Here is a 67,760-nt window from a genome sequence, read left to right on the forward strand (position 1 = left end):
TCTTGGAGAGTGTCTTGGGGAAGGCTGGAGAGCAAGACTTAGCCTGGGCAGAGAGAGCTCCTTTGCATGAGAAATCCCTGGGAAGCTTTCATCTTCTCCGCCAACAGATCCTTGCTGGGATTCGGGGAAGACAGTTACCTACAGAACCTGAAGTGGGGAAGAGGAAAGCCCAGCTAGGATGGGATCTTCCCCAGATAGGATCTGCTCAGAGCAAGAGGAGATCCTCCAAGAGTTTTGGCTATTGTGGCAGAAGTGGGCACCCACACCAGAGCTGCCCTTTGCCATTTCAGAAAATCTCTCTAGATAAGCCCAGCAGATGTCCCTGGGCCGCTGGCCCCATACATTCTTTATCAGAATTTGCAGAACTGATGTGGGAGGGGGCCAAAAAATCTTTAGCTGCAGGCTTGGTGATCTGGGGTTTCTGAGAAGGGTGGCTGGTGGCATCAGAGTGAGACCAAGGGCACCATAGGAATGGGGTTGCCCAGGAGTCCCCTCATCAGATTCTGTGCCCACTACACTCTTCCTTTACATCTTATTTAACTCATTTGCCTTGTCCAGAGTGGAAACTTGTGGAGGTCGTGCCTCCAAATTTTACTAGTATTTTAAATGGTGCTTGATGTCCTCTGAGAACTGAGCAGAATCTGCTTTCCATGGGATACAGATGCCCCAACATTCTGGGAGAGATGTGTCTTCACACCAAGGGGAGGACACCTTTGCACTCAAAGCCTCTGTCCTCTGTCCTCTTTGCACTCAAAGCCCATGAAGGGTGTCCAGTAAATTAGGCCTGGACAGGGATCTGAGAGCTCAGGGAATAGAGAGCAGCTGCAGGAGAAAGTGGAGATGGGGAGAGAGTGTAGATGTTCTTTAATGTGAAAAGGGGAGGATCTGTGACCCTCTCCTGGTCCCAAAGACCAGAAACCCCTTAAGTTGTCACAGACCCAATTCCAGGGACAGCAGGAGTTGGTGAGCTATATCTAGAGATGGCAAAAGCAGGCATGAGGGGATGGTTGATCTGAATGTGTCTTAAAAAATGGAGAGGTCGATTTGGTGAGGAAGAGACCTCTAGCTTTCAGAAAGAGGGTGACTTATCCTTAGAAAATAACGGGCCCCCTGGGGGTCAAATAATGCAATCCTTCTGGTTTGTGGTGCCACAAAACAAAGGGCCTCTAGGCTCTGGTAGGGAGAGAAGAAAGGAGAGGAAAGAGAACACCTTTCCAATTTTCTCTCCCAGCTCCTGAGACCCTTTTACTCTCCCGACAGTTGGGAGTCTGTGTTCTTCAGCAACTTTTATTTTTGGAGGGATCGCTAGGGATTTGCTTAAACACATAGATCCTCTAGAAAGGATCTGTGAAAAGAAGCTCTCCCATTCTCCCCACTCCTGGCCTGGAATTAGGTTTTGGATTTGAGGGAAATGCTCCCCTCTGTCTGCTCCCCACTGGGACCTCAGGACCCTACATAGAGTCAAGTCAGCAGATTGGCTTGGAACCAAAAGTCTGAAGTTGGGTGCAAAGGCAGGCGCACCGCTCCCCATTCCAGATAGCCCTGATGAAGGCATGGAGAACCCAGGTACCCCCTTTCATGGGTTTAAAGATCTAAAAGCCAGAGAGTGCGCCAGTGTAAGGCAGCCCACAGCAGCTGCTTAGCCTTCCCCAGGCTTTTTCTCAGCTCAGATGTATCCAGATAAAAGTGCCTAGAGTTGCGGCCCCCACACCCCTGACAAATGAATGTCATAAAGTTTCTTTCCTGGGGGTGGGGAGGCATCTGTCTGAAGATGCCCAGTAGTGGAGTGCCCCCCTCAACATGGGGCCCTCCTGTCAGCAGTACACACCCTTCCTTTTTGCCCCCTAAATTTCCAAGAGGACTGAAGGAACCCACACAAGCCTTTTGCCCACAAAGAGTCAAGCACTCCTGCAAATAAAACCAGGCACCCGACGACTGCGGAGGCCTTATCACACTGAACTAGGCGCCCCACTTCAGACACCCAGCTGGTCAGAACTTGGTGCAAAACCAGGCTAAATTTCCCCCCCTTATTACCCTATAGCCCTGCTGGAGGTACGGTTTCCTTCCCCTAGTTTCAAGCCCCACAATTTCAAGGGGAAAAGCGAAAGCTGGAAGCAACTTACTGCGGGAGAGCTGGGCCTGGGCTGCCGCCACACCACCGCCTTCTGGGCCCGGAGAGCGCTCACCTACCTCTGCCCCCTTCCCCACCACAGCGAGCAGTTAAAGTGTCACTTAACATTCTGGAGAATGTGAAATATACCGCGCGGTGTCAACTCCCCAAAACCATAAAACTAACTTTATGGACCTCACGTGACTTTCTCGAGCCAGTGAGGGGTATCTGTCTGACTTCTCCGCGATTTTTACGATCTAACTTCAAGATAAAACCCCTATCCATTTGACATCTAAATGTCATAGCGACTTTTGGGATAGTTTGCTATGGACAAAGGGGGACAAAGTCAAGGGGGATGGGGGAAAGAGGGCCCAATAGAGCCTCCAAGACCCTCGGCTGCCTCCTCACCAGCTCCCCCTCCCCCCCAGCCCTGTAAGAAGTTGGGCCAAGCTGGAAGGGACGGACTGGGTAAGTGTCCAGACTTGACTCTTGTACTCAGGGTGGAGGCTGACTTGGATGGAAGAGGCCTGGGCCCGGGCCCTGGGCCAGTTGGGCTGAAGGGGAAACCAAGGGCCTTCTAGGAGGGATCCCAGCTCCTAATCAAGAGGGCAGGTCAGTTGGGCCCCCGGAGAGAGGAAGCCCTTGATAAATGTAGAGAAGACTGAGGGTAAGAGGAAACCTTTGAAACTGAGCTGATTTTTTTTGGAGGGGGGTTTGCCTACTGGGTGACAGGGTTGAATTGGGATTTAGACTAGGGGACAAGGGGGCTGGGCAGGCCTGCTTAGGGCTTAGGCCCAAATTACTTTTCCTGAAGAGGTTTCCAGAGGCTTTTCCGGCCAGCTGGTGGAAGGCCAGGGTGGAGTCCAGCTCAGCCTTTCCCTCGCCCCTTGCTCCAGCTTCAGGTGGGATTTCTGGGCCTTTCAGTTCCCCAGGCATGAAAGCCTGTCCCCTGGCCCAAGTACCGCTGACTAAGCAGAGACTCAGAAGGCTGAGAGGGGCTGCTGGGGAGCATCCTACTCTCCCTTCCCCACACCCCAGATCTACCAAGAATGGTCTAGGGTGTGTCTGGTGATGGGAGAGGCAGGCCCCCGGAGAAAAGACAAGTGGAAGGGCAGTGGAGGAGGGGAGACATTTATTTGACTTCAAGGAAAGCTACAAACAAATACCAAAAGCGAATCACTGAGACAGGCCCGGCAAAGACAGATTTCACACGTAGCACAGCATCCACTCGCTCACTACAAATGGTCTTGGAATCGAAATGGGTAGGGAAGAGGGGATAGGTCTGACCCAGACCATCCCCATATTTACAAGCTTTGGGCCCTCTATGCCAGACCCATGGATTCACAGAGAAATACACAAGACGTGTTACACTGAGGATTATTTTTGTTTTCTGAGGCTCCCAGACCAGGCCTTGTGGGGCCTACCCAGGCGGCTGGAACTTAAATCTCACTATGTACCTTCCCTCTTTTCAACATCACCCCTTTGGTCCCCCTTAGCTCCCTCTCACCTCAGGACCAAGCCTTAGGAAACTTGGGCCTGGGAGTGGGGAGAGAGGAGGAAGAGGAAGGAGGAAAGAGACACAGTCATGGACTCCCGGTCTCCGAGGCCAGCTCAGCTGGGCCCGCGCTGCGGCACTATCCCACCTCAACTGCTGCCCCTTTTAGAGAAGTTTCCAGCTGAAACTCAAAATACAGCGATCATCCTTTTATAAATAAGTTATAACACAGATGGGGAGGGGAAAGTTCACATTAAACATGCGAGTTTCTTTTTTTCCTGGGGGAAGGAGTGCAACCACAGACACGAACATTCAGAAACACTGGCGGATTGGGGGTGAACGCAGGGGAGTGGGGAGTATGGAGGGAAAATAATAATTATCATTATTATTACAATAATAACAAGATTAACCAGTCCAGGAGAGAGGGAGCCACAGGAAGACCTAAGACCAAACGAAAAATCGTAACACAAGGCCCGGGCTGAGGCAGGCTCGTGGGAACCGGTTCCCAGCGGGCGGCGGCAGCGCGAGGAGGCTTGGAGGGGCCAGGGCTGGGGGCGGCATGAACTCTTGGGCCGCCCGGGCTCCTCCCGGCGGGCTCAGGGCTGGAAGGCGCTGCCGGCTGTAGCCAGGCTCATACTTTTCAGTTTGTTGTCTTTCTTCCACTTCATGCGCCGGTTCTGGAACCAGATCTTGATCTGGCGCTCGGACAGGCAGAGCGCGTGGGCGATCTCGATGCGCCGCCGCCGCGTCAGGTAGCGGTTGAAGTGGAACTCCTTTTCCAGCTCCAGGGTCTGGTAGCGGGTGTACGCGGTTCGGGCCCTTTTCCCGTCCGGCCCGGTCATGTCTGGAGTAGACAGAGCAGAGCGGCGAGGCCGCGTTATTCTGGTTAAGGGAGGGGGCACTGGGTGGGAGGGGGGCGTGGAGCAGGACCCAGGCGTCCCCGGCACCCAGCTCACCGCAGCTCCGATCCTCCCCACTCCAGATGCCCGCATCCGAGCTTGCTTTCTGATGCCCCCTTCTCCTGCAGCCCCCACTTCTGCCCGCAGCGAAGGCGCCCGGCTTTGTCTCTGGCTCCCTCCCTGTGCCTCACCCTTCGCTGGGCTCAGGCGGCCGCTCACCCCGGGAGGGAGGAGAACGGTTGCACTTTTGCCCTGGAAAGCTCGTTTTACTGCTCGCCCCTCCTCTGCTAAAAGCAGTCTCAAAATTTCGGGGACAAGCAGGACCCTTCCCCATGTTACATAAACCCCATCCTTCATCCTAAAGCTAGTACAGCTGGGCAAATAAAACCTAAGGCGAAATCTGGGAACAAATTATTAAAAACACTCCTCTTCAACCCCCCAGCTAAGCCCTCTTTTGGCTCTGTCCCCCCGAGCTGTGAGGACCCTCTTAAGAGTCTTCTCCCCCTCCGAAAAAAAGAAATCTATATTTGAGGAAAAGCCAAGCTCTCCTCGCCGACTCCCCCCACCCCCAAACGCCGAGAAGGAAAAGCCGAGAAGACAAAAAGAGGAGCGAGAGCGAGAATTACCATGGCTGATGTGAAGCTTCCTCATCCAGGGGAATATCTGCGGAGTCTGCCCTTCGGGCGCGGCTGTGGAGGTGGCCATGGGCTCTGGCTGTGCCCGAGCTAGGTTTGGGCTGCTTAGCTGGCTCGCCGCTTCCTCAGGCTCCGAGGACGCGCTGGCCTCGTCTATTTCGGTGAAATTGGCGCTGGAGCTGGCCGGGGTCGCCTGGTCGGAGGGGGACGAAGCAGAGGGCTTGGCGCCGTGGCTGTCGCCGTTGGTGCAGGGCAAGGACTCGGGCGAGGACAGGGAGCAGCTCGACGCCGGTTGCCTGAAGCGGGGCTCCTGGGCGGGCGCAGGGAAGGCGCGCGAGCTCTCGCCCACCGCCCCAAAGTGGCTGGAGGAGGCCGAGGAGCGGTTGACGCTGAGGTCCATCCCATTGTAATTGTAGCCGTAAGAGCCGGTGTGCATGGCAGCGGGATCCCTGTAAGAGCCGCTCAGAGAGCTGCCACTGCCATAATTTAGCAACTGATAGTCCGGGCCATTTGGATAACGCCCCGAGAAGGAGTTTACAAAGTACGAGCTCATTTGGGTGATTTTGGAGGGCTTGATTTGTGGATCGTGGTCGTTATAACCCTGTGCTTCACGATTTATGATGTATTAATGAATTATAGCGATGCACTGTACTTCGTTTTGCTATGTATGCGGCCAAATATGGGGGGGGGGGGTTGGAAGGGGGATGGGGGGGCGTTAGGGAATCACGTGCTTTTGTTGACCAGTCGTAAATTCTCGCTGATGACCTCAAGAGGTAATTCATGCTCTATGGTTACAAATAATGACGATCCGAGAATCGTTAGGGCCGATTCAATGCGAGCCTCCGAGAGAGGGGGAAAAAGGAGAAGGGGGAGAAACAGGGAGAAGGTTGGCGGCGGCCTCTGAGCAGAGCGCGCCACCTCCCGGCGAACGGCGGGAGCGCGGGCCGCCGACCGCCATGGCGGCAACGACTGCCTCCCTGCTGGCTCCGTACAACCGCCGGGCTAGAAAGAAACCCGGCCCAGGCTCACCCGAAGGGTTGAGTCTTTTAGAGGAGAAACCCGATTAAGCCTTTACCCACTTTCTCGTAAGTGGAGTTTATCGTTCGGTACTTCTCCCTGTCGTCGTCGTTATTATTATTATTTTAACTGAAGGTGACCAAAGCTTGATTTGCTCTTCCTTTACTCGGGCCTTGCAAGTCTCCGAGTTGGGGGCAAAAATGGGGGAGAGGTTGAAAGATGTGTGTGAGAAACAATTATTGCAAAGGGTTTCCCCTGTGAGCTCGGCCTGGTCTGCTTCCTGACCCGGCTGCAGCGGTCCATCCACAACATCCAGGCCAAGCCCGTGGGGCAAAGCCAAGGGTTCGAAGGAGAAACTTTCGCTTCTCCGGGCCCCCTGAGAAGTTTGAAATACTCTTCCTCATCCTTAGCCCAGGACGGAAGGATGGCAGAACAGGATAGGGACCCCAAAGAAGAGCCCAGCTGGGGCTAAGTGGCTTAGATGGGAGAAAAACAGTAGAGGCCACCGCATCAGGAACGCGGGTTTGGCTGTAAACGTGGTCCTGAGATTATGGGATCAAGGAAGAATCCTTCCGGTTTCTCACCAACTGCCTGCTATTATTGCCTTGGGAATCCCTACTTGAGACCCCTTGCTGGCATCTGGGTAGTTTTAGAATTTGCCGGGCGGCTCACGCCTTCCCGGGAAGGGAAAGGAGTTCGGAGGACCAGCAGCGCCTTGCTGAGTGCGCTTGGCGGCCAGAGACCGCCACAGCTGGGCCCCCTCTGCCGGACGGCTATTTTCTTTAAAAATAAAAAAGGGAAAGAGAGGGAGGAGGAAGAAAGGAAAACAGTCCCCTCATCTTGTCGCCTGGGTGAGGGTGAGGGTGGGGGTGGGGTGGGGTGGGGTGGGGATAGAATGGGTCCGTTAAAGTTGATGGGATGTGACCAAACTGCCCCCATCACCTGGCTTCCTGCCCTCAGGTCTCCGAAGAGCAGGGGGAAAGTCTTGCCCTTCGCCCAGGCGCCTGCCGGCGGCTTCACATCCCCCTACTTGTCGCTGAGCCGCTACTTGAGGCAGGAAGGGACGCCTGGAGACTGCAGCTGTGGGCAGGGAGACAGACACCCGGTGGCCCCAATTTAGGCCAGGAGCCGAGGGCCAAGGCCGGCGGAAATCAGGCCATGTGGGCAGGCCAAAGATCACCGGCCTCAGGGATCCTGCGGACATAACCCAGCGCTGAGGCACAGAGACCCGCCTGGCTCAGTCTCTGCAGGAGCTCCCGGCTAGGGGGCCTCGGTGGCGTTCCCTCCTGCCACGGACAAACGAAGAAAAGCTAGAGAATAATAGGGGAACGACTCTTCTCCGTCCCCCAGTTCTGCACCAGAAAAGGCCGTTGTCAGCCTCAGCACCGGCGAGGGGCGGCGTTGGAGCCTGGGCCGGACCGCTGCAGCCTTTATCTCAACTGTAACTTCCGAGTCGCGTCTGGCCCTCTGGGGCCGACCAGAGCTCCGGCCTTCGCTGCAGAGTTTCCGGCACCGGGACGCAGGGGTGGCGGTGGGGGTGGGGGAGTGGCAGGGGAGGAGCAGAGGTGACTGAGCAGTGAGGTTTTACGTCTTTATTATTATCATTATTAATAATATTAATATTATTACCGAAGTATTTCACGTCCAGAGCTAAGACACGACTACAAACACAACACATAGAAAATTAATAAAATAGAACTTTGTTTTCTTCTGAGGCTCCTCTTCTTACTTCTAGGTAGTATGTGCTCCTTCCAGTGGCTTTGGGGAGGGGCTGGGAGAGAGGTCTGGGGTCAGGGAGTCTTCGAGGCCCCCGCTGAGGGGACTGCGAATCTACCATTGAACCGTGCACGGGCGACATGGACGAAATGAGACGCGACACGGACAAGAGCATTTTGCTCTGCTTCCAGGAAACATCAAGTGAGTCCGGTCCTCAGTTCTCACGCGGGAGCCTGTTCGGGCTGAGGCGGTTGTGCGGGCATGGAGGCGGCGCCGGGGTGCCGGCTGGGCTCAGGCAGCACGGCCTCCCAGCGCCCAGCGAGCGCTCTGCGGGCGGGGGCGTCCAGGAGAGCGCGGGCCCCCGCCTGTCGCGCTCTGGAGACCAGGTCCCCAGGCTCCCCCGCCCGCAGAGCCTTCCCCGGAGCTCTTCGCTGCCCTCCGTTCCCCGCAGGCCTCTCCCTTCGCGTCCCCCCGCCCCCTGCCAGCGCCTTCATTCGGCCGGTTTTTCTTCTTCCTCCTCGGCACTGAGCTGAGACGCGCTGAGCAGTTTGCTCTCCTTTTTCCACTTCATGCGCCGGTTCTGGAACCAGATCTTGATCTGCCGTTCCGTCAGGCACAGGGCGTGCGCGATCTCAATGCGCCGCCGCCGCGTCAGGTAGCGATTGTAGTGAAACTCCTTCTCCAGCTCGAGCGTCTGGTAGCGCGTGTAGGTCTGGCGGCCGCGCCGGCCACTGGGCCCAAAGGAGGAACCTGTTACGCAGAGAGGAGATGTTGAGGCCTGGGGTCACCAAGGCCAGAACCCCCTCCCCCATTCGACCCTCAAACGGGGACCCTAGCCTGTCCCGGGATGCCCTCCATTCTCCCTGGTTCCCTGCTCCCCCCTTTCCTCACTCCTCCAGCGCCCCCTCCAGATTCTCTCCGGGTCTCCTAGGCTTTTGCCTTCTGTCTAGATTCTTGGTGGGGGGATGGGAGGAGCAGTTTTAAATCCCACCTGAGCCTAGGGGGAGGGGCTGGAGAAGCACTGGCCAGGTGTGTCTCTTCCTAGACGCATCTTTTCTTTCCATCTGGCCCCCCCACCACCCCGTGACAGATTCCGGCCCTTAATCTGTAATGACGTGGATCGATCCGTAGTCAGCATTAAGGGCTCCTCACTTTCGTGTCCCGTTAATGGACATCAATTTGGGATTTAAGACCGACAAATATCCAACCTGAGACCCCGGCGCCTGCTTCTCCCTCTCTCCGACTCCGCCCGCTCCCTCTCTTTCTTCCCCTTATTCTCCCCCTCCCCTCTGACTACCACCCCTTTCCGGGTGCCTCCTCTTTCCCCAGCCCCCGACCCCCAGGGAAAACCAGTCCGGGACAGACTCAACTCTCCCTCGCCAGCGTCACGCCGCCCCCCTTCCCATGACGTACTCCGTTTTTAATGAACAGTCTTGGGGTGGGGGACCGGGCCAGAGCTGGGGGCGCCAGGGAGAGCCCAGCCAGTGGCTGCGCGGGCTCTGTCTGCCTCCCTGACCCGGATCTCGGCTGCTGCCTGGCCCTCGCAGAGAACCCGCTCGCTCCCCCTGGCTCGGAGTACATCTGGGACTTTGCAAACTTTGCAACTCCTGAGGGCGTGAGGGCAGCGCGGGAGATCGAGGCAGGCGCCCAGTCTTCCCTAAGCTCCAACCCAAGAGGCTTTCTCCGTGGAAGAATTGGGTGGGGGGACTCTCTAATTCTGACTCTAGGGGGGAGGGAGCCCGCGGGGGTCGGCGGCGGCCTCAGCAAGTCTCACTCACTGTTGCATGAATTCATCCGCTGCATCCAGGGGTAGACCGGGGTGGAGCACTTCTGCTCCTCGGCCTCGCCGAAGACGCTCTTGTCCTGCGCGCAGTCGGACTTCCGCGGCTCCGGGTGGAACGGGGGCGGCTCGTCGGCGCCCGAGAGCGCGCAGGCCGACTCCTTCTCGCGGTAGAAGGCCGGCGCCGGCCCGTAGTCGCAGGGCGCTGCCCGGCCGTAGCCGCCGCCGGCCGGCGGGTAATAGGAGGAAGCGGCAAAGCCCTTGTCTTGGCCGGGCCCGGGCCCGTAGGGCGCAGGGTAGTGCCTCAGAGGGTCCGCATAGCCCGACGAGTAGAGAGGGAGCTGGCCCAGGAAGGACTCCTGCCCGCTGGCCAGAGTGACGGGGAAGGTGGAGTTCACGAAATAGGAACTCATTGGGAGGGGAGGCGCGCGCGGCCGCTGCTGCTCCGCCGGGTTTATGATTTGTTGTGTTTTATAGTCCGAGCGCCGCGCCTATTAGTAGTATATCTGAGATTGGGTTTTAGCTGAGGGGGGATGGCGAGGTGCCAGTGAGGGCCAGAAGGAAATACAACCATCTGATCCAACACTGACCAATGGCAGAGGCAGGAATTGTCAAATAGCACCCAGGAGGAGCGCAGCCCGCGCGAGGGACCCGCGCACAAACCTATCAACCTTTTTTTCCTCCTTCTCCTTCTGCTTTCTCTCTCTCTCTCCCCAACAGCACAACGCGTCCCGTTCCACCTACGTAGGATCTGCGAAAGAGGCGTCTATGCCTTTGAGGGAGGAGGGAGCACTTGGATTGAGACCACCCCATCCTCCAGTGATTAAATAAATATATCCCTCCCCTCCGCACGCAGAATAGGAAAAAGTTAATTGTGTTTTCAGAAAAGTTAACCCCTGACTTGCTTGAGCCCCATTCCCTCAAGGGAAGATGGATAAATATCTAGGAATCTGGAATTTCAGTCTCCCTAGAAGAGAACTAAAGGAGAAGGCTGGTTTCTTGGGTTTCGTGTTGGTAGGAGGAGAGAAGAGTTCTCCGCTGATTAGCATCGCTTTCAGAAATCGAGAAGCAAACGAAGAAGAAACCGTCTCCTTCCCAGGTTTTGAAAACTGTTTTTCCTGTTTCTCAGACCTACTCCATCTCCTCCAAGCCTGGGCTTATTATTCCTGCCTCTCTACAGCTCTTGTAGTCTGAGAGGCAGGCCAGAAGACCCAGAAGACTGGGAATTGGGAGGAGGGTCTGAGCCTAAAAGCTTCTCCCTTTTGCTGTGCGGCTAGATTAGGAGCTTCTCGGAAGGCTACCGCTGCCGCTTCCCAAGATATCTTGCCTGGTTCTAGTATGCACTGCTTGCTCTTGGCACAGGAAGGGGCACTGGGAAGAGGGGGATAGGGAGAGGAGGGGTGAGAGGTTTGTCTGATCCCTATCCTGCCTGCAATCTTCCTTCCACCCCACTTCCTACCCCAAAAGACATTAGAATATCCTGGGCTACAAATTCTTAGGTATCAAATGTGCCTCAGTAACTACAGGGAAGAAAATTGTTCCTCCTCCAGTTTCAGGTCCTCAAACCCTCCTGATTTTGGAGACAATCAGAAACCAGTTGGAAGAGAGGAGCCATCGCTCCTTTTCCAGGTCTCTCCAGAAGCTGACAGTTCTTTTTTAATTAATTCTTTCTCAAGACGTTTTTTGTTTCATTTTAAAAAGGGGGAGGGTTGGATTCTCCTGGGGCCGCAGCAGGCAGCTTACCACTATCATTCCGTATCCCCTCTCCAGATGCTCACTACCCTTCTGTCTCTCAGCATCTCTACAATCCCTCCCACCTCTCATATATGTATTACCAGCCTGCTGCCTACAAGCTTTGGTGTGAGAGAGTGTATATATCTCTGACTCTTATTTTAGGAAAATGAGCATTGGAACCAGCCTGGAAGACTGAAGCACAGTGTATGTTCAACATTCTAAAGCTCATAAAGAATGACAAGCTTTGGACCTGGGGCCAGGAATGGGCCAGAATGTGGGACAAAACCTGATGATGAAGGGACCAGGCTGACCCTTCTCTGACTTGTTCTTTGGACTCCTTTTTGTAGGCCAAATCTGCCCACTGAAGATGGCACAAGACACTAGGAAAAGTGGTAAAGGATTGAGGTTAGTGACCAGGGATGGAACTTGGTTGTTGCAAAGTGGCCCACAAGGCTCCCTAAATTTAGGACAACTTCTCCACTCTGCCTTCATTGCTAAGTGGCTATTCCTGGTTGTCCCATCAACCACTTCCTAGCCCCTCTTCGGCGGGGGGGTGGTGGTCAAGATTTTAAAAAATAAACTCTAGCCTCCTAATGATGCAGTCATAAGTGCTCAAATCCCGCTGTGATTAGGCCCACTCCTGGAAAGGAATGGAGAACTTTTGGGCTGGAGGAGCAAGGTGGGGAGAATGCCTTGTGTACCTCCCTCCTCCTTGCTACTGAGGCTGGGCCTTGGGCCTCAGCCCTCCCTTCCTCCTTTCTGGTCACAGTGTCCTCAAAGTAGGACTGTTTGGTATGGGCTTTCCCATGAAGACTGGATAACATAAGATTCAGTGAGAGATGAAGACTTCCCCTATGATAGAAGCACGAAAACAATCGCCTTATCCTTAGAGTCATAGCCCCAAATTAACCTCACCTCTGCAGGTTGCCTGTCGTGAGATGGAGCCGCAAAGGCAGGGCCTGGGCGCCTGGAGTCGGGCATGAAAGGAAATAGCGCCTCATCGCTCTTATCTAAGCCCAGAGGTATTTATGAGCGTTTATTCATCTGATCCGTTTGTTTGGGAGAAAGAGCAGGCAAGCAGGGCTGGGCCAGAGGCTGCCTGACTTCTGGAGTCAGATCTCTATGAATCTGTCTGTGGTTGCATCCACCGTCCTCGGTCTGTGTCCAAGAGGGAACATATAAATACACAGTGGGCACAGCCATCTGCTGGTCTGGGGTGTCTCTCCCTGCTCAAGGAGGTGTGTGTATGGAGAGGTGGATGTAAATGTGTCCTAAGTCTTGAGTACACAACAGAAGGATTGTATAGAAATCCCATTGGCAGGACTTGTAATTTCCTGAGCTGTGAATCTGTGGTCCTGTGGACGTACACACATTCCAGCTCCCCGGTAAATGTTGAAATTGTGTTCAGCTCCAGAGTAGAATTCTCCTGCACGGGTAATCTCAGGAAGGATATTTGCCAGTAGGTGTTTGGAGGGGAGGGGTATTGAGACATTGTCCAGGCTTCCCACTTCCTCTTAGCTGCAAAGCTCCCTCCCACTCCCGGCTCTTAAGAGTTGTGGGCAACTTCCCCCACCCCAATCTCAACTCTGATTGGGATGGGGTGAATTCAAACATCTCAACCCAATTCTTCCTCTAGATTCCATGATTCTCTGGGTTTGGGGAACATATATGTTCCCAGAGGAGCAGTGTGGCCTCTCCCAATCTTTGAGAACAGTTTACAAGGAACACTGCCTTAAAACTGGCTCCTCCAAAGCAAGGTACAAAGACATTTCCATTATGCAAATGAATGGCATCTTCTCTGTTGGAGGGGGGAGCAGTGGCCCTCAGCTCCCTCTCCCCGGGGGCCCATGAGCACCCTAAGAGCCCTTAAAGGTTTCAACCGTCTATACAGCCGCCTTCCCCTCTCCATCTGTCCTTCCGATTGTCGGCAAGAAAAACCTCCGAGGGGCCCAAGACTTTCAGGGAGCACTCCCTTGGGGGCCCCTGCACTGGGCCGGGCCTTCCAGCCGCCAGAAAGTCACTCTCTGCTGAAGAGCTGAAAGGGCTTCTCCTGCGAGGCAGACTCCCAAGGCGCCAGAGGCTCGGGCCGCAGAGACCCCGCGTTTGCCCCTAGTACCGCTGGGCCCCTCGACTTCGGCAGCTCCTCCAGCTCCAGACCCCGTAACACTTAGGCCTGCCTGGCACCAGAGGCAATTTCCTGGAGCCCCCCGCCCAGGAACTGGGGCCACAGCACCTTGAAAAGAGCGGCCAGAGCTTCCTCCTGCGGCTTGAAAGCTCGAGCTAATCAGTAACCCGTGAGACGGGCCAATATTCAAACTCGGCGGCAGCGGCGCGTACCCTCGCCCTCGCCACCCCCTCCTGGGAAAGCAGTCGGCTTCAGCGGGTGTGAGGAGTCGGGCAGGAACGGAAATTACAATGGTTTGCTTCCTTAATGATTGATCCCCACTCCCCGCTTTTTCCCAAAGCATGTTTGTGTCGATTTCGCTTGAAATGATTGGAAATGGGGAAGGGGACACACACTCACTTGCAGACACCAACAATTTCCAGAAAGCTCGGTTCAGTTCTTTCACCATACACTCAACCGGCCAAGGAACTGGCAAGACCCACCAGTCAACCCGGAGAACACAGACTCGGTTTGTCTTTTGACAACCGAGTGGAACTGCCCGGGCCGGCGCCTCCCCTGCAGGACCCCTCCCTTGGCCGAAAAGAAAACCAAATAAACCTTGAACAGCCTTGGCCTCGGATGGATCTTCCTAGCGGCCCTCGTGATCCCCTCTTGAGTTTGGCGGGGACGGCGGGGAGAGGGTCGACTCTGATCCCCCAACCCTTTGATTCAGGGCCCCGCGCCCGCCAGATGCAGTATTACTCCTTTTAAAATATGCCCTAGAAAAAAAGCCGCTTCCCCCAGCCAGCCGCCAGGTTTGGAGCTGGGATGGGCCTGACAAGAGAGAGGGATCTTCGTTCTCCAATCCACATGTGGGCAAGCTGGAACCAAGATCCAGGGGAATGTGATAATCTGGGCTGAAAGTTCCCAGAATCCCGCCGAACCTGAGCGGCTTGGGGGCTCCGGGCGTGGGGCCGGGTTCAGGCAGCGTCGCCGGGCTGGCAGCGCCGAAGCCGCATGTCTCCAAACGGACGGTAGATGGCAGCAAACCGCATAATTTGGGTCAGAGCGAACTGTCTAAGGGATGATTTATACCCCGCCAAGACTACAGGAGAAAAAGACCTTTATAGTCTGGGTAGGTTTGGGGAATTTTTCCTTTGAGAATAGGCTCCGAGTGCCGCGGGTGCTGGCCGAGAACTTCTCTGGCTTCGCAGCCGAGGGGGTCCCTTCAGGCACCCATACTGGGCCTGCTTCGAGGGCATCTACCTGTGCCACCCGCCCCCCGCCCCCTGCGCCACAAGTGGTTCTCTCCCTTCACAGCTCAGTATTGAGAAGGCCAGTATTCCCCTATGCGCATCCAGACCCTGCAATCTCTGGGCCACCAGAGACCCGAGATTGAAATCTCTGCATCTGGTCCCTAAAAAGAGGAAAGCAATCACCTATTTCTGCAAACCAAACTAAATCACAGTCTCTCCTGCTCTCCGAGCCCTAAGTCCCTTATCTCTCAGCTGGCAGCTTCCCCAGAACCCCTCTCTATTTTTAAGTCTTCACCTAGCGACTGGCGCCTTCTTCAACCCCACCAGCTACTTTAGGAATCTAGGCTTCCCGCCCCACGGTTCTCCCGGCTCCCCCTACCCCGCACCCCCACCCCCCCTCCCCCCACCCCCCGCCCCCCACCCCAGGCCTGGCTCGGGAATGGAATCAGGCGCCAGAGGGACAAGACTAGCTGTCTGAGCTCAGTGCCAGGCAGCTTTCTAGTCCAGACACCATCAAATCCCCTAATGGGAATTTCTTTTAATTTTCTTCTCTTTATTTTTCTTTTTTTGTTTCCATACCTAAAACAACAACGTGTTAAACAGCTTCTTCACAATCACCACATTTGGATCCAGGAAAGTTTGAAACGTTTCAGACACATCAGACACACATGGCAATTTTCTCCTCCACAGAAATCCACACATCCCATTACCAGTAAAACACAAGGTACAGAACCAGTATTACACAGAAACCAACACGCTGTAACCTACAGCGTTAAAAACCACAAAATTGTCTCCCTGCAGAACGAGCCTCCCTCCTACGGGAGTGGCCAAAGATCTGAGCATATTCAGGCAGGCTTCTTGGGAGGAGGGGGGAGTCTCCCTCAATTTGGGTGCCTCCACCCACAGCCTTTTAATTTCAGAAATGTTTCCGAAGGGAGATAATGAGTATTTCTCCGTGAATTGTTCTTTCTGTATCTCTCTAGCCGCCTGCTCGCCCTCGCTGGCCTCAACGGAGATTCCAGGCCCTCCAGAGACCAGGACGTCTCTCAGCGCCACCGCCCCTCGTGCCAACGGTGCCGGAAAGCCACGGATACCCGTACCCGCACCGGGCAAGAGAACTGCGCCGGGGCAATTGGGGGAGGCCGGAACAAGGGAGAGATGGTGGGAGGGGGAGGGGGTGCAAACCCACAGAGGCCGTAGCAACCGGCTTTATGCCGGCACCCCAAGTCCAGACACCCCCCTATCCTTTCTTCCGCAGCCCTCTAACTTAAACCTCTTCTCCCAGCTTAAATAGGCCACTTAGAGCTCGCCTCCGTGGCCCCTTTCAGTTCCTCCGACCGTCTTCCCTTGCCTTGCTTCTCCTCCAGGAAGCAACCACCCCTCTCAGCCACCGAATTTCCTAGGAAGCCTCTCCTTGCAGCGCCCGGAGGTGGGGTTCAGCCCTGTCTTGGAAGAGGGGGGAGAGAGACAAACCCAAGCCCCACCCCCTACAAAACCGATGCAAAAGAATAAGAAGAAAATTGTAGAATCTCCCTTACCTTTGCAGACCTTGGGGTTTCTTTCCTCCGATTGAATGGGGTGGGAGAAAGGGGGGCGGGGAAGAGCGTTCGGTTTCTTCATCTTCCAGATAATATTGTCCCAACCTGAGAGCCGTTGCTTCCCCTTCTCTGACTTGGGAGAGAGGGTGTTTCGCTTTTCTGATATTTGCATAGAAAATGGAGTAAGTTCTGGCTTTGAAAAATGGTATCAGGCTGCAGTCCTGGGCAGATTGTCCATTTCCTCTCCATGATGACTAAAATCCCAGATCAGCAAGCAAATTAACTTAGAAATTAAAAAATTATTTTTGGTTCTCTCTTTTGTGTAATTCCCACCCCTCCTCTCTCTCTCTCTCCCGCTCTCTCTTCTTTTCTCTCCCCCTTGGTTTTCCTCTCTCTCTTTTGCTTTATCGAGCTGATACTGAAGTATAAAAATATCAAGAGGCTGGAGCCCTGAAGGACGACAGTGCTCCGACCTAGGTGTGGTGTCCAAAAGAATGCTGCATTATAACCACCAGGGAAATGATAAAAAGTTCATGTTCACGATCGCCCGGCCACATGACCGGCGCTGGCCAATCGCTGGATTCAACCACTCATAAACTTCTATCACAAAGTTGTAAATTTTCATAAAACAACAAGGAATTTATTGCATTTCTTCATGGCTGCTCCACCAGCAACCCTTTTCTCAGTCGCCATCTTCTTTTCTTCTCCTTCTCGATTTTTGGGGAAACCCCAATCTGAGAAGGTGTGAGATTTGGGGTGTGGGGAATCAGATAGAGGAGGCACAAGCATCCATCTGGGAAGGGGGTTCTTTTTGGAACCTCCCTATTCTCACTGGAGCTCTGTCCTTTTCTGGTAAAAATTCACCCCAAAACCTCCACACAGGGTCTTTTCTAAGGCAATTTGGGGTTGAGTTGGGAGCAACAGCCAATGTCCAGAGCTGCTACTAGCCTCAGGGCAAAATGAAAGCGTCAAAGCCCCCTTTCCCCCTCTGAATGCCCCCCTCACTCCCAGCCCTATAGACGGCAGGACCCCACCTGTGAGGGCTTGTAGCACTGCGGGTGTGGGGGCCGCAGATTCCCCTAGGGCCTAGCTTTTGTCCCAAGTAAGGTGGCCCCAGTGGAGGCTAAGGCAGACACTCTAACCACCGAATGATTGCCTCTGCACCCCAGGAACTGAAGGAGAGCAAAGCCGGACCCAGACACTTGGCCCTCTCGCCTAAATGTGCACTTGCCCAGGTTCCCAAAGACAACTCCCCATGTTCTCTGCAGGGGGAGAGGGTGGTCTGCTGTCCTTAATGTGGGTACCGCAGGTTTAGGAGCCTTTTACTTACAAATTTAAACAGATTCTCCTCATCCTTGCTTCCTTCCAGTCCTCTTCCCCTTTCAGTGCCCGATGCCTGTTTTTTAAATTTAAATAAGCCAGGATTTATAATCGAATAAATACAAAAAATCAGCTCCGAAGGTCTAGACGGCATCCTCCGGTATTTCTCAATCAAGGGGATGTTTTGGAGCCAAACAACCCAAATTCACCCCGGGTTTCCCAGGTCGCCTGATATACGCCGGTATTTTGATTTGAGCTACCAGCGCCCAAATTCAGGAAAGGAAGTAAACTCCCTCGCAAAATGTTCTTCTTTTTCTCTTTCTCTGTACCCCGGAGAAGATTTCCAGATTGCCAGCAGCGCGGACAGTGGGCAGAAAAGCGCGGAGGCAGCCGGCGGAGCTTGGGAGGCCCGGCGGCCCGGCGGCCGGGCTCAGAGCGGCAGGGATGCGGCCACAGCAGCCGGCTAACTCGCACTGCTCAGCCTCTCGCTCCCGGTGGTCATTTTTTTCTCCCCCAATTTTAAGTTTTACTTGGGTCCGTGGATCAATTTAGAATGAGGTAAATTAAATGAAAGTAAAATAAATTGAAATAAAATAACCGAATAGCTCTTGCAGAAAATATTTGCGGGCTGAGCGGAAAGCCGGGAACATCTCGAGGTTGGAGGCCTGTCTGGGCGGCCGGGAGGTTTCTGCTCGCCCGCCCGGCCTGTGCCCAACGCTGCCTGCGCACCCACCCGCCGGCCGGAGAAGGAGCGGATTTGGGTGGTCACCTTCCCTTTTCTTCTGCTCTTCCTTAGCTTGGGGCCTAGCACTTTGGATTTCAGCTCTGTATGTTTGTGCCCCGTGGCGGTGCCGAGCCACAGCCTGGTGTGAAGGCTTGAATGAGGAAGGGTCTGTGGAACTCTGGGGTTTGGTTTGGCTTGGTTTTGTGAATGTGTGTGAACATGTGGACTCAAGGTCGTGTTTACTAGGGGGCAAATGTGAGTCTGTGTGTTTATAAGCCAATGTGTGAGTGTTACCCTCGTATATATAAATGTGTCTGTGAGTGAGTGTGAATGTAGGTTTACTTGTGAGTGAATGTGAATACATGTGTTCTGGAAAGGGTTTGGGATGTGTGAATGCTTGTATATTTATTTGTGAACATAATGAATATGGGTGTTTGTGACTCTGTATGACAAGGTATATATTTATGTGCAATGTCAGCCTGTAACTGATTGTGTGCATGTGTGTCAATGTGTGTAAAAAAAAGGGGGGGGGACTACATATGTGTGGTATCTGGCCAGAGCAAGGAACACAAGGAAAAAGAGAGCAGATACCAGCACATTAAGAAATGAGCCGCAGCAGAAGCTGGGCACCGGTATGCATGAGTATCTCTCACCCACTCCCAGCCTTAGAGACACAGAAAACAGGACATATGTTTATTTTTAATTTCTTTTATTTCTCCATCTTTCAGATATACATAGACTGGAAAGAGGATCACAGGGCTGGCAGGAGCAAGGAGCAGCGGCAGACCAGGTGCACAGAGGGGACACTTGAGCTAGTTGGTGGGTCCTGGGGGCTCCCTAAGGCCCCTTCAGTGCCACTACTGGGAAGGCAGGGGGCTCAGGAAGGCAGGGAACCACACACAGTCCAGACCCACAGACCACAAAGACAGCATCAAAGAGGGAGCTTACAAAACAACAAGATTTTACCAAAGACCTTACAATTAGCGACATAAAAAAGGGGGAGGCAAATTCCAGAAAGCTACGGAACAGGTAGATGATGTCCTTTCCAAACAGTACAAAACAGACCTGACAGACTTTCCTATAGGTAGTATTTTTTTCAGTGTTAAGAAACCAAAGTTTCACCTTCTCTCCTTAAAAGAATTTTAACTGCTTTCCATTTAAATAGTTTTGTTTTTTGCTTTTTTTCCTATTTGACTTGAGTTTCCTGGTTCAGTTCCCAGAGCTGAGCTTCTCTCTCTCTTTCTCTCCCTTTCTCTTCTCTCTTCTTCTGCCCTTTCTCTGTCCCTCACTCTTCCTCATCCTCCTCCACCTCGGCCTTGTCCTGGCTGGCGGCCCCGGGCCCTGAGGTCTTGTTCTCTTTTTTCCACTTCATGCGGCGGTTCTGGAACCAGATCTTGATCTGTCTTTCTGTGAGGCAGAGCGCGTGCGCGATCTCGATGCGCCGCCGCCTCGTCAGGTAGCGATTGTAGTGAAACTCCTTCTCCAGCTCCAGGGTCTGATAGCGGGTGTAGGTCTGGCGTCCTCGCTTGCGGTCGGTCCCTGCGCAGAGTATTTACGGGAGAAAAGTCAGTGCGTGGAGAATAAGCCATGACAAGGAAAACCATGCAAGTGACCCTGGAGTGCGACTCTAGGCCTGGCCTGAGGGCTTTTCGCAAAAAGAAAAGGAGACAAACCGCCTTACAGGTCCAGTCTGTCCCTCCCCCATCCTGTTACGGAATGAGGAGGTGAGAATTTGCAGGTTTCCTTGGCGCAGTGGAGTTGGTCTGACAGCAGTTGCCCTCTGCTATTTTCCAATGAGTGGCTGAGGTTCAGGCTGTCCTGCCTGCCCACCTGCCCAGACAACTCAGCCCTCCAAAGCAATCTTTGGGCCTCTGGGAAGGCACAGGAGGAGAGGAGAGACAGCAGCCTGGTCTGGGGTGGAACACTCAGTACCTGGCTGGTGGGGGCAGACGGGCAGGGGAGAGCTTCCCAGGTTAGGCCCCAAACCCTGAGGAGGCTGGAGGGAGGTTGTGCTGGGGGAGGTGCTGGTGCCAGCCCTCCTAGGAAGGAGACAGTGGGAGGAGGGGTTGAGGGCCTAATTTCAAGTCAGATAAAAGCCAAGCTGAAATGTTTATGAGCAGAAAAATTTGGGCTTTAATAAATCAGCTGGAAAGGCAGTTGAATTATGGAGCAGGTAATGGGAACTGTGACCACTAATACTGATGGAATAAGAGCTGGGCTTCTCTTGGCCCTCAACCCTGGCTGGACTGGGAGCCTCTGACCACATATCTTGGGTCTCCTGGATCTTGAGAGAGGCCTAGGAGTCCAGGGCAACACAAAGAAAGCTGTCTAGGACAGGCTTGTCAGGAGACCCCCACAGAGCCTCTGGTCTCTTGGGGTTTCTGCAGTAGCTGCCTCAGTGGCCTGCACTCTCTAACTCTTGATTTGACTTCTTGGAGTCCTTGTTTCTCTCCCAAGAGGACATCCATCCTTCTGGAAAGACCCTTGAAAACTTGTTGGCCAGTTCTCCAGGGGTGCTAGGAAGGGCACCTGAGGAAGTCAGCTGGCCTCCCCATGAGGCCTCTGCTCCATTCTCTACTTCTCCTGCCTCCCCCTTCCCAACTTCACTGGGGAGTCGAAGCCTCTCTCTTTTGGCCTCAGCCCCCCTCTCCACCTGCCTGTGTCCCTGACTGAATCCTCATCTCCTCTCACACCCCCTCCTCCCGCCAGGCCTCTAGAGCCCACCTCTAATTGTCCAGAAGGGAATAATGGGGGAGCGGGTTGGCTGGGAGGAAAGGGGGAGGGGAGAATTGCTCAGAGCTACAGCCCCCTCCCCCAGACCTCATCCAAGCTGGGGCTGAGGGGACACACCCAGAGATGAGATCCCCGGCGGGGGAAAGGAGAAGGGGGGGCGGGGAGACCCTAATGGCTATTCTCTGCAAACCCCAGCCTTCCTCCGCAAGACAAACGGCCTCGTCTCCAGCCCGTGCCGGCGCGGCTGATAAATATTTAAAGCTAAAAGGCCGGGAGGAAGGGTGGGGGGTGGGCCGGGGGCTCAGAGCGCCGCGGCGTCGGCGAAGAGGGATCCGCCAGGGATGCAGAGCGAGTCTGAGAGCACCAAGCAAAAATGGGAGGGGGGCGGCGCGCCGTGTCGCGGCTCAGAGGGGGCCGCGTCCCCAGGGCCGATCTCCTACCAGGAGCACTCTGGACGCGAAGAAGGGCGGTTGGCCGGGAAGGGGGCGCCTTCCGGGATATGTGCCCGGGCCACTGCGGCTCGGGACAGCTCGGTGCGCGGCGTTACCTGAGCTTCGCATCCAGGGGTAGATCCGGAAGTTACTCTCGGCCGCCAAGTCCGAGTCCCTCTGCTCCTTGGCGCCCGCCGCCTTGGCAGAGTCGCCGGGACACACCCCGGAGAGGTTCTGCTCAAAGGGCGCGCAGTGCATGTTGAAGGAACTCGGCTCGAGCCCGTAGCCGGCCGCGTAGACGCCGGCTGCGCTCTGGCCTGCCATGCCCCCCCCGCCGGGGTACAAGCCCTGCATCGAGGCGGCGAAGGAAGCGCCCGAACCGGCTCCATAGCCCGGGCGCTGGGGGTTGGAAGCAAACGCACAAGAAGTTTGTTCGGGGAAGGCTCCGGTAGCGAAAACCGAACTTGCGGCAGGATATTTAGAAAATAAAGCATTCGCATAATACAATGAACTCATAATTTGGCCGGATGATTTGTAGGCAGGGACGTTTTAGTGTCGGTTTTACGAGATTCCTTGATATATTACAGAATTAGAGTCCAGATTTACACCAAAAAGGACCCCCTTTTTCTCTCTGGACCACGTGACCCCGCCCACGTGACGTCCCCTCAGCCAATGGCCTATCAGCCTCCCCACGGCTCCCGGTAATGTGGAAAAAATTGTGTGGCGTTGGATTTATAAAATATGATCAATAATGAATGGGAAAGCCAGGCCCTATGGATTGGGGCTGGGGGGCTCCAGGGCCGCTGTCGACCCCCGTGGGCTGGAGGCAGCTTGCAGGCGAGATGTGGGGGAGGAAGGGATTGAGTGGAAGGGAAAACAAATAACCTGAGAGGGATCCGAGTTGTCACCCACCTCCGCCCCATCCTCCCCAGCCCGTTACCCAGCCAGAAACAAACGCAGGGATTTGCACACAACCGGTGGGTGGGGGCGGGCAGGCCAGGTCTTTATTAATCTGGAGCGATTCAGCATGGCTGGCCCTTTGGGGAAACTTGGTCCGGACTTGGTCCGTTTCTCCTGAGGTGAGGCGCGAGGTGAGCCTGGCCTCACGCTTTCTCTGTGTGCGGCCCAGACAGAACGGGCAGAGATGCAGCGAGGTTTCGTGGGTGCTCCCAACGGTGCGGGATCCAGCCCCAGGGGCGTTGGATGCTGCAGTTTCTGGTGGCTTAAAAAAAAGGTTTGAAAATTAAAAAAAGGAAGAAGGTGGGGTGGGTGGGAAGAGAAAGGAAGGGAGGAGGGTGGCCCGGTATGCTGCTCTGGTTATGGGAGGCGGATGCCTCAGTCGAGCGTGGCTGCTGGAGAAGCAGAGCGACAAAAGGAAGGCGGCGAGTCACCACTCGGCGCTGGGCGAAGGTAGCCAAGTCCCAGAAAGGGAGAGGCAGGGAAGAGCATCTCCCTTCTCCTTCTCCCCCGACCAGAGTACGAGAAAAATAAAAATATAAGCCAGTTTAGCAGCTCGGTACTGAACCTCTACCGCTGCGCGCGCACACACACAGAGTCACACACAAGAAAGAACACGCAAAAACAAAGGGGGAGGTGCGGGGGGTGGGGTGGGACAAAGTCAACAGCCCAGGCGCATCTCTCCAGCGTGGCCTGGGCGCGAGGGTCTCCCGGGCCCTCAGCCTCGGAACGCGAAGGGAGGGGGTTTCTCTCGGGTCCCCTCCCTCGTTTCTCTCTCCTCCAATCGCGCGCAGCCGCCTCCCTCACCCCCTGCGCCCCTGGGCCAAGGGACTGCACCACCTGCCTCCAGCCTCCGCCCCCTCCTCTGCGCGGCCGGGCCTGGCGGGCGCTAGAGCCCGTAGACCGGCTCCCCCCGCAAATCTGCAAGGCGCTGGGAGCAAATGAAGAGCGCGGGTCGGGCCAGTCTCGGGTTCTCGCTTGTAAACTTTATTGTAACTCTTCCGCCCTTTTCAGGCGCAGACAACAGAACAAAGTATAGAGGAACAACAAAATATATAATTAGCCCTCCCTCCCCCCAATAAAGCAATTCACGGATACAGGATACATTCTCTTCACAGTAAACCTAAGAACACTTTTAACAATTGCCCACAGCGCGCATGCTAACTAAAGTAACCTCTTTTGAGAAACACTTAAGACGAAATTGTCAAACCAAAGCGGCGGGCGCGGGGGGGTGGGGGGTTGGAGGAAAAGAGAGAAGCCAGAGAGAAAGCCAGCGAGCTAGGAAGGACAGCGCGGGGGGGGGGGGGGGGGGCCCGCGAAATGAGGACGAGGCGAGAGAGAGAGAGAGAGAGAGAGAGCGAGAGAGAGCGAGAGAGAAAGAGAAAAGACAGGGAGGGAGACAGAAAGAATTACGGCGTGAATAGGCAGTTTCATGTTGTTGGGAGAACTTAGCAGAAATCGGTACCTCGGTCATTACAAAGAACCACGTTCAAAGGAAAAAAAGACCATTGCACAAGGAGGCTTTTTACACGGGGCGGGGGCGTGGGGGGGGGGTGCTCAGCCAGGCCGCAGCCGCTTACCCTCGCAGGGCGAGGGAGTCCATGCTTAAAATCCTTTTCTTTCCCCCTGGCCCCCAAGAGAAGGGAAGGAGATCCACGGTAGCTCACACACAGAAGCTATTACGAGATACTACCACTAGCGGGGACTGGCGCGGCGGGGACGCTGCGGTGGGAGGCCAGGCTCCGGGCCCCGCTCGCGGGGCCAGAGCTCTCTCGGGCGGGGGCGGGCGACGGTGGCGCGGTCAGGGGACCGGCGGCCGCAGGGCGGCCGCGGCCCTGGCAGTCCCAGCTGGAGCCTACTTCTTGTCGCCCTTCTGCGCGTCGCCCTCGTCCGCCGCCTCCGGGGCCCGCTCCAGCTTCTGTTTCTCCAGCTCCTCCTGCTCGCATTTGCTGCTGGGGAACTTGTCTTTGTTGTTCTCTTTTTTCCACTTCATCCTCCGGTTCTGGAACCAAATTTTGACCTGTCTCTCTGTCAGTCCCAGTGCATGCGATACCTCGATCCGCCGCTTGCGAGTCAGATAGGGATTAAATAGGAACTCCTTCTCCAGCTCCAGGGTCTGGTAGCGGCTGTAGGTCTGTCGGCCTCGCCTGCGTCCGGCGGCTGCTGGGAATAGGGGAAAGGGCGAGACAGAGGGGAGGGGAGGGTGGGGGAGGGGGCAGAGACGGAGAAGGTTGGAAGATTCGTGAACCAGCCTAGGAGACCAGTATAATAAGGGCAAGGGGACCTTCTACCCCGCGCAGGGGCGGGGGCGCTGGGAGGCCGCGGTCAGTGGAGGGGGGGGTGAGGGGGGTCAGACACCACTGAATCTAAGGGAGCCAGAAAGGGGTCCCCCCTCCCCTGGTAAGCAGCTCCAGGGAGTTGGGCGGGGGTGGTTGAATCTATTAAAAGTGCCATAAACTTTAGAAGGAAGGATGTGAAGCAGGGGGAAAAATAAGAATAAAAAAAGCCGGGATGGGGACGAATGGACCCACCTTGAAAAGCCCCCAGAGCCTCTGCCCCAGAAGAAAAGTTTCTTCAGGGTAATTAAACTATAAAGCAATTGAGAAGTGCAAAAGTTGAGCGCCCCCACTCCCGCCACCCTTTCTCCACTACCCCCCATAAAACAGTAAAAGGGGAAAAAAGGAGGGGAAGAAGAAAAGTCAGGCAGGGTGAGGGGTTTATGGATTCAGGAAATGTCGCTTAGCGACCTCCTTCAAGGGAAACAAAAAGAAGAAAAGGAAGGAAAGGGAGGAAGGAAGGAAAGAAGGGGGAGGCTATCTGAAACGGAGCGAGCACGTCTTCCAGGAGCTGGGGACACCGCTGCCCGGCCTGCCCGGCCCCCTGCCCGTCCTGGGCCCCGGGTCTCCCTTCCTCCCCCGCCCCTCGCCAGCCCCCGACGCGAGCTCACCTTGCGGGCGCATCCAGGGGAAGAGCTGTGTGGGCGACGGGCTCTGCTCGGACCCCTCGGCCTCCTCTCCCAGGCCGCTGGCGGCGGCGAGCTTGCAGTCGGCGTACTGCACCAGGTCTGGATCCTGCGCACCGAACAGGCTCTGCCGCTGCAGCGGGTCGTAGCCGTAGAAGTTGCCCGGGTCCCCGTGGCACGCCACAGCGCACGGGTTCTGCTGGTAGGGAGCCGTGGACAGCGAAGACGGCCCGTGGTAGAACTCCTGGATTTGCGACGGGTGCTGGAAGCTACCGCCGCTGCTGGGACCGTACACCACGGTGGGTCGGCCGCCCAGGTCCTGGGCGAAGCCGCAGTCATAATAATTGGGGCGCAGGGACTCCCCGGTTTTGTATTTGGAGAACAGTGAGTTGACGAAATAAGAGCTCATTTTATTGAATTTTGAGGCGGCGGCGGCGGCGGCGGCTGTAGTTGGGGGCTGTTGGGGAGGGGGTGGGGAGGGGGAAAGGGAGGGAGAGAGAGAGAAAAAAACGCGGATTCGCCGGCTCCTAGTCACCCTCGCCAGGAAAGGAGACGGGAAGGGAGGAGGTGGGGGAAAGAAAAGAAAGAAGAGGCGAAGAAGATCTCGAAGCCACCACACTTTTTGTGATTTCCAGGAATAGAAAAGGACAGCGAAGCCTCCAAAAGTCTAAGCTTGCATGGCAGCCGCGGCTCGCTCGCCCTCCCCCCACCCCCCACCCCCCACACAAAAATATACCGCCACTTAAAGAGGTCCTCGCTTTACATTTCGAAGAAGGGATGCCAGTTCATAAACAGTTTTCGGTGATTTACTTCCCTGCAAATGAGTTGTTTCATATTTTGCACTGTCTTTTCATGATCATTTGCATCCATTAGAGACCCCGCATCCTATTGGCTTCTCCGTACTCCTCCCGGACAGAACGCAGAGCGAGGGTGAGAGCGAGAGAGAGCGAGCGAGAGAGAGAGCGAGAGCAGAGAGCGCCAGGGAGTGAGGAGAGAGCGAAAAAAAAAAAGGAGGGGAAGAAAAAAAAAAAAACACCCAGGGCGAGCGGGGGGGAGGGGGGGCGAGGGGGGAAGGAGAGGGGGGGAGAGAGAATGAATACGGATTAAATCTGTTTAACTACCTACATTAATGAGATATCTCTTGCCTCACAACAAATCAAATACCTTCGCAGACCACCCCCAAAGACTGATGTGGGGGAGTCACGGAAAAAAACACGCACACACATACACAACGCGCCAGGCGTAGGCACGCTGTTAATTTCGCGATTTTAACGAGGCAGTTGGAGTCTTTTTAAATGTCAGGGTCGCTTCGGAAAAATGTAAAAGAACACGGTTTAATTGCGCCGAGTTTTAAAAGGTCCTATAAATGTAATTGGTATTTTAATACAAGTTATCAAATCATACAGCTTCCTCTCCTAAACATATTTTCAAACAAACGAGGTAGTCATATTTAAAGCTTTAATGATCAATTTCCTTATTATTGATAAAGGTTTAACTATCGTGTGGAGGGAATTGGCTGGGTAACCGGCCCCCAAAAAACGGCTGTAAACTCTTTAACAAACTATAAAACGCAATAAAGCCGAGTCTGTTGTTGTTTATGCCGCAGCGCATAAAAGCTGTTAGCATTTTACGAGTTCTTTCCTCTACAGCTATAAAACTGCAGCTTCGATCGCCCCCGCCGCCCGACTGCAGCACGGTGGGGGTGACAAAGCCGAAATGAGAATGATTATGAGGGGTTTTTTTTTTTTTCGGCGCAAACGGTGACTTTTCTGAGATTTTCCACCTCCTTCAGCTGTGGGAGCACGTGCCCCCACTCCCTCTCTGGAGCCCCCAAAGTAGCCCCACCCAGGCCACTCACCAACTTTCCTTCATTAAACAAACAAGGTTTTTCTTTGGAGAAGGGATCCAGGAGGGCTTGAGGAGGCATCCGGAGGAAGAGCTGAAACTTTCTGGTTAATGGGCAGTGGAGAAATCCTGAACAAAGCTCACCCTGCAACTCATTCTGCAGTTTAACACAGCCTTGTGTGGCCTGGGAAGAGGGTGCTAGAATGAGGAGGGGGTCTCTAAAAGGCACTGGTGCCCAGTAAGCAAGCCTTTAGGAGACCAACTCTGTGTGATGGAAGAGGGGCCTGATGCCACCCGCAGGATAATACCAGTGGGGCTGCCCTAGTCCTGCCCCAGGCCTTGGGACCCAGTAACCAAGCCCAGCTGGCTCCCAACCTTCAGTCAGGCCAGTTCACTAAGGCTTCCACATCACCACTAGGTGAGAGGGCACCACCGGGCCCATCAGCACATCAGAGGTAGAGGAGAGCAACTGAGGCTGCCTGGAGTCTGGCCTTGGTGCCCGAAGTCCTGTGCCTTCTTTCCTCTGCCCTGGGCAGTGACTGCAGAGGGTGTGTGGGGAGGGGCACCTTTTAGCCTTCACTGTCCTTTCAGCCGTCACTGCCTCACCTGACCTTGGGGTAGAGGGATTTGGATACAGCAAGGCCAGAGTTCCCCATGTTCTCTCCTTTCCCCTTTGGGCGCCTCTAGTTAAACCTGGCTCTCCCTCCAGACCTAAGGACCGAGGGCCTGAAACAGAGTGCAGAACCCAGCTGACTGGATGCCACCCTGTCTTGCCAGTTGCCTTTGCTGGCCTACTGGGCCTAGTGTCAGTGGTGGCCAAGCTTTAGAAGGCCCCAAACTGAGGATCCGAACCAATGGCTTCCTGAAGAGGCTCCTTGACCAAGGAAAGGAAAGAAGGAAGGAAGGGAGACAGAGAGAAAGACATTTTCTAGCAACAAAGGTGGAGGCTTTACGAATACATTCAGTCTATTGTTTATTCATGAGAGAGTGGCTTGCTTTTGGAGGGGTGTTTTGGGGGGTTCCACTCATCCTCCCCTTTGTAAAAATGAAACCCAACCCGTTACCTCTTCTAAGTGGGGCCACTTGATCCTTCAAAATCGAATCTGAAGACTGTAGAGGGGCTGATAGGGAAAGGGAGAAAGGAGAAAAGGAGAGGAGCAAACCAGGGTCTTGAATGTTTAGCGCCAGGCTGATGGGGTGGTGAGGCAGCGGGAGGCAGAGTTAAGTTGTTGCCGAAGCGAACATTTTTATCAAGTGCAGGGGATTTTATGGTCATGATTTGAGGACTCACCGGTGAGGTAGAAATTCAATGGCTTGTTCTAAATCATCCCTACACCGTGCCAGAAATTCCTGATGGAAGGAAAATGTTTCTATTATAAGAAAAAACAAGAAAGAGCGAGGAGATAATTTATAAACACCCAACGGAGCGCAGATTTATTAGAGAAACTCAAGTTGAGAAACTCCGCTTTCCGCTTCGCACCCGGTCCAGTGGGAGCAGAGGCGAGGCTGCAGAGTGGCTAATTTTAAGGAGAAGGGGGGCATCTATTTCTTGCGCAGGTTTGTCCGAAATGGGGAGCAAGGATCGGGCCAGGCCGGGTGGGGAGGAAATGGGAGATTTGGAATCTAAGGGGCTATGGGCAGGGGCTGACAGCGCGCGGGTCACCGAACGAAAAACGCCTGGAGTGCAGGCCTCCAGCTGCTAACTTGAGAAGGGACCGGTGCTCTCCAGGTCTGCCTGGGGCCGGGGCCAGGGCGCACGAAGCCGGAGCTCTCACCTGGAAACCACCGGACCCGGGGAGAACCGAGCCCCTGCTTCCTGCACTGCGCCTATCCCCACAGCCATGCAGAAAACGCACTCTTTTCTGGCGGCCCAACTTGGCCCAGAACTACTCAGGAAATACCCGAGCCTTTTGCACCTCGCCGTCCTGGGGAGCCTCTGCCCCAGCCTGGACCGCCCGGCGCCGCCCCGCCCAGCCCCGGCCACATACAAAGGCTCTGGAGCCTCGGTCCTTGCCGAGCCGCACCGCCGGCTCTGGGCACCTCCGAATCCCCGCCAAAGCCACGGATCCGTTCCCCCTATAGTGCCCCTACCCCCAGCCCGGCCTGGCTCACCCAGTTCCCTCTTCTGCCGATCTTGCAGCAGCCTGGGGCGGCTTCCTCTCCATCCGACCCGCTTCTGCCCGCTCGCCCTCTCACCTGACCTGCTCACCCGCATCCGCAGGCATTCTTCTCGTCCCCATCCCGGAAAATCTCATTTTTCTGAACCAGTCCTCCTCTTTTATTTGGATTCACTGGTTCTATAATTACTATTATTCCCCATTTTCATGCATTTGTTGTCCCATGGAACACAGAAACTGGGTGAGAAGCCCTGAGCCCTCCTTATGGGGGAAATTTTAAAAAAATGATCATTTGAGGAGAGGATGTCAATCGACATCACTATATCTGAAATCTATAAAATGGGGGAAACGGCCATAATTAACCCTATTTTTATTCTGGGCAAATAATTCATGACTTTTGGTAGCGCTCAATTCATAGATTTCAGGGCCGACCGAGGTGCGAGGTGCAGCCACCGGCGCCTGAAGCCGCCGCACCGGGGATTTTCACGTGGAGCAAGGATGCCATCTAGCGGCCGTGTTGAGGAAAGGCGCCGCCGCCACCGCTCCCTCCTGCCTCTCCGAGAGCCAGCCACCGCGCCAACAACCCCGAGAAACTTTCAATATTAAGGGGAGGAAAATGAGAGCGTGCGAAGGGGAAGGCGTCAGAAATCAGGAAATGGTTCATGGAATTGTGCAGTTAAGTTAGAGATTTAAAAAAGAGAGAGAAACAAAAAGAGAGAGAGGGTGGGAAGGGAAAAATAAGTCAGCTTTTCTCTCTCTCATCCCCCACCTCAAGCCCTTAATTTCGGGCGGAGACGGCCGAGCAGTGCGCCTTGTATGGCCCCTAAAAGGGGGAGCCGAACACTTTTCAAACCCAACACGATTGTTTCAAATTCTGAGGGAAAACAATTGGGCTTTCTGTGGGGGGAGAGGAGGCCCAAGAGGGTAGGACAAGACTAAAAGGATCAAGAGGCTGCTCGCGCCCAGACGTCTGGCCCCGCCGGACCTGCGTATGTGTGTGTGTGTGTGTGTGCCCGCGCGCGTGTGCAGGGGGCTTCTTTTTATGACGCCCGATTGGGGGGGGGGCGCTTACGAAGAACAAAGACTAGAGTCTCAATTGAGTTCTGTGAAGCGTTTGTGACAACAAAGTGTTCTTCCCTCGCCCCTCCCTCCTCGCCCCTGGGGCCCCCCGGAAACCGCGCGCCCCGCGCTCCGGGCGGGTGTGGGTGGGGGCGGCCGAGTCAGGCCCACCCATTCGCCCGCCAGGCCCGGAGCCCAGGCCCAGCTGTGGCTCTCTCAGCTCCGCAAAGTTTCCCCTCACTGTTTGCTTTGCTGCTGTTTAGTTTCTTAACCTTCAGAAATTTATACGCTATAAACTTTTATAGCGGTCATATTCTTTTATTGCTGCGCACACGGCATTGAATTCCTCTCCCGGCTTCTCTCTGGCTCGCACTCTCCCGGTCCCCCGCTCTGAATCTCTCTCTTTTATTACAGCAGATTTCCCCATCTCCGGCTTCCGAGCCTCTGCATCTTCGCCTTTGTTTGTCTTTAAAGAAGCCACCCGGGGCTGGGGACCCAGACGCCGCCGCCGGAGGCTTCCCGGGGCGCCCTCGCCCCCCTACCCGGCAGCACTCCGTTCAGTTCCTGCCTCTTTTTGCGTTTCCTTTTGGCGGAATCTGGCCTTCTCAGCTCCGTCTCAGGTCTGGCTGGCTCCTGGGAGCCCAGGATGGGGAGGGAGCCTAGTCTACGCAAGCTCTAAAGGCAGATTCACTTGATATACCGACTGGAACCCTCGGAGGAGGAGGCGGGTTGGGGCCCCGGCGAACCAGGAGCTTCGCATTCTCCTGCCTCGGGCTGTCTCTCCGATCTTGCGTTCGCTGGAGAGGGGTAGGCCTGGCCTTTTCGCTTCCAGGCCGGTTTCACAAGGGCCAGGCTTTGTCCCCACCTCTATCCCAACCTCAGGGTCTCCGCGGACTGCAGCGCCGTTGGGTGGGCCCGATGGGAGGCTCCGGCAGGAGTCCGGCGCCCAAGAGCCAGCCCGGCAGAAGTGGAATCCCAGCCCCTGGATGAGAACCGCCTGGTGGCTGACAACAGCGCTCCTCATCTGAGGCTTTGGTGATGGACGCCGCAGTCTGAGAGGGACAGAAAGGTGCCTTTTGAAACCGAATTTAGTTTTGGGGTCTGATTGGGAAAGGGATTCCCACTCCCCGCCCCGCCTCAACCATTTCTGTTCGACACACAACCGTCTCACAGCCTGCAGGAGCTGCCTCCCCAGACCCCACTCCCGCCAAACTCCACCCGCATCACACCAAGGCTGCTACCCCGAGGCTCAGGTTGGAGCCTCAGACTCCAGGTGGGGGTTGAAAACCTGGGGTTCACTCTTTTTGAGGGGTGGAAGAAAAGACAGCCTGGCCTTGTGGAGGCCTCTATTTGCATCCTGTCCCTCTGCTGCAGGAATAGCAGAAAGAAGTTACTGCTCTCTTCACTTTCGTGACATTTTAAAGTGGCCAAAGCAAGGTGCCTTTCTCAGCCAGCTGAGAGGACCTGCTTTCAGGCATGGCAGGGCAACCTTGCCTTTCCTCTGGCTCTGGAGGTGGTGAGGAAGTCTCCAGCATAACTTAGGAAGGTCTCATTGCTCCCTGCAGACCCAGATCCCATCTCTAATCTTTCTTTCCTTTTCTTCCCCTCCAGTCTCCCAGCCCTCCTGTTGGAAGGTTCTTCTCAGACCAGCTCTCAGCTCCTGCAGGAAACCCACCCTACAAAGTGTAAGGAGAAATCTCTTGGGCACAGCACTTTCTCTTTTTTCCAAGCCATCCTTTTGGAACTAGCACCTCTACTTCTGGTCAGGTGAGGAGAGTCAACACAGAATGACACACGAGAGGCTTATTGTCTAGAGTGATATATATTTTTTGTTCTTTTTCTTGTTTCTTTTTCTTCCAAAACAATCAGAGCTCTAAGCCCTTCACCCTCCCCACTCCCACCCACAACCCTCCCTTGTAAGCGACAACTGAAAACAGGCGAGACAATCACCCCCAAAGAAATCACAAAACACAGCACAATTTCACGACTGCCACCGACGAAGCAAAAAAAGTTCTACTGGAATGTCCCCTTGCAGGGTCGGGAGAAGCAGGAGCCGGAGTCTATGAATTGAGGGGGTTGTAAAGGTGGGGAAGCAGGGGAGGAAAAGAAGCAGAGAGTAAGCCCTAGTCTAATGCTTAGGTTCGATTTCGGCCTCTTTCCTTAGCAAGCGGGACTGCTCCCCAGCAGCGTGCGCGCGCAGGTCGCCATCCAGGCGGGTCTCAGCGCCTGTGCGCTGAAGCAGCAGCTGCCAAGCCCGAGGCTCCTCCGCAGGGGTCGGACTGGGCAGAACTGGAGGAATAAGTCAAGCTCCGCAAGCCCAGAGTTTTTGCTCCTCCCTGTCCTCCACGACTTGCTCTGGAGAGAAGCCCAGGAATCGATGCACAATAAAATTCTCCATCGGGTTCTCCTGACCTGCTTTCCCACCTAAGGAGGAGTAGAGCTAGCAGAGGATGGAGGGGGGGGTGTCTACAGGGGCGACTTGACTCGCTGGTGCAAGGTGGACTGGCCGAACAGAGTTGATTTCGGAGCTGGGGAGGATGCAGAAGAATGCAGCAGGGCCGGTGTCAAGCAAGAGAGGCCACAGTCTCTGTCAAGCAGGGCACAGATGAACAGGAGGATGACATTGTCAAGGCTTATGACCCACGATCTGACCTCCTTTTGTTGGAAGGATAGGAAAACAACATGCAGAATTAAACATTTCCTGCAGCAAAACGTGTGTATGTGGACTACTTTCATAAAACCTAAGAGACTCTCATAAGACCACCACTGCCTTTCCTTGCCCTTTCTAGCCCACCAGCTGGGGAACTGAGTTTATCCCATTTGGCCTTGAGTCCATGCCTGGGGACAGTTAAGGAGTCCATGGGGGTGATGCTGTGATGCTGGGCCCCTTGAACTGCAGCGCCTCATTCAGGAATGTGTCTCGAGACATCTTCTTGGTGTGTATTGCATTAGGGGTAGACCCTGGACTTTTCTGATGGTCTAGGGGCTATTCTGCCAGATGTGGGGTGTGATGGCACTTGGGGTGTCACTTTGAGTGTTGACTGTGGGCTTTTCCCATTGTTACTGTGGGCTCCAGGCTTTATGCAGGCGGGCGTCTGTTGGGCTGTGTGAAGTTGGAGTGTCCCCAGGTGACTTTGGGATAGGTGTGTGGGAAGGAACAGGCAGGTTGGAAGTGAGGAACTGGGGTTGCCCAGAAAAATTAGGAGGGTTACTAGGGACTCTACTAGGGGTTGTCTTTCCTTGTGGCCCATCACCTTCTTAGGAATCAACTACATCTACCATCTAAATCAATAAAAACTCCTCCTGAGACCCAGGGAGAAGAGAAGGACAGGTGAGGGCAAAGAAAAGGAGAGAGCCTCTAGATACAGAAAAGGACTTTGAAGAGAAAGATCCCTTCCCCATTCACTTGAATACATCCCAGACAGCACTGGCTCTGCAGCCATCACTTATAAATAAGTGTGAGATGGAGAAGGGGCGGGGTGGGCTAGGGGAATCTTTACTCTTTGCCCTGTTCCTTATTCATTTTCTTCATTTTCATCCGCCGGTTCTGAAACCAGATTTTGACTTGTCTCTCACTCAGATTGAGGAGTCTGGCCACTTCGTGCCTACGGTCCCTGGTGAGGTACATATTGAACAGAAACTCCTTCTCTAGCTCCAGCGTCTGGTATTTGGTGTAGGGACAGCGCTTTTTCCGGGAAGAGCGAGCGTGCAGCCAGTTGGCGGAGGGGTTGGCTGAAAGAGAAGCAGCGATAGAATCAAAGAAAGGAAAGGGGGTGAAAGCCCCTGTGTTCTCCTTCCAAGAGGGTGCCCCTTTGGTCTCTACTCCCCATTTTGCATTAGAGAAAGGGCCACCTGGGCCTTCAGCTCCCAGAAAGGGTCTCAGAGATGGGCCAGGAGTTGCTATAGATACCGCCAGGTGAGAGATTTGGGGACAGGATAGAGCCAAACCTGTGCCAGGCATCCCACAACTTCCAAAGCTTTGCCTGTCCCAGGCGCGCTCTCAGTCTCTTTCTCAGCTTGGGTCAGAACTGGTTAGGATTTGGGTCAGAGCCCAGCCTGGGTGAAGCCCCCTCCCCCAACCAGCTCTACCAGACTAGAGGTGGCTGGCCGACTGAGGAGTACTGGCTCTAAGTCTAAGAGGTAAGAGAAAGACTGAGCTGGGGGAGAGGAGAGTGGCTTCTGCCCAGCCAAACCGAGGGACCTCCTGGCCCTCCAGTCCAGTGCACCCTCCTGTCTTAATCACAAGCTTGGGTCTCTTGGCCACATGGCAGCAGGCATATGTATCTATGTGATAGCTCGCCACCCCCCCAACACCACACACCACAAATATGGTTTGCATTTAGAGACGCAAACATTCAGCACACTCCAATTCACATGCAACCCAATTACAACCATTTATCACCTCCAGCCTGTGGACAAGAGAGCGCTGGGGGCTCACAGATAACTTATGGTTGCAATAGTCTCCGTTTCCGCTCCTGCTCATCTCGCAGTTTGGTTAAAGCAAGTTCAGGGAAATTGGGACGCAAGATTGCTCCAGTCCCAAGGTGGGGAGCCATGGATCATGTGGGGGTAACAGAAGTCCATCACAGCACACCTAAATCCAACTGGCTCCACCCGGTGAGAGGGAACAGAGAAAGGGGAGATTGAGGGGAAGTGGGGGATAAACAGGAAACAAAAATATATACAGGCTTCTCTTCTCCTTACCCCTGAACTCAGAAAAGTTGCTAAATAAAGCAGAGTTAATTAAAAATAGCAGCCACCCTCTGCTAGATTCCTTCATCTCAAATGAAAAGCACTGAATATTTTTTTAAGTAATAATAATCTGGTTCATCCTACACTAAGTACCCTGTCTTACCAATTTGCAGTGCTATTTCCTTAATGTGATTGCCTGGGATGTGACCCGCAGTCACATTAAATATGAAAGAGGAAAAAAAAAACTGTTAATAATTGATCCTAGCCAAACTGCTGCCTTGCAATAATGGACTTTCCAGGCAGAGTTTGGGGGCCTGGGGTGGGGGGTCTGCTTGGGTGTGAGCAGGGAGGCTTTGGGAAGAGCCGTGTTACCCAAATGTCAGCTTTTGTGATCCCACCTGGCAGGCTGGAAGGGGTGACCTGAGGGCATAGGGCAGCTCTCTTCCTTCCAGCAGGCAGTAAACCCCCAAAGGACCCGTGGGCCACTCTGTTAGTGGGAAATCCGGCAGGGCAAGCAGAGACTTTAAAAATCTGACCCTCACTCTTTTGAAAAAGAGTAAGGGGTGAGGACTTGTCCCCACCAGCCTGCAGGTTATTGTTTGGGGCCTAAGAGCTCCGACCAACTTGCCCTTCTTAGCCTTAAAAAACGAAAAATCCGAGACACTTTCTGATCCCCTTAGGGAGCAGCACCTCCTGGAAATTAGTCAGATTGGGGCTCCTGGAGGGGGTGCATTTGGAGGGGTGATGGAGACGGTGAGAAACTACCTTCCGAGAATAAAGTTCTCCGCCTCTCCGCAAGCCTCTCTTGCCCCCACCCTTCCTCTCCCCAGGGTCCTTTCGGGGATCTCTCTCCACGCCGCGGGTCGGCCCTGAAGTTCGGAAGCGGTTCCTCGACTCCCCGCGAGGCGGACAGCTCCGGCTGGGGCTAGGGAGCCCGGCGGAGAACAGCGGGAACCGCAGGAAAGGAAGCGGCAACCCGGGCGAGGATGCCAAAGGAGGGGAGGGGGCGACCGGAGGGAAGGCTCCTGGGGAGGGGCCGGCGCATCCCGGGAGGGGGCTCAGTCTCTGGGTCCTGGGCTTCCCCCGCCCCTCCCGGCGCCGGCTGCGGACCCTGAGCGGCTACTGAGCGAGATCTGCTAGAACAATCCTCCGCCAAGCTGTTGCATCGCAAATAAAATCCTAATGAGCCCCCTCCCACTTCCCCTTGGCCGGCTTTTACGGTGTGCGCGTGGCGCGGGGAGCCCTGCCAGCCGTGCAGGGCCCGGCTTCCCGGCGCGCTCCCGCCCTGGCCCGCGCGGGCTCTCGGCCTCGCCGGCTGCCTCCCCGGCCCCGCCAGCTTCTCTCCCAGCCGGCGGTTGTCGGCCTCTTCCCGGGCTTTCGGCCCGGGCCTCCGGGGGCGTGGGGGAAGGGAGACCGAGAGAGCGGCGAGCTGGTCCCTGAGCCCCGGGTTCCCGCTGGACTTGACGGAGTGGGGCGGCGCGCCTCCGGCGGCCTCAGTCTCCCTTTCTGGGGCACCCAACTGCCTCCCTTCCTTCCTCCGTCTTCCCTCCGCCCTCGCCTGCTCTCTGGCCATCGCCGCGGTTTCCCTTCACATTGTCCGCAGTTTATTGCCTCTCCCCTCCCCTCCCCCTCGCCTGGCCTTCGGCCTGGGTATTTCCTCACTTTTTATAACTTACTTTGATCCGGCCTCTCTTTGTCCTCGCTTCCTTCGCAAATTTTATTGTCCCCGTAGCCGGGTCTTTGATTAGACAGGACGGCCTCCCTGCCCGCCGAAGTTTCCAAACTGTACTCGGGCGTGCCCTGCTTGAGCAGCTCCCCAGGCGCGCCCAGCAGCGGCTCCGCCTTCACAGCCGCCTGGCCCTGCCCCGGAGCAGCTTCGCCGCGCGGCGCCGGCTCCAGCCAGGTGCGGAGGTACCTGCTCTCGGCCGGCGGGACGCCCTGGGGCTGGATGTAGGGGTGGTAGACGGACGGCAGGCTTCCGGACGCGTGCGGGCTCAGCGGCGCCCAGGATGCGCCGAACACCGGCGCTTTGGGCTGGAAGCTGCACGAGGGGAACTCCAGGTGCTCCGCGTGGCCCGGCTGCCGGGGGCTCGCGTACTGGCCGGAAGGAAACTTGGCTGGAGGCGCGTCCTCACTCTCGTGACTTATGATCGAGTCGACATAATAGCTGCTAAGCGTCCCAGAAATGGACATTCTCAGACATTATCCGGGCGCTCGCAGGGGGAAGGGAAACGCTCGCGCGCGGCGCTCAAGCAGGGAGAGGTGGCACCCGGACCGGTGTGAGGGCTTTCGGACGCGACCCCCCCAGCCCCCCACCCTCCCACCCCCACCCCCTGCTCAACTTCTCAGCCAACAAAGTACAGTGGAGCAGCCCGGCTCAGAGCTCCTTGCAAAATGATTGGTCAAAGTTTTTCCGACTGCCTGATAAAGCGTCAGCTCCGACATAAATCAATCGGGCGAGGGGGCTGCGCTCTCGCTGTCATACGTCCGCACCGCATTCCATATCGAGGATGGATTGTTTTATGCTGAGGCAATGTGCTATCACGTCAGGGCTCCGGCGGCCACGTAACCTCAGCCCAAGCTGCCGGCCGCCCGCCCCCTGCCCCCCCCCCCGCTTTTGCAGGAAGGGGGGCAGTTCTCGACGTGGGGCGGCGGGGGCGGAGGAGAGGCGGAGGGAAAGCAGCGGGCTGCCTCGGGAGGGACGCTGGCTGTGGAGCCCTCTCCCCAGGCGGGTCCGAGAGGGAGCGCAGGACACAGGGAGGGAGAGAGCTGCAGCCAGGGGAGCGACCCGAGAGGCCCGGGGCATAATTAAAGAAAGAGGAGGTGGTCCCGGCCCCTTCACAAACACACCTCCACTCCACCCCGCCGGCCCTGGTTTCCTCTTCTCAGTCCCTTGACGCAATATGTTTATTAAACAATAGCGCGGCAGCAAGCCACTGGAGATGAAGGAAAGGGGATGGGGGAGAGTTGGGGTTTTATAGGAGGGGACTCTGTAACTAGTTTGGGAGGTTTGTAGGCCTGGGACTTTCTCCTGACCCCTCAGTAGCTGAGGGAGGAGAGAAGGGAATAAAAGTGCCTGAGTGTCCAAAGATCCTGCCCTAAAATCTAGCTGTCTTGAAATTAGAGCCCATATGAGGATAAAGGGATTCATCAGGCAGGCCCTGGAAAGTTGAGCCTCTGAAAGAGTCTAGTACAACTAGTCAAAGCCCTTTTAAATTTCTAGGGCCTCTCTGGCCTTAGTCAGAGGAAAGGGAGGTGCACAGCCATCTCTCCTTTCCTCCACTGAACAACAGATCCTTAACATTGCCCATGGGGGAGCCGAACAGGAGAGAGGGTTAAGGGAAGTTCCCTAAGGCGTCAGCAGAGCAGAGCTGTGAGAAGGGGTCCAGAGTTATCTCTCCTTCCACCCAGTGAGGAAGGAGGTGAGTCCGGGAGTTTTCGCCTCTCCTGACCGCTCTTCTCCGTCATTGCCCACTCCGAAGGATTTCCAAACATGCTGTATTGGGCACAAGCATAGACTGGGAACCTGCGGGGTCAGTCTCCCGCTCTCCCGCCGCTTTTCCTCCTGCAGACTCTTGCAAGGAGCTACCAAATAGCCCACTTGATTGGTATCTACTCAGCGGCCCTGCGCCGGGACTCCCTCGGGGCCACTGGCTGGCTTCCTGGCCCATCTCCAGCCGTCGCTCCTCCGGCTTCTGCCCTCGCTGCTGTTGCTTCTGGTGGTGTGGGCGCTCAGGGAGGGGCGGCCCTTGGACAGACCCGCTTCTCTTCGGTCAGGTTTCAGGCAGGCTGGGGCCGATTTTCTTAGCATTCTCCGACCCTGGGCCCTTGTAAGACAGGCTGTCCCAGTCCTGTCGTTTTAACAAAAGCGGGACCATTCTAATTTGCGGTTTTATCTTTTTGGCCATGCACCCTTATGCCATGCAGAAGGCTGCGGATCACCTCCACACACGCACAGACACACTCCCGCCCGCTTTTCTTTCCAAATGAAGCCATCTCGTGTCATTACGTGTGAAATACGAGGGCAAAGCGCCATATTTCTTCACATTATGGCGATTTCAAAATGATTTTTTAAAGATCAATGCCGGCGCCCAGTCGGCCCCCTCCTTTTCTACCCCAGCTCTCTGAGGGCGACAACCCAGCAGATCCGGAACCAAACAGTATGAAGATCTGCTTTTTCCATGGGACCCAAGTGGAAAAACAGAAACTCAACGCAAATTCTTCTAAGTAGCGTTTGGACGCTTGGGAAAGTCGAGGGAGCTCCCCAGACTCGCTGGCGGAAAAGCTGGGCACCGGGCGAATGAATCACAGTTATGGAAAAGCACCTGTTCTCCATTTGCCAGACCTATACCTATGCCGTCTGCTGTTGGCTTTACCTGTAATATAGATATTCTTCAGGAAAAAAAAAAACAAAAACAAAAAACCTCCTCCCCTACTATAAATAATGGTGTTATGAAGCATGGCAGGCTGAGTCTATGACTTTCCGTAACATATAAATTAGGGGCCCAAAGGACATGAGGGCTGTGGCCAGGGACTTTTTTATTTATGGCAAAGCTACAGCGCACTGGGCTTTTCTTAAGACCCAGGCTGTGCAGACGCTGGGCTCCTGCCCTTCTGGTTGCCATTCTGTCTCTAGCTTTGCCGTTGCCTCTCTTTGTGACAAGAGAGAAGTTGAGAGAGTCACTTAGTTTAGGGAAGAAGTTTGAGGAAGAAGAACATTTAGGCTCATGACCTGTGCCCTACAGGTTTGTGGACTGCTGTCTGCCTGGTGAGTTGCCCCTAAGCCCTGGTGGCTCCGGGATGCTGGGTGAGGAGGCGACTCAGACCTCTTTTCTGAGACCAAAACTTAGCTTTTGCTCACAAACAAGCTGGAGGGTGGGAATAACTCCAAAGTGACAGGTTTGGGAGGTCTAGTCATCTTCTCAGGAGAGGTGACTCTGGAGGGAAGAGAATGAATCAGCACTCAAGCCCTGGAGTCTGCACCCTAGCTCATCTCCTCCAAGTGGGGATCCAGATACACCAAGCAGTAAGTCCCACTTCAGCTAGGCTTTCTAGAAAGCACTGCTGCTCCAAATTGAAGCTCAATTTCAGCTCAGGCTTCCTCTCAGTCCTTGTCTGGGTGCTCTGAGGGCCTGTGAACCACTCCCCAAAACCTCGTTTTCTCTCCCAGACAATGATACCCACCATGAAGGAGAGAAGCAAATAGAATTGTGGCCCCTGGAGCCCAGCTTCTAGTGCTGCTTAATAGAGGGTTGCTTGAGTGGGGATCACTCTGCCCTGAGAGACCAAACTGCTCCCCACCTCCCCCCAACCCTAAAGAGAAAGAAGGAAAACCCTCTCGAAGCCTCTTGCCATTCCCTGTACCAGAGCTGTGCCTGAACACAGCTGAGGCCAGTAGCTGATAGTTCCGGGAAGGGCAGGCAGGGAAGAGCTGCAGCTTCTGCCCACAGTGGGGCCCACAGCAGCCAAGAACCAAGAAGGAGGCCGAGGTGAGAAGATGAGAGGCCAACCCTGGCCAGGACCAGCCGGTGAGTGCCTATAGTTTAAGGGCTGTTTTAGAGGGGCCCTTTGCTCTGAGATTAAAGAGAAAATCTAGACAGACGGAAGGAAATAAAAGCAAGGAGAAAAACAAAAAAGAAAAACAGTAAGTGGAAAAGGGGGAAAGTTTTTTAATCAATAAGCTAAGCTGAAATCTATGCATGCGTATTTGAATAGATGTGTTTCCTGTACCTATATTTCACATCAATATTTCCATATGGGGAACCCAGCGTGCAAATGTGCTGTGCTCTATGCTGTGTACAGAATATACGATAAATAAATCTGCCCAACTCTAATACCATATGTGCTTGGGCATTTGTATATAAGATCTAATGATGCATATGTAGATGTGTGTATGATACGGGTTTGCAATTCTGCTCACATAAAAAGATCTGTAACCCCAAAGCTTGTGTGTACATTTTTATAACCATCACACACTTATAGACAGCGCAAAAGCTTGAGTATTTGTGTACTCAAATTGTGGCTTATAAGACATTAGCTGATTCAGAAGCTTCACTATATTCAAGCAAAATATCCACAAACACGTGTGACCTAAGTCTGGATTCTTTTACAACTCCATCCTAAAATATTTCTCTGAGAGGTGAAGGAAATGCCTCAAATTAGCCCAGGGCAGGTTGTGAAATTTTGTGACTTTTCTGTCTGACCATGAAATCCTTTACTGCGTCTCTTAGCCAAAAACCACAGGGAGAGTGTACATCCTGTGACGCTTATTTCATGGTAGTGATGGACACGGGGATGAAGGCACAGTTCCTTGTGCACAAGTGTGTCTCTGACCAGTGGTCAGAGATGAGTTGAATGTGAAAGCTCTCAGGTAACTGTAGAGGTCACACAAAAGCACTGCTGTGTACAATGAAATTAGGTAAGTCCCCATGGCACCTGGAGTTTATTTCTCTGACCCAGGAGCAGAGTCCAGCCCCACTGTTGGAAAGAATGAGGGGTGGGGACACTTGTTCCAGCGGGTGAAATCAAGATTCCCCAGAACCTTCACCCTTTACACACAACAGCCTCCAAAAGGAGCTGCATCCGATCTGCAAACATGGGTTCAACCCTTAGTGCTTCCACACCCTCCAAGTGGGGATTTTAATTGTAAAGTAACGAAATCTTCTCCCAAACCTCCCTCCAGGTTGTCAGAGGTGAAAAAAAGGACAGACAAAGAGGTCAGTTGTCCAATCACATCCTGGGAATTTCTAACCAGCTACCAGCCACCAGGAATATGGGAGGCCATGGGGTGGCTGACTCTTTGGGAGCGCGTATCCAGGAGGCCAAACGGGGTGGGTGGCAGGCGGGGCGGAAAGGAGTTGAGCAGGTAGAAGGTTATTACGGAATTGCTTCCATAAAACCTGTGGCTGTTGTAAAACTCTCTGCTTTCCAAAGACTTTATTTCCTCCTTTCTCTCTAACATCCCCCTTTTTTCTTTTTACAGCACTGTTCCTGGGAGGGGGTGGCCAAGGGACACCAAGGGATGGAAGACAGTCAGGCTCTGAGTGGCTGGGCAGGTTCCTGAGAGGCTGGGGAGAAGGAAGGTAAGGCACCAAGACGCTCCAGACCTTCTTCACCCAAACCTGAGGACGGAGGAGGAAATGTCAGGACAGTGGGCTGCATTTCCTCCCAGGCTGAGGGTGGGTCTCCCAAGGACCTCCTCCACCCTAGCAGACGCCCCTTATTCAGAGACACCCTTCTCCCTCCAAGTCAGCCCCGGCGCCAGAGCTCCATCCGGTCAGGCCTCTTCCCCAGACCCCCTTCCGCCTTTCCTCTGCCTGAAGCAGGAGGAAAAAAGTTGGGGAACAAAAGTTAGCTTATGCTTTGGACGTCCCCCTCCTTCCACCAGCACTTGTAGTCACTCCTTTCCTGGGCAGAGAGCCAGCAGCCTGGAGAGGGCTGGGGTCAAAGAGGGTATCACAGCTTTGCCCCTGCCCCCTCCCCATCTCCTGTCATTCCATCAGTCTGGGCTGAACTGTCCAACAGTCTGGGGTCCCCACTAGCCTGCAAGACAGGCCCCTCTGGGTGGGGGTGGCCCTCCAGACTTGGGATACCCACATCCCAGCCCAAGAGTCTATAGGGGAACCCTGGCCACTCAGTGCCTAGAGGCCAGCTCAGGGCCGGGGAAAGGAGGGCTGTTTTGGACCCACCTCTGTCTCACTAGGGAGAGGGTAGAAAGGACCCTGGGAGCCTGGAGGCTGAGACTGCAAGAGATCCTGATGTTTCCCTTTCAGAATAGGATAGGCTGAGCCCTATTCAAGGACACCTGAAGCCTTCTGTGGAAGTGGAGCCCTGTCCACCCAGTAAAAGGTTACAGAGACCTCAAGGTCATCCTGTGAATCTGTTGAAATCAAGTGCTTGCCAAGTTGGGGAGACTTTCTTTGCAAAGTCTGAATGTAGCCCAAGCAGTTAGCTTGAAGCCCTGACTCAGATCCTTCTGGCTCTGTAGAACAGCCCAGAAAGGTGCCTTTGGAGAGCGGAACAGTCTTCAGTGCCCCTTCCCCTCCCAACACAGGTATAAACGAATGCATAAGTGGGAAGACACCCTAGGGCAGCCCAGATCTCCTCTCTGGGGAACATTCTTGCTGCTCCTGGATTAGGGACATCATACCTCTTCATGTGTTGCAAGAGTGAGACTAGTTCTGAGTCTGCTTCCCCACCCACCCTCCACTCCTCCAGCTAAGCGAGGAGCAGTAACTGCCGTGAGTCGGGTGGTTTAATGTCGTTGTGTTCAGAAATCCAGGCCCAACAACATGAAACTACCTAATTCACTCAGCAGTTCCAGTTCACGCTCCAGGTCAAGGGCTCACTGGGGACAGGCCCCTGCAGCCATTTTTGTGGGCCCAAAGGGCTGGCCAGCTAACTTCCTTTTTCTCCACCTCTTCCCAAACAGAACACAGTTGCTGGAAAACAAGTTTAGAGAACTGGAGGCAGGACACCAGGCAAAACCTCTGGAGCTGGTTCTGGCAGCTCAGATTCCAGGAACTTTTGTTCCCTCTCAGGAGCTCTAGTCAGAGGGGACTCTGGGCCCCAGGGTTAGATATACCTGCTAGGTCACTGCCTCTCAGCCTCTGTCTCTGAAGCTGGAGGTCTCCACAGCCAAAAACATTTCGCTCTCAACTTCCAACTGCTCTCAGTATGTGTGCGGTCACCATCTGTCTAGCGCCTATCCTCCAGGGTCACCCAGGGTAGCTCTAAGCCGAATCCTCAAGCCCTACCTCAGACTCCAACTTTGAAACGGGCACAGACAAGAGAGTGGAGAAAAACTGACAATCGGAGCGGGAGCGGAAAAGCAGAGCGTGAGAAAGTCTCAGGAAGACCAGGGCGCAAACACAAGCCCAGAACTGGAAAGGCAAGAGGGGTGACCTGAGCAGCCTCCAGGAAGTTACCCTGCCCGTCTCCGCAGAGGCAGAGCTGTCCCAGGTAAAACAACCCATTCTGAATTCACAGATGAAACCGGGAAATTCGCTCCTTCCTTCTGGACCTTCAGCCTGGACCCTTCTCTCCCCGGCCCCCACCGATGTTCCCTGCTGCCACTTCCGTCCCTCCGGACCCCGCGCCCTCACAGGTGCCCGGGCGCGCACGCCGCTCCCGGCGGCGGCCGCGCGGGCCGAGCGGCGGACTTACCTTGGCGGCAGCGGTGGCGGCGGCGGGAGCGGCCGTCGGAAGGGGCGGCAGGCGCGGAGCCAGCGGTCCTGTCCCGCCCGGCCCGGCTCCCTCCCGGCCTTGTCCGGGAGGCCGGGGTCCCAGCGGCCACGTGTCAGACGGGGAAGTCCGAGGGGGCTCAGGAGTCTGCGGGGCCGCCCGCTCCCCCTCCCGGGTATAAATCTTGGGGACCGGAAATACAATAAAACTTCACCGTGCTGATGAACTTCAAATGGTTTACATCCCCTCCTGTCCTGAAAAGAAAGACGGCCGGGGGCGGGTTAAAGGAAGGGGAAACAAATTTACGAGCCGCGGAAGCACCCGCTCGGCCCCTTTCTTTCGCGGGGCGGCCGATGTCCGCGTGGAGAGAAGCAGTCTGGCCTCGGACTTGGCCCACGGTCCCCGCCCCCCGCTCGGCGTTCACGGGGTCTGGAGGCCACTTTCAGAAAACCTCCCCGGAAAACGCACCGAGGCCTCTGCTCGCTTCCCCGCTCCTCGCGAGCAGAGCCGGGCCTCCTGGTTACGGCTCTGACTGCCAGCCACGGCCTGACCTCGGTTCTTTGCATCTTTCCGCCGAAAGCGGGTTTTTTTTTTTTTCCTTTTTTCGCTCTAGCCGCCAGATCTTTGCCCTGCCCCTCCCTGTTTATTGCCAGGAACTTGCTGGAAAGGAGGAGAAGAGAGTCAGAAGGTCTGATGGGCTGAGTCGGGCAAGGGCACCCAGAGGAGAAACCCCGAGCGGCCAGTCTTCACCAGAGTGGCAGTGACGGCCAGCGGCTAATAGTGTCCCAAATCGTCTTCTCTCTGCTTTCCTAAAATACTCAAAGTCAAACAAAACTGACCACTACCCAGCCTGCCACTAATCCTCTCCACAGTTCTTTTCTGCCCTGGGCCATTTTTCTGTTTTGTTTTTACAAACTTTGTGGAATCCGGATTTGGAATGGCAGTTCGGCTGTGTGAACCAAAACTGAGTGTGAACCAAAACTGAGAAAAATCCCTTTCACCTTGGGCTCCAGATAACTGGGAGTGAAGTTACTGATTTCTTGCTCACTTTGTCTGATGAAGGGGTCTGGTTAGGTGCGCTTCAGGGTGGGAGAGCAAAGGAATTCCAGCGTGCCTCACTAGTTATTCACAAAACAAAACGAGAAAACAACCAAGGATTCGGGTCTAACATGCTCTGGGGAAGTTTGTGTACAGGATTGAGGCCCGGCTGCAGACGGAGGTGGGGACTGGTGCACTGATGCTTACCTTCTCACACAGACACATAGGTATGACTCTGCATGACTCATGAACTCCACCACCTACCCCTCCAGGAAAAGGCCCCAAAGCATTACTGGGGATTTTTAAAAAATGGATTAAAAGTGGCATGGACAGGAAAAATATGAGGCCATGGCTTACAGTTTCCAAATTTTCTGAAAGGCCAACTCTGCTTCAGGCAGTCCCACTCTGCCTTAGCTGGCAAGGGGTAGGGAATGCCCTCTGGCCCCTTCCCCTTCACCAAGAAGGAGGAAGCTGGGAGCTCATTAACAGCTGGAAGACAGGAAGTAACTTGTTTCTATCCCAACATTCAGATTCCAGGATATGCATGGGGCAGCCCCTCCAGCATGGGCCCCACTTCCCTCTTTTCACTCTTGGTCTTGCTGTACTTTTTTTTTTTTTTCACTAAACAGTCACTCCTTCTTTCAGAGAGGATTTGCCTCTGAGAGTTGTTAGTGACAGAAGAACAGCAGACCGGAGAGGCAGCAGTTTCCACACCATTCTAGAGTGGTGTTGCCCACCCCTGCCCTCCGAGGCGGTGGGTGTGAGGGCGGGTAGAGACAGGTCAGTGTGCTGGCTCCCTGCCCATTGCTGACCTCACTCTCGGTGGAATCTGGAAAAACGGAAGAGACTACAGCCTTAGAATGACATACCTGAGCACACACTAATTTTGCACACACCTTTCGAGGGGGGCTTTCTGGTTTCCCTTTACCCCATGCCAGGAACCCAGGCCGTGGATTTCAGTTTAAAAATTAAACTCTGCATGGGGCCTCCAGCACCTAAAACCATAGATGCTGGGCAGCCTTTTTCATCCCGAGGTCACTTGGTCCCAGAGTCAACTTTCAAATGCTCACCACAGATACCCAGCCACAGGGGAGCTGGTGCCAACAAGCAACCTCCTGAAAGTCTCTCCTACACTAGCTGATGGTCACTGAGTGAGTAAAAGCCACTTAGGCAATGTTTCTTTTCACCCTCAACAGTTTTTCCAAAAGCACGTCCACTTCCAAGTTAATCTGAAAATTGAAAATGAAGATGATCAAGCTGTTAGATTTGGGGGAGGCTTTTTCCTACTGCAGTCCCTCCTGGAAGATAAAGCAGAGTTCTAGCATAATTGGTGGAGAGTGGACAATTTGGATGGCAAGATGAGACAGTGTAGACGAGATACCCAACACCGGATCCTCAAAGGAACAGAAATTGCGACACCACCGCCCCCTCCCATTTAGTGAGAATTACAAGAATAAATATTTGGGGGCCTTCCAGGTCCGCGTCCCTTCCTAGGGTTCATTAAGCGGGGGCTGTCTCAGACAAGTCAAAGGTGCCAGAGGCCGTGCTCCTGAAACCCGAGCTGAATTCGCTCCCTGCCCACCCCGATTTCTGGTTCGGCTGCGGAAGCAGCTCTGAGGTCGCTGGCGGATGGAGCTGTGGCCGCTGCCGACCTCTAGGCGGCGGCCTGGTGTTGACTCCGCGCTGAAGAAGATCCTCCTCCCGCAGCTTTGTGTCCCGCGCTGGGTGAAGGGGCCTGCAGACGCACTGGGCTTGGCCTGGAGCTGGCCGCCGGCGTGTCGCCTTTGGCGCCCTCTGCCAAGCAAAAGAAACACGATTAAACGAATGAGGGCTGGGAAAGGAATCCACAGCTAATCATGACTCCATCCGCTCCCAACCCCCTATCCCATCCCCGACTCTAGGGAGCCTTCCACAGCCCAAATCTCCTTTGATCTCTCCGGAAGCCGGCTCAGGGGCAGCGCCAGAAGCTTTAACCCGCTCCCATAACTTGCAAAAGAAGTCACTGAGGCCCGAAGAAATTAAGTGGTTAACCTCAAATCAGAGCAGCTATTTAGAATGGTGAAGGAGGGTGGGAGGACATGTCCTCTACTCTGAATGTAATGTTTTTATTCCAAATTATGATGGCCCCAGCAAAAATGTCTTTCTTGTAAGCAAAGTTCATCTCCAGAATAACAGACTTTGGAAGTTGTCTATACTGGAAGTTTGGTATTTCCTGGATTTAAGATTTAGGGGGACACATAGGGAATTGGAGACAGACATAGTGACTCAGCTAGGATCAGGAGCCAAGACAGGTCCTGCCTCTTCTCTTCTAGGACTGGTCAGCTCAAAGCTGCTGTCACCTCCCTAGCCGTGTCTGATCATGGGCAAGTGCTTTAGGCTTTTGAATGCCTGGATGAAAATGACCTACTAGACAGGGATATTGTAAGGTTTGATCACGTTGTAAAAGAGACCCCATGACTAAGAGAAGATGCCTGATATAAGACTGTCCCATAAACCCCAAAGAGAGGGGCTTTTAGAGTAGGCAGTTGGGCCATTCTCCTTGGCTTGAATGGGACCAGTTATAGGGGGTAAGGGAAAAGAGGGCCTTCCCTCATAGCTCAGTTGGTAAAGAAGCTGCCTGCAATGCAGGAGACCCTGGTTCAATTCCTGGGCCAGGATGATTTGCTGGAGAAGGGATAGGCTACCCACTTCAGTATTCTTGGGCTTCTCTTGTGGCTCAGCTGGTAAAGAAAGTGAAAGTGAAGTCGCTCAGTTGTGTCCCCCTATTTGGGGCCCCATGGACTGTAGCCCACCAGGCTCCTCTGTCCATGGGATTCTCCAGGCAAGAATACTGGAGTGGGTTGCCATTCCCTTCTCCAGGGGATCTTCCCAACCCAGGGATTGAATCCAGGTCTCCTGCATTGCATGCAGAGGCTTTAACCTCTGCACCACCAGGGAAGCCCTTCTGCCTGCAATGCAGGAGACCTGGGTTTGATCCCTGGGTTGGGAAGATTCTTTGGAGAAGGGAAAGGCTATCCATTCCAGTACTCTGGCCCGGAGAATTCCATAGACTGTATAGTCCATGGGGTCACAAAGAGTCGGACCCAACTGAGTGACTTTAGCTTATGCTTAAGGGAAAAGAGGCCTGTTCAGGACCCTGTCCCCCTGAGCCTGAATTCAGAGACATCCAGAACCTGAGAAGAGGAGGTTGGGAGGAACAGGGGTTGCTCTCTCCCAAAGCAGAGATATCATTTTATGCTGCAGAACCCTCTAAGAGAAGATTCTCCAAAGTTAGTCTTCAGACAGAATTCCCAGAGACTCCCCTGTGGGAAAGGGAGGGAAGAAGAAAGGCGAGGGGGCCATTAGGGCCACAGCAGCAAAGGGCACGCGCTACCATGGAGGAGACTGAGGGATGCAGTGCCTGCCCAGGGCTGGGCCCCAGGGGACACTGCTCTCCCAGACAGGCAGGGGTTCTCGTGGATGCCTAATTACTGAGCGCACATCTGGAGCAGCTGCGCCCCACTCGGCCTCGGGCACATTATTCTGCTCCAAATTCTATTTTCATTCCTGAGGCTGAGTCATAAAAGACTCCAGAGGCAGGATAAAGTCGGGTCTGTGTGTGTCAGCATTCCTCTGTGTGTGAGAGTGTGTGTGTGAGTCTATGCGGGTAGCGTCTGCGAATCTCACTGTGATTGCCCAATCCATTTGAAAAAGTTGGGGGGGAAGGGAGCAACATCAGGCGAATTCAACTGCGAACATACTGTGGGCCTCATTATCCGCCCATTTCAAGGAGAAGCATTTGGGGCTCGGAATTAGCCAGTTAATTGCAGCACTTCTTTGTTCATTTTAGGGCAGGAGGAACTGCGTTCTATGAAAATATTCCAAGTTTCAAAAACTTTTAAGATCTTTTCATTGTCATTGTTCTTTATTTCCATCCTCATTATGCTGCTTGAACATTCAGACCTGCCAGTATCACATCAACATTATTTTACATACACACACACACACACACACACACACATGCTTCATGCCTGGAAAAGTAACTCAGTTTCTTTGCATCAGCAAAATCTGGAAGTCTTAACTCTGGATTGTTGTAAGGTTTAATTAATGGACAACATGTCTAGGATTTAGCACAATGCTAATGAACAAAGGGTAAAGAGGAACTGTTAATAACAGGAGGAGGAGAAAAGAGGTGGAGGAGAGAGGAACCGGGAGAAGAGGAGGAAGTCTGCTTTGTTCTCAGAGAACCAGTCTAGGCTGGAGGGTGTGCGTCTCAGCCTGTATATGTATAATGTATTCTTTTGACTTACAGCCATGTCCATAAAAGTGAGGCCCCTTGAACCCCTCGGCCTGTAACTAACTCTTCAATAAGGAACAGAGAATTGGGGCAATTATCTGGCTCATTTCAGGTTCAAACTCTCTTTAGCCTGAAGTATCTGGATCTGGTGGGGGAAAGGTCTGGGGAGTGGTGGTATAGTCTAATCTCACTTCTCAATGAGCCTTTTCCCGTTGCTGCAGTGAGCAAGAGCCTGCCCCAGAGAACGGGTAGAAAAGAAACGGAGGCCTCAGAAAGCTGAAATTAAAACAGAACATCTGAGAAATGCTTGAGAAAAACCAGGTCTTGCTTGTTTCCTGGGCAGCTATGAGGCTTTGGAGCTGCCTGATGAACCAGCCTCAGAGGCTCCCCAAACAAGCCACAGACCTTTGCCTGCTGGGAACTTTCATTCCATGTTCAACAAACATTTCCTGAGTGCCCACTGTGTGCCCAGTGCTGGCTGAGCTCTGGGGCTCCAGTGGGAGCTGCCCCCCACCAGTTAGCCTTGCTGATTCGCAGTCATCCAGAAGTCTCTGCTCCCAGAAACTAGTCCAGAGGCCTAGGAAGAGGGACAACCCTGCTGGGCAAGAACTTCTGGCCAATGACAGCATTGCCTTTTCAGAGCCAAAGTCCTCATGCAGGGGAGGAGCCAGATGGTCTGGGCATCCCCCTCCCATTGTCTGTCAGAAAGAGGCCAACTCCACGGTGGGGATGGCCTTGTGGGGGGAGGGGTGGGGCAAAGGGGCGTGAAGAGGGGAGGAGAGATGACTACAGGCTCCTGACCCTCAGTTGGAAGTTTTTAAGAACACCAATTAGCTTTTTTAATTAGTAAAGGGGAGAACAAACAGGCATATATTTCTTCTGCTCTGATTAAAAGCATTTAGGTCAGGTGTTCACAGCCAGAATTATTCAGTTTAAGTTGTCCCAAGCAGAAAATGGTTTATTTTTTCTTTTATTTTTCAGGCAGGGGTCTGAATACTATTAGCCAACCATTGGCTTCTTGTTCCAGCCCAGAACCGCTTCGGCTGGTAGCTGGTGGTTGTGCCAGCTCAGAGAGGGGCAACCAGGAGTGGGTTGGGATCTTTCCTGCCCACAGTCACATTTGCTTGAAATGTGTAGGCAGTTGAGGGGTGGAATGTGTGTGGCAGGAGGGTGCAATAAAGTCAATAATTTCCAGTTGCGTTAATTTGTCTGAACATCATCCAAGAAGAAGGAAGTTTCTTTACCTCCCAGATCCCAAAGAAACCTGATTTTTCTTCTGGAAGGTATGGTTTGGTCAACTGAAAGGAGTGAAGAGAAGGCCAGGAAGCTTTTACTATTAGTAGACTGGAGAGAAAGAATAAAGTCTAAACACATCTCAAACATCCAGTGAGTTTAGATGAAACTAGGAGGTCTCTGAGGCTTGTCAGGGGCCACCTGCTGCTTGGCTCCTACTAAGGACTACAATATATTTGGGAGCAAATGTCTTCCCTTTTTAGCTAGTGTCTAGTATCCACCCACCCCCCTTCCCTGGGCTTCTAACCTTGGCTGTCTCTAGCCCCACAAAGAGTTGGGATATCCAACAAAACTGAACATGTAGATCAGTAAAGGACACAAAAGAACATTTGCTGGGCTCACACACAGCATCATCTAGGGGTTTTTTGTCAAACAGCCTTCCAGGAGTTCCAGCATGTTTCTTATTCCCTGGAAGGCTGCTCAAGCCTGATATCCCTCCAGCAGTTGGTCCCACTCTTGGCGGGGTGTCCAAGATCTGCTTTGCCCCAGCACCCCATCAAAGTTTCTCCACACTTTCTCAAGTGTACAGATCCAGGCAGGGAAGAAAGACCAGACCCCAGACCCTAGTAGTGGTGGGGAGAGAAGCACTGCTGCACCCGTGTTCTTGAAGGTGAAGGCTGGCCTGGCAAACCCGGGGACAGCAGCCACAGGGGGAAGTGAAGGTCTGAGTTGGCAGACCGTATTTGGTCTCAGTATTTTCCAGACACTAGCTTCTTTAACTGATCTAAATAGAAATTCATAACCTGGGGTCCAAAGGGTCTGAAACCCTCTGAAATTGTGGGGTTTGGTGAGTACCGTGTCAGTGAGTTTTTTTTTTTTCCCATGGGGAGAAGGAAAGCAACAGCTTTTTTTTTTTTTTTTAGATTTTAAAGCATGGGCAAGTGATCCCCAAAATGCTAGGAACTTTTTATTCACTTGTGCTTGTGCTAAATCGCTCAGTCATGTCCAACTCTTCACGATCCATTGGACTTTAGCCCACCAGGCTCCTCTATCCATGGGATTTTTCAGGCAAGAGTACTGGAGTGGCTTGCCATTTCCTTCACTATTCACATACAAGTACCACAAATACGATGGTGAGGGAGGCAGTGAAATAGACTTCAGTATCTGACAAGATAAATTAAAGGAACAAACAATTGTGTGTACCAAGGTCACGTGGATAGCTTTCCAAGAGGTACCTGCTCACAGGGGCTGAGAAACCCAGGACTGAGACAGGCAGCCCAGAACACCCAGTCCCCACCTCTTGTGTGCACCCTTGCCCACGTAGAAGGATGTGCAAGGTCTGTGTGTCTATAATAAAAATGAAATGGAGCTTTACTCCTCTGGAGCCTGGATCTTCAGGCATTTGCTGCCTTGTCCATACCGAAAGAGAGCCGAAAGTTTCGTTTTCCCATCACAAACGCCCTCTTCTTGGAGGGATGGGCTCGGGGAGGGGAATATTGCCCGGATCTCTAGCTCCCTCAGCTCCAGCCAGGCCTATAGTGCCCCGTCTGAGACCGGGGAGCCGACACCGCCAGCCGCTAGCAGGGGCCACTCGCCATGACCTTAAAGTTCTCTTGGTCCAGGCTGGGCGCGGAGAAGGGCGCGAGATTCAGCAGGACAGGTAGACAGAAGCAGACACAAAGAAAGGGGCCTCGTCTCCTGTATTGCAGGCGGATTCCTTACTTTCTGAGCCATCAGGGAAGGGCCAGAGAGAAGATGGAGAATCAGAAAGAGCGAAGTGAAGCAGCCGAGCAGGAAAGCGGGAGCTGGAGCGCGGCGCGCAGGTAGAGAGGCCGAAACCCGCGTGCTGAGAAGGACCCAGAGGGGCCTGGAGGCGGCCGGGCGCGTCTTCCTCCCATCTTTACAGGGAGGTTAATGAGCGGTCCCTCGTTCTAAACCGCCTCTTTACAACTCCTAGATCTCCTTAAGGCTCTGATTAATTAATCAGCCGGCTCGAGAGGAGAGAGGTGCCCCTCCGCTGGGACCCGGCAGGTTTCACCAGTTCGTTTATTAATTATGGTGAGGAAGGGCAGGGGAGGGGAAATCCCGGGCCAGGAAATGGGGGCAAGTGGCGCGGGCGGCCGGGAGGGAGCAAATGGACTGTTCCTGAGGGGCAGCTGAGAGCGGGGACCCAGAGACTAGGACCCACAACCCCTCGGAGCAGGAGAGCGAGAACACCACTCTCCCTCGGAAAGGGCGCCCCGCCCCAGCCTCCGTCCAACAGTCCTCCTAGGGCCAGTCGCTCCAGAGATGGAGGCTGGACGGAGCCCCCATCCCACCGCGTCTCCTCCCCTTAGACCACGGAGGTTGTGCACCTACAGGCCCTTGGCGTTGCGGCGTCCCGGGGAAGAGGAGGTCACCTTGTAATTGCGACCTCCCTTCGCTCCGAAAATGCCATTTCCGGACGCTTCTGCCGGGTTTGAAAGCCTCATTTCTAATCCTTCAGCCAGGCTCCCGCCTCCAGAGGGCCGAGGCTCGGTGCTAGACCCTCCCAGGATTCCAGATCCCACCCCAGCGGCGCCAACCTGCGGCTGGGCGGTCGGAGATGCGCCTGGAGGCGCGCGGAATCCTGAGGTGCCCCTGACCCTTCTCCGGACGCCAACTCTGCGGCTCCGGCTCGGCCGCCTCCCGGCCTGGCGACCTTCCTGCCCTGCTGCCCACAACCAGGCCAGCGCCCGGCACTGAGAGCTCCACCCCTCGCGCAGCTGGGAGGCGAAAGTGCTGATCCCCAGCCGAGCACCGCGGGATGCACGCCGTCGGGGGCCGCCGCGCTGGCCCAGGGCCAGGGAGCCCTAGATAGGACTCGGTGTGTTCCGCGCAGTCCTAAATACGTCCGGAGTCGGGATCGAAGTGCGTAACGGAGCCAAATCCTTCCGCCACGACTTCTCCAGCCACCCCAGTCCCCAGGAGACGTGGTCCCACTGCAGTGCGCACTCTCCCCCTGGAGCCGCGGCAACTTGTGGAGCCTCATTCCCCCTGGTTCACATCAGAGCTCAGGATCCCGGCTCACCGGGGCCAAGGAGCTAACGGATTGACGAAGAGGTAAGAGGTTTAACGAGTAGAAATTTGGACCCTCTTCCTGTTTATTGTTTCAAAGGACAGGGTCCCTGGATATTGAGTCCTCGCTCCAGAAGAGTTTCGGGCATTCTGACCAGTCCTTTCGAGTCCAACGGGGCGGGGGCTTCCACCATAGGTTAAGAAGGAACTTTCCAGGATGGTAGAGGCTCAGGAGTTCATGGTTATTTTTCTCATTATTGTTACTCATTATTATCCAGTTAATTGGTGATTAAGCCCTCACCTCCACTCCTGCCGAGACAGCCTTGCACAGTAGCCCGGAATGAAAAGGGGGTGACTCAGAGCCGCCCCAAGATGGGGTGGGGTGGGGGAGCTTTGGCCTTAATTACCCCTGCAAGGTAGAGGCTGTTTTCCTATAACTAGGGCTGAGGTGGGGACAGAAGGAGGAAGAATGGAAAGTGGGCTGAGGGCAGCCACTTTGGCATCTTCCTAAGAAAGCCCCCCACTGCTCTTTGTCCTACTCCTTACAGACAGTGGTGAGAGAGGAGCATTAAGCTGGGTACTTTCACAGGAGGTGGACCTGGTAAGCATCCAGTTATCAGCTCAACAGAAAAAAGTGAAGACCTAACTGATCATACTTGGTCTCAGAATTTTCCAGATACTAAGTTCTCTGATGAGTCCAAATACGAGTTGTTAACCTGATGGTCAAGGACTCTGAAATCCCCTGAAATTGTGGGATTTCATGGCTCTACAAGAAAGCCTTCATCATCTCCTGAGAAGCTCTGGGAGGAGAAGCAAGGGGGGCATGGGGAAAGGAGGCGAGAGGCCCCGCCTGCAGTCTGGTGTCCTAGACACTGAGCTCTGGACACCCATCCACATACTGCCAAAATGGAGCATGCGAATTTGCCAGTCAGCCATGGAGGCAGATTTTCTTCACTGCTTTCAGGACAAGTCGGGGTGCCTAAGCAGATTACAAATCTGGATGTTTTCCTTTCAGTTATTCTTGATTTGGGAGCTCTGGGGCCCTTAGGGCAGTAAAGCAGGAGAAGAAGCTGTCCCTTGATCTCACCTCCACCTGGTAAACAGTCCAGCATCCCCGGCCGGCTGGGTCAGGAGTCAAACCTGCCCCACCAAGTCTCAGTCTGTGTCAGGCTTGGCCCCTCAACCCTGTCAGCTCTGAGGGCTCATTTCTCTGTGAGCCCAGGTCTGCTCCCTCCACACCTGGCCACCTGAATAACTACAGCAATTTTTTTTCTTCTTCCTATTTTTTGAAAACTGCAGAAGCCCCAAAATCCTTAGCTCCTCTTAAGGAAGATGGTGCCTTTGGATCTTGGGATGAGGGGCATTGTGGAATCAATTAACCTCTAAAGCATGGCAGGGAGGGTCTCCTAGAGAACTTGGTGCTTCAGATCAGTTCTGGGTGCTGCCTGGATGGGTCAAATAGTCCCTGATGTCCATAGGGTTGCACAGACTCGGACACGACTGAAGCGACTTAGCATGCATGCATGCATGCATGGATTCTTCTGTCTTTCTATGTTTGAGAAGAAGGAGAAGACAAAACCCAAGAGTAAGAGAGTGATGAGGGAGGAGAAAATGAGGGAGAGATTACAACAGACTCAAGTAATCAACTTCTCTTTCTAATGCAACAGCATCTGAAGCCTGATGCTTGTTTTAATCAGGCCAGGAAGAGAAGTTGGAGGCAGGGTAGGTGGAAGACTAAGTTCTCAGCTGACTGAGCTGAGGGGTCAGTGCCTCTGAGGCAGTGAGTGAGAAGGCAGAACCATCCTCTGGGGATGGTAGGGGTAGGGGTCTGGGTCTCCTCAACTGCAGTGTGGAAGAGTGTGGGGCTCTTAAGGGTCTCCAAGGTCTCCTGTGGTGCCTTGCCTGGGTCTAGTAAAGTCTTTCCTTGCATTTCCTCTGGGGCACACTGCTTGTTTGGGGGGTGTGTGTGTATAGAGGTAGTGGCTCTAAACCCTGGCAGATGGCTAAGAGCAACTGCCTCCCCAGGGAGCCCAGGGAGGTATGATTGAGAGTAGAAAAATGCTTCATTTTTCTAGGCTAGGGGAGTGAGGAGGCCTCTCTGGACTTGGAGCCAAGTGCTCCAGAGTCTAGGGAAATGGAGGAGGTGCAGCTCCAAAGGGGGATTTAGAGGAAAGGTCATATCAGGAAAAGCCCTGAACTCCCTATTGACTACAGTGTTATAAAGGAGTTTCCACCAAACTCCCTTCCTCCAAGAATCCGGACTTTCTCTAAGGGAACAACTCCTCACCATTATGGGTCTTTGTGCTTCTACTAACACTAGAAAGTACGATTCTGTGCCATATGTTTCCACATTTAACATACATGGAATATGTGAAATATGCTGTGTACCATTCTTTTTTTAAGGGAAGTGTATATAGGTGAAAATATGAATTTCCTGTCCACTACCTTTATTGCTGAGCACAGTTGGGAAAACATTTCCTGTCTCTTTTGCATGTTTTCATGAATCCTCTATCCTCAACCTTTACAGGACGGCTTACTACTCTGAGAGGCACAGCTGCCCTGACCCAGGATTGCTCTCTGACTCCTAAGAGTTACCAATTCCTAGAAGACCTTGAAATACCCACCATGCAGCCCCTTTATGCCTGCTTCTCTCTACATGCCTTTTCAGAGGCGAGTAATTTTGTATTGGCCCAGTCCATACAGATTGAGATCCCTTCTCTGACTTCTGCCCCCTCTCATAAACAAGCCCTTGGACAAAAATGCACACGCATCATTTTGTGAATTTCTAGTAAGATGGCGGCGCCTGGCATCCGTTCAGATTCAGACACAGGCTCTCCCAGGCAGAAGGCCCTGCCTGGGAGCCTCCGGCACAGTCCGCAGGGCAACGAAATCTTGGTCCCCTCCCTACGTGGAAACAGAGTCTGAAGCAAGACTCCCCCCAAACATTCTCCCTTCATCCTTTCTAGGGGGCTGGTGGAGTGAGAGCTGAGTCTGCATCTTGGGGGCCTGGAGGCTCCCATCCGAAAGCAGCGTTTTAGGCCAATTTCTAATTTCTGTGGAGAAAGAATAACCACTGTCCCTTTCCAAGCGACCCCTACCCACAAGAACGGTCGGGGCCGCGGGTCCCTGACTCTGTCTCTCTCCTCTTGGTATCCGGGACTCTGAACCGGGAGACCCCGCCGAGAGGGCCCAAGGCTGCACTCAGCACCCGGCAGCGGGGAGCCAGCGGCGCGCGCGGGAAGGATGGGAGGCGATTCTGTGCCCCATTACACACACCTTCGCCTGAAGAGCGAGTCGGGTGGGAGCCAGCGGGGGTTGGGGAGCAGGAGTTGCGGGTACGCCCCAGACCCCACCCGGGAGGCCGGATCGGTCCAGAGCTCAAGGTGAGCTGGTGCCCCGGGTAATCTACCCCCGCCGCGGCCTCTCGGCGCTCGAAGTGCGGCCGGGGGGGCGCTGCCCCCACCCGAGAGGGCTCTTTGCGTTGCCGTTCCGAGCTGCGTGGTCCCGGCTCCCGGCGGCCGGCCGGTGGCAGGCGGGGAGCGTCCACCTACCTCTCCGGCCCGCGCCGTCCTCCGCGCGTCTTCTAGGGCTGCAGGAACCCGGGACGTGGGCACGACCGAGCCTGGGGACGGAGGTGACCACGGCGCCGGGACCTGGGGTGAGGCTGCTGCCGGTCGCCGCCCCCTCCCGGCCCTGGGAGGCCTCCGGGAGCAGCGTCTAGGTCTGGGGCGGCGGCGCCGACGGCGCGGGGGCGCGAAGGGACCCCTGCGTCCTGGTTCCCCTGGCGCCAGCGAGCGTTGGGGGTGGGGGGCGAGGACGAGGCCGGGGCACAGAATCCGCGGGCACCTTCCTCCGCGTCCGCCCGGGCCGGGCTCTCGCCGCTCTCACCTGCCCCTCCCTGGGGCGCCGTCGAATCGCAGCGCGGCGGTTCCCAGAATGGGCCTTGCCTGCTTCTCGAAGGGCAGGGCCGCAGAGGAAAGGCGCCGAGATGGCCGGCAAAGAAAAAGAGGGTGTGAGAGTGTGTGTGCGTGAGTGTGTGTGTGTGTGTGTGTGTGTGTGTGTGTGTGTGTGTGTGGAGAGAGATAGGGAGGCAAAGGCGAGGTGGGGGTGGGGGTGGGAGCGTATTACAGACTGTAGGGAAGAGAATTCGAGGAAAGCTTCCCAGAGAAGCGGTCAGATGCAGAAATAGACAAAAGAAGTGGGAGAAAGCAGAGTCGGGGGGGACAGAAAGAAGCCCCGGCTTCTGAAGTGAGCGACAAGTTGTCTTCGGGAGTTGGGAATGTGAGCGGGAGGGGCGAGGCCAGAGGAGTCTGAGAAGAGGAGGGGGCGCCCTGACCTCGGCAGGAGAAGACAGACACAGGCGGAGGACCCCTCCTCCGACCCCACCCCCACCTCACCCAGTCCCTCGCCAGGTTGCAGCCCTTCTCTCGCTGGTGCGGCACCCGGGGCGACTTCCTGCGCTCCCCTCCGGCGGCTTCGCCCGCCTGGGGCTCAGACCGCCTGGGGGTCGGCACCAGCCTGAGTGCTGCCCTTCTACCTGCCTTCTTTCTTCAGTTCCCTGGGCCTTAAATGGGACCTTCCCCCATTGAATGAACAGCACAGGTGAGGCTAGAGGGAACGACCTTGGCCAAGGTCAAAGGAAGAGCTTGTAAGTTTCACTTTCCATCCCAGCCCTTAGGAGTCCTTTGTATTTAGTTCTTTCGGATTGCTGAAGCGCCTTCCTGAAACCACAGGCTCTTTTTATTTTTCTATCAGACCCCAATAGAGGTTTCAACTTAACCTATTATCTGTGAAAACTGCCACAATTTGAGTTCTAATCTTCCTGACTCCCAATTGGTTGGTCTCTAGGAACTGCCCTGTTGCATGGGGCTGGTTAGTTAGTGTTAGTCACTCAGTCATGTCTGACTCTGCGACCCCATGGACTGTAGCCTGCCAGCCTTCTCTGTCTGTGAAATTCTCCAGGCAAAAATACTGAAATGGGTTGCCATTCCCTTCTGCAGGGGATCTTCCCAATCCAGGGATTGAACCCTGGCCTCCTACATTACAAGCAGATTCTTTACCCTTTGAACCACCCTCAGGGAAGCATGGGGCTGGGGAACCAGTCAGAATCCAGCCTGTTCTGCAAATGGTTGGTGGTGGGGGGCAGGTATGATATGTCTCAGATCTGAGTTCTAGGCCTGGCCTCTGCCAATAACTGAAGCCCTGGCCACCTACCCCACTTTTTATTCAGTTTGTTTCCCTGTAAAATGGGGGAGCAGGCAAGATGAATTCTTTTGCCTCTGCTTTTCCACTGGTTCACAGGTTCTGGTTAGCTTACACTGAAAAGGCATCCAAATGATTATTTTATTCTGAAGCCACTTAAATATGAGTATAGAAATATGACAACATTTAAGTTTGCTTAGTGACTGAGTCTATTTTTCTGTACTTTTATTTCTGTACTCCATGTTTCCAGTACTAAAATGCAGCAAAATGCTAATGGTAAGCGTGTGGCTCCATGTATTTTTGCCTATGTATGCATATACCTAAATCAAGATATTTTCAACCTTCCCTTATAACATTGTAGTCAATAACCCTCAGAAGGAACCATAATTCCGTCTTCTATCACCTTAGATAAGTTTTGTCTGTCCTTGAACTTCATATATATGAAGTCATGATAGGTAATCTTTCATGTTTGGCTTCATCTGCTCAATAGTATGTGTGTGAGATTTATCCATGTCACTGTGTTACAGTAGCTCATTCTTTTTTATTGCCTTATTCCAGTTAATGCCATATTCCACTGTTTGAATATATGCCAATATATTTATTTATTCTTTTCTTTGTGGACATTTGTTTCCAGTACTAAAAAAGCTGCTATGAATATGAGCATTTGTGTCCATGTGTTTTTTGATGGACGCCTACATTTAAGAGACTCAGGAGTGAAAATGCTGGGTCATAGGTAAGGGGGATGTTTATCTTCGATAGAAACTGACAGTTTTCCAAAGTGGTTGACTAATTTATATACCTACCAGCAATGTATGAGAGATCCATATCCCTTCCAATACCTGGCATTATCGGTATTGTTTGTTTTAGTTATTATGGGGATATATAATGATGTTGCGATGTATGTATGTGTGTGCATGCATTTTTTAAAAGTGGTAAAATAAATAACTTTTATAAAATTTATAACATAAAATATCCACTGATCAACAGCTCCCCCTTCCACCATCTTACTTTCTGTTTCTATGAGTTTGACTTCTTTAGATAGCTCACGTACGTAGAGTCATACATACAGTATTTGTCTTTTTATGACTGCCTCATTTAATATCTTCAGGGTTCATCTGTGTTGCGACATGTGACAGGATTTCCTTAGTTTTTAAAGCTGAATAATATCCCATTGTATGTATATACCACGTTTTCTTTATTCACTCATCTGTTGATGGACATCTGGGTTTCTTTTACCTTTCCACTATTGCAATTAATGCTGCCATGAACATGGGTGTGCAAATATCTCTTTAAGATACTACTTTTCAATTCTCTTGTGTATATCCTCAGAAATGGGATTGCTGGATAGTTCTATTTATAATTTTTTGAGGAGCTTCTATACTGTTTTCCATAGAGGCTGCACCATTTTTACATTCCCACCAACAGTGCATGGGACATTAATTTTTCCACATCCTCAACTCTTGTTATCTCCTGGTTTGTTTTATTTTAAATAGCTTTCATTCTAATGGGTAAGAGATGATTTTAATGTGCATTTCTTTGAAGATAGTGAGGTTGAGCACTTTTTCATATGTTTATTTGCAGTTTGGATATCTGTTTCTGTGCCTTTTCATTAAAGAATTCATTCATTCACACAGAGAGAATCAAGTCAAAGGGCCAACAGCTCTGAACTCCCCACCATGTAAGGAAAGCCATTCTGGACATACCAACCATCATGGAGCTCCAGCCAACACCATGGGAAGCACAGGGATTCCCTCAGCAACCCCACAGAACCATGAGAAATAATCAGTTTAAGTCATTACATTTGCCATGGTTTGTTTTTCAGCAGCAGATAATTGAAATAAGGTTTGTTTATTTTTTAAAAAGATTAATTAAGAAAACATTAACTGCTAAGCACTGAGAAGTAGAGTGATGACTACGATTTAGGCAGATCCTGTAGTCAGGGAGGCACACATGCCAGAGGGGAAAATAGAGAGGAGGCCAGAAGCCATCATGCAAAGTGTCAGAAGACAGGCCCCAGGACCCTGCAGAGGGCCCTTACCTGAGTGAGGGGCAGGAGAGGGCAGTCTTCTGTTTATTTAAAATATATTTACTCTTGGACTTCCCCAGTGGTCCAGCGGTTAAGAATCCTCTCACAGGGGACATGGGTTCAGTCCTTGGTCTGGGAAGATTCCACATGCTGTGGGGCAACTAAGCTCATTCATGCACCACAACTCTAGAGCCCATGAGCCACAACTGCTGAGCCTGTGCGTTGCAACTAGAGAAAGCCTGAGTGCAACAGCAAAGACCCAGCACAGCCAAAAATATAAATAAATAATAAAACTTAAAAATATATATCTTCTTTTTTTTTTTTTTAAACTAAAGGGCCTCTTGATGAAAGTGAAAGAGGAGAGTGAATATATATCTACTCTTAACAGATACATACTACTATGTATAAAATAAACAATATAAAAATATATAAACATATATTATAGATAAGGACCTATATAGCACAGGGAACTATATTCAATATCTTGCAATAACCTATAGTGGAGAAGAATATGAAAAAGTATATATATGTATGAATCACTGTGCTGTAACCTGAAACTAACACAACATTGTAAATCGACTATACCTCAATTAGAAAAATATATTTACTCTTCAACCCAGATTTATGAGTCAAACACTATACTTTTTTAAAGTTTATGTGTGTGTTTTAAGATATCCTTCACTTGTTTTTCCCCAAATTATATAAATTGAGAGTTTATAATAATACAAACTAATGTTGTATTTTTCCATACTTTTCTCTGTTGCTTTTACAAACATAAATACATACACAGAACTTTTCTTTATTTATTTGTCTATTTTTAATGAGATAGGAAAACACATACATACACACACACACACACACACACACACACATATATATATATATATAAAACTTTTCAGCCATCTTGCTTTTAGGAGATGGTCAAAGAGTATGTGTATTTCAATAGCTGTTACCAGTCAACTTTCTTTAAAAGCTACATTAACTCTCATTTCCACCAATAGTGTTTTTACCCTTTATCATATGTGCCAATGTGACAGAGAAAAGTTATCTCCTTTATTTCATTTGCTTTAACTGAATATTGGAGAGGCTGTCCATCTTTTCTTATATCTATTTGACCATTTGGATGTGCTCTTTGTCTATTTTCTTTTTTAAAACTTTAAAAAAATTGTCAGTTATCAGCATTGCAACTATTTCCCCAATGTATTGTCGATTTCATTTATGGTATTTTTTTCATATGTTTTCAAAAATAAGGTCAAAGATGCATATCTCTTAAAAATAGAAATTGAAGTATCTGGCTTTATTTAGAGAGTTCTCTGCACTCCACCAGGTGTTCATGTAGACACCTGTATTCGTTTTCTATTACTACAATAAAAAACTTCTCACTAAGTTGTCATCTTACAATTTGTAGTAGGTCAGAAGTCACACCCACAGAGGTTTCACAGAGCTGAAATCAAGGCATTGTGAGTACTACATTCCTTTCTGGAGGCTCTAGGGAGAATGTGTTTCCTTGCTCATTTGAGTTGTTGGCAGAGTTTACTTTCGTGCACTACAGGACCTCCATTTCCTTGTTGGTTGTCCCTGGAGGGATGTTCTCAGCTTCTAGAGGTCAACCACATTCCTTGCCTCTCTCCTTTCTTCATCTTCAAAGCCATCACTGGCCTGTCAGGTCCTTCTAATTTTCACATTTTTCCCCCTTCTTCTCTGGTCTTCATCTCTCTAATTCAACCAAGAAAGATTCTTCAGTTTTCAAGATCTGTGTGATTGGTCCTACCTGGATAATATGGAATAATTTCCCTCAAGGATCTCAATGTCCTTAATCATATCTCTGAAGTCCTTTTGCTGTGTAATATAACATATTTATAGGTTCCAGGAATTAGGGTGTAGACATCTTTGAGGGGTCATTATTCTTTCTACCATAATATCTAAATGTTATTTTTCTTAATTTTTTAAATATACCTGAGATTTATTTGTACATATGGTGTGAGAGTACAAGCTTGTTAATAGGTTTGATCATCTTTTCATGAAATTATTGGCTCTTCTGTAAATTGCCTATTTAAAACCTAAGCTCATCTTAAGCATTAACCTAATGTCATTTCATTGTCATTTGGTGAAAGCTCTTCGTTCCGGGTAAATATTAATCTTCAGCCTTTTATCTGTCTATCGTGATAAAAATAGCCTTTTGTGAACAAAAATTGGCACAGTTTCTAACCTCATGAAACTTACATTCAGGGGGAACATAGATGTTAAACTTAGAAGTGAACATTTAACTACAGAGTCACATAAAGTGCTTGAAAAAAGAACAAGCCAGGCTCTATGGTAGAGAATTTGGAAGAAATTCATGGAAGTTGTCTGTAAGGTTCACAGAATTTATCTTATAACGACATGATATTGCAACTAAGACCCGAAAGACAGGTAAAGAGTTATCTAGCAGAAGCACAGAAGACAAGGGTGTTCCTGGCAACTCTCTTCTCATCTCCACCATCCTGTGTGCGGCTGAATTTGCTCCTCGTCATGCCTTTTCACAAGACTTTCAGGGTCAAGTGATTCCTGGTCATGAAGCAAAAGAATCATCAATCCATTCTTCAATGGATTCGAATGAAAAGGGTAATAAAATCAGGTCCAACTCCAAGAGAAGACACAGGAGAAGAACAAGGCTGGATCTATGAGGAACCTCGCCTATGAAGTGGCACTCGGTGTCAAGGTTACTTGCCTTTTACCATATCACTCTGAGAACATCACTACTGTCTGAGCAGTTGGCTGTTTCCCTGGAAGATAATTTTTCTCTTTCTGTTGGTGTTTCTTCTTCGCTAGTGTGTTGGTTTAGTAATAAATCCAGGGATTGGTGGGAAAAAAAAGTGTTCCTAGCAGAGACAGTAGTGCAAAGATCCTGAGGTAGTGTATAGGGCTAATTAAAGACAAATTTTCTATAAATCTGAAGCTATTTTTATAACAGGCTATTTGTATAGATTAAAGAGAGTCAGGTTCACAGAAAGTGGGACTTTTTTTCCTTCAGTATTTTTTGTCAGCTTTATGGAAGTATACTTTATATACAATAAAATTTACCAGTTTAGAGTTTATAATCCAATGATTTTTAATAAACATTTATAGTCCTGTAACTATTTCTATCCCCACAAAAATTTCCTGATGTCCTTTTGTAGTCAGTCTGCTTCCCACCCATCCCCAAGCAACTGTTGAACTATAATCTTGTCACTATTAACTTGATTTTTGTAGACTTTCGTCTAAGTGTAATTATTCAGAAAGTAGTATTTTTGTCCAGCTTCTGTCATTTAGCATGCTAACTTTGAGATTTTTTTTCATAGTGTATGTTTCTGTAATTGGTTTCCTTTTAACGCTGAGTGTATTTATTCCTTTTTATAGGTATACAACATTTATTTATCAGTTTACTAAATGTTGGACATCAGGATTGTTTCCAGTTTGGGGCTGTTATAAACGAAGTTGCCATAAACATTAACTACAAATCTTCATGTGGATAGGTGTTTTCTCTTAGTGAAATCCCTAGGAGTGGGATTGCTGGGTTATATAGTTGGTGTATATTTCACTTGTATTCTGTGACCTTGTTCATATCTCTTATTCACTATAGTGGGAGTCTTTAAAGCAGATTTCTTAGGATTTTCAACATAGATGATCTGTAAATAAAGACAGTTTTATTTGTTTCCAATCTATATGCTTCTTATTTCTCTTGCCTATTTCACTGTGTAGGACCAGCAATTCAGTGTTAGTGGTGAGAGCAGATAACCTTGTCTTGCCCTGATCTCATGGAGAAGCCTTCATTCTTTCAGTATTGGGTACGCTGACAGGTACAAGTTTTATTAGTTGCTTCTTATCAAATTGAGGAATTTCCCTTTTGTTCCTAGTTTGCTGAGAGTTTTTGTCAAGAATGGATGGTAAATTTCATTAAGTAGTTTCTATGTCTCTACCTTTTCTAGTTTTTTGATATTGTGAATTGAATTACATTGGTGTGTGTGTGTGTGCGCATGCACGCGTGTGCGCGTCACACTATGCGGCTTGTGGGACTTAAGTTCCCAGACCAGGGATTGAACCCAGGCCCTCAGCAGTGAGAGTTTGGAGTTCTAACCACTGGACCACCAAGGAATTCCTTATATTTATTTTTCAAATGTTAAACTAACTTTGCATTTTCAGGATGAACCCCCTTGATTTTGGTATATTAGCCTTTTTATTTACTATTGCATTCAATTTGCTTAAATGCTAAGCCTTTTTATATCTAAGTTCATAAAGATTATTGATTTGAGGTTTTGTTTGTTTGATTTGGTTTTTAATTTTTTTGTTGTTGTCATTTGGGTATCAGGGTAATGCTGGCCTCATAAAATAAGTTGGAAGAATTGCCTCCTCTTGTATTTTCTAGAAATGTTTGTGTAGAATTGTGTAAATACTCTTTCCAAAATGTTCGGTAGAATTCACCACTGAGGCCATCTAGATCTGTAGTTTTCTTTGTGGGATTTTTTTTTTTTAAGCACAAGTTCCATTTCTTTATGAACATAAGACTATTCAGGTTATATATTCCTTCTTGAGCAAGGTTTGAAAGTTTGTGTCTTTTAGGGAATTTTAAAGGAATTCTATGTTGTTGAATGTGCTGGCATAAAGTTGGTTCTAATATTCTCAGAGGGTGAGATGGTTGGATGGCATCACTCAATGGACATGAGTTTGAGCAAACTCCAGGAGACAATGAAGAACAGGGAAGCCTGGCATGCTGCAGTTTATGCAGTTGCAAAGAGTCAGACACGACATAGCAACCGAACAACAATATGCCCTAATGTTCTTTGAATGTCTATAGGATCTGTAGATGTTTCCTCATTCATTTCCAATCATGGTAATTTATGTCATCTCAGGTTTTTTTTTTTTTCTCTTTTCCTAACCAGTCTGCCTACTGCCTAGAGGTTGATCAGTTACATTAATCTATTTTTAAAGTGTTTGGTTTCATTGATTTTTCTCTATTGTTTATATATGTGTATGTGCTCAGTTGTGTCTGACTGTGACCCCATGGACTGTAGCCTGCCAGGCTCCTCTGTCCATGGAATTTTTTAGGCAAGAATACTGGAGCAGGTTGCCATTTCCTACTCCAGGGAATCTTCCCAACCCAGAGATGGAATCAGAATCTCTTGTATCTCCTGCACTGACAAGTGGATTCTTTACCACTAGCAACACCTGGGAAGCCCTTCTATAGTTTATACATTTTCTTTCATTGATTTCCACTCTTTATTATTTCCTTCTGCTTACTACAGGTTTAATTTGTTCTATTTTTTCTAATTTCTGAGGTACAAGTTTAGAGTATTGCTGTCAGTCCTTTCTTCCTTTTAAAAAATAATTTATAATTTATTTATATTTATTTTTGGCTGTGCTGGGTCTTCGTTACTGCGTGCGGGGTTTTCTCCAGTTGCAGCAAGCAGGGGTTACTCTTTCTTGGGGTGTGCAGGCCTTTCATTGTGATGGTTTCTCTTGTTGTGGAGCAGACTCTAGTGCGTGAGCTGCAGTAATTGCAGCACGTGGGCTCAGGAGTTGTGGCGCACAGGCTTAGATACTCCCCAGAATGTAGGATCTTCCTAGACCAGGGATTGAACTTGTGTCCCCTGCGTTGGCATGCAGATTCTTAACCACAGGACCACCAGGGAAGTCCAGGACCTTTCATCTTTTCTAAGGTGAGAATTTAATGCTATTATTTTCCTTTAAGCACTGCCTTAGCTACATTTACTGCATTATGATAAATTACAGTATTAAATTTCATTCAGGTCAAGATATTTTCTAATTTCCCTTGTGATTTCTCATAAGATCTGTGAGTTATGCTTAATTTCCAGAAATTTTGATGATTTGTCATCTCTGTTGTTGCTGATTTTTGGTTTAATTCTGTTTTGGTCAGAGGACATACTTTGGAAATTTGAATCCTTTTAAACATATTAAGAATTACTTTTTTGGTCAGATTATGAGCCAATAATCATATGAAAAGATGACCAAGCCATTATCATACCTGGACCCTCTTAAAATTCACCCCCAATGTTTGACTCATAATTAAAATGTGTCATTTCATTTAATTAAATTTGACCTTGTTTAAGTCAGTCATTATGGTGCTCTATGAGGCTTACAATCAGAAGCCAGTAATGGAGGTGAAAGTTCTATTGAATGCCTTGTCCGAGAGTTCAGTACTGTGTATTTTTAGAAGTGAAATGAATGTCTTGGTCATTCTAACTGTCAGGAACTCTGAAGGGGATAAAGAGTATCTTGGTGAGGCCTTGTATTGTGGCTCTAGCATGTACAGTGACATGTCTGACTTTGATTTGTTTTGAGGCATTTGTGAAGCCAGAATATTCCCAGAGTTCTTTATCCCAAAAGAGGTGACCTTGAGTAAAGAGTTGTTGTTGCCGCCATTGGTTGGACCAAATGGCTAGACCACTGACTATGGCCTAAATGTCTGGAAAAATGTGCAGAAGGGACCAGTTGGTGGCTGAGACATCCTTTATTGCTAAGAGAACTGCCAACATTTGGCAAATTGTGTGGACTCTCAGGTCCTATCCTTTATCAGAGATGTCTGGTAAGGAATGGAGGCAAAGAGAGAAAGCAGACTTCATCGGGGGTGATGGTGGCACTGTCATCCTTCAAGCATATGAACTG

At 52.2% G+C, this 67,760-nt stretch overlaps 6 protein-coding genes and 1 pseudogene across 10 annotated transcripts in view; 1 reads left to right on the forward strand and 6 right to left on the reverse strand.

The window, feature by feature from the left end:
• HOXB4 (homeobox B4) overlaps positions 1-1,200 on the reverse strand; it is a 13,499-nt gene extending 12,299 nt beyond the window's left edge. The window contains exon 1 of the mRNA XM_040245609.1: positions 1-1,200. This exon is cut by the window's left edge and continues 9,991 nt beyond it. The gene's annotated coding sequence lies outside the window, so the exon portion shown is untranslated.
• Positions 1,201-3,225: 2,025 nt separating this feature from the next.
• Positions 3,226-6,941, reverse strand: HOXB5 (homeobox B5). The gene is made up of 2 exons (XM_040245605.1): positions 5,131-6,941; positions 3,226-4,449 (listed from the first exon to the last, which is right to left on the reverse strand). Exons 1-2 carry the CDS (start codon positions 5,690-5,692, stop codon positions 4,202-4,204), a joined length of 810 nt encoding a protein of 269 aa, XP_040101539.1. The 5' UTR covers positions 5,693-6,941; the 3' UTR covers positions 3,226-4,201.
• A 792-nt stretch (positions 6,942-7,733) lies between these two features.
• HOXB6 (homeobox B6) lies at positions 7,734-15,731 on the reverse strand. The gene is made up of 2 exons (XM_040245614.1): positions 9,651-15,731; positions 7,734-8,622 (listed from the first exon to the last, which is right to left on the reverse strand). Exons 1-2 carry the CDS (start codon positions 10,063-10,065, stop codon positions 8,363-8,365), a joined length of 675 nt encoding a protein of 224 aa, XP_040101548.1. The 5' UTR covers positions 10,066-15,731; the 3' UTR covers positions 7,734-8,362.
• A 3,289-nt stretch (positions 15,732-19,020) lies between these two features.
• On the reverse strand, positions 19,021-22,148 carry HOXB7 (homeobox B7). 2 transcript variants are annotated; one of them, XM_040245616.1, is made up of 2 exons: positions 21,609-22,148; positions 19,021-19,867 (listed from the first exon to the last, which is right to left on the reverse strand). In XM_040245616.1, exons 1-2 carry the CDS (start codon positions 22,006-22,008, stop codon positions 19,614-19,616), a joined length of 654 nt encoding a protein of 217 aa, XP_040101550.1. In that variant the 5' UTR covers positions 22,009-22,148; the 3' UTR covers positions 19,021-19,613. The 2 variants fall into 2 exon arrangements, with proteins under 2 accessions (XP_040101550.1, XP_040101549.1); XM_040245615.1 differs by having other exon boundaries at positions 19,419-19,867; positions 21,502-22,127.
• A 1,267-nt stretch (positions 22,149-23,415) lies between these two features.
• On the reverse strand, positions 23,416-36,889 carry HOXB8 (homeobox B8). 4 transcript variants are annotated; one of them, XM_040245612.1, is made up of 4 exons: positions 36,801-36,889; positions 26,148-26,313; positions 25,397-25,868; positions 23,416-24,612 (listed from the first exon to the last, which is right to left on the reverse strand). In XM_040245612.1, exons 3-4 carry the CDS (start codon positions 25,818-25,820, stop codon positions 24,305-24,307), a joined length of 732 nt encoding a protein of 243 aa, XP_040101546.1. In that variant the 5' UTR covers positions 25,821-25,868; positions 26,148-26,313; positions 36,801-36,889; the 3' UTR covers positions 23,416-24,304. The 4 variants fall into 4 exon arrangements, with proteins under 4 accessions (XP_040101546.1, XP_040101547.1, XP_040101544.1 ...); XM_040245613.1 differs by having other exon boundaries at positions 23,416-24,609; positions 26,148-26,316; XM_040245610.1 differs by having other exon boundaries at positions 26,148-26,316.
• Positions 32,239-44,117, reverse strand: HOXB9 (homeobox B9). The gene is made up of 2 exons (XM_040245608.1): positions 36,801-44,117; positions 32,239-34,164 (listed from the first exon to the last, which is right to left on the reverse strand). Exons 1-2 carry the CDS (start codon positions 37,315-37,317, stop codon positions 33,929-33,931), a joined length of 753 nt encoding a protein of 250 aa, XP_040101542.1. The 5' UTR covers positions 37,318-44,117; the 3' UTR covers positions 32,239-33,928.
• Positions 44,118-63,473: 19,356 nt separating this feature from the next.
• LOC120867298 lies at positions 63,474-63,784 on the forward strand (annotated as a pseudogene).
• Positions 63,785-67,760: the final 3,976 nt, after the last annotated feature.

The sequence above is a fragment of the Oryx dammah genome, unplaced genomic scaffold (genome assembly GCF_014754425.2).
Source record: "Oryx dammah isolate SB20612 unplaced genomic scaffold, SCBI_Odam_1.1 HiC_scaffold_8, whole genome shotgun sequence".
NCBI classification, from domain to species: Eukaryota; Metazoa; Chordata; class Mammalia; order Artiodactyla; family Bovidae; genus Oryx; species Oryx dammah.

What these genes read in the sequence shown, in the direction of transcription:
- HOXB5 (XM_040245605.1), bottom strand. Translation starts at nt 5,692, where the DNA reads ATGAGCTCGTACTTTGTAAACTCCTTCTCGGGGCGTTATCCAAATGGC. An exon ending in GAAGCTTCACATCAGCCATG is followed by an intron (nt 4,450 to 5,130) that starts GTAATTCTCGCT and finishes TGTCTACTCCAG; the next exon opens with ACATGACCGGGCCGGACGGG.
- HOXB6 (XM_040245614.1), bottom strand. Translation starts at nt 10,065, where the DNA reads ATGAGTTCCTATTTCGTGAACTCCACCTTCCCCGTCACTCTGGCCAGC. An exon ending in GCGGATGAATTCATGCAACA is followed by an intron (nt 8,623 to 9,650) that starts GTGAGTGAGACT and finishes TCTGCGTAACAG; the next exon opens with GTTCCTCCTTTGGGCCCAGT.
- HOXB7 (XM_040245616.1), bottom strand. Translation starts at nt 22,008, where the DNA reads ATGAGTTCATTGTATTATGCGAATGCTTTATTTTCTAAATATCCTGCC. An exon ending in CCCCTGGATGCGAAGCTCAG is followed by an intron (nt 19,868 to 21,608) that starts GTAACGCCGCGC and finishes TACTCTGCGCAG; the next exon opens with GGACCGACCGCAAGCGAGGA.
- HOXB8 (XM_040245612.1), bottom strand. Translation starts at nt 25,820, where the DNA reads ATGAGCTCTTATTTCGTCAACTCACTGTTCTCCAAATACAAAACCGGG. An exon ending in CCCCTGGATGCGCCCGCAAG is followed by an intron (nt 24,613 to 25,396) that starts GTGAGCTCGCGT and finishes CCCTATTCCCAG; the next exon opens with CAGCCGCCGGACGCAGGCGA.
- HOXB9 (XM_040245608.1), bottom strand. Translation starts at nt 37,317, where the DNA reads ATGTCCATTTCTGGGACGCTTAGCAGCTATTATGTCGACTCGATCATA. An exon ending in CAAAGAGAGGCCGGATCAAA is followed by an intron (nt 34,165 to 36,800) that starts GTAAGTTATAAA and finishes CTTCTCTTTCAG; the next exon opens with CCAACCCCTCCGCCAACTGG.